The 72,089-nt window shown below is 44.3% G+C and overlaps 2 protein-coding genes across 3 annotated transcripts in view; both read left to right on the top strand.

The window, feature by feature from the left end:
* Positions 1 to 26,455: 26,455 nt before the first annotated feature.
* Positions 26,456 to 52,267, top strand: DSE (dermatan sulfate epimerase). Of its 2 annotated transcripts, none has more exons than XM_056856645.1 (5): positions 26,456 to 26,922; positions 44,391 to 44,644; positions 46,702 to 46,941; positions 49,031 to 49,238; positions 50,455 to 52,267. In XM_056856645.1, the coding sequence occupies exons 1-5, from the start codon at positions 26,507 to 26,509 to the stop codon at positions 52,205 to 52,207; spliced, it is 2,871 nt and encodes a 956-aa protein (XP_056712623.1). In that variant the 5' UTR covers positions 26,456 to 26,506; the 3' UTR covers positions 52,208 to 52,267. The 2 variants fall into 2 exon arrangements, with proteins under 2 accessions (XP_056712623.1, XP_056712624.1); XM_056856646.1 differs by having other exon boundaries at positions 26,792 to 26,918.
* Positions 52,268 to 70,093: 17,826 nt separating this feature from the next.
* CALHM6 (calcium homeostasis modulator family member 6) overlaps positions 70,094 to 72,089 on the top strand; it is a 6,393-nt gene continuing 4,397 nt past the window's right edge. Inside the window, exon 1 of the mRNA XM_056856790.1 lies at positions 70,094 to 70,627. Coding sequence (XP_056712768.1) covers positions 70,094 to 70,627 — 534 coding nt within the window. The remainder of the gene's footprint in view (positions 70,628 to 72,089) is intronic.

Genomic DNA, 72,089 nt, shown 5'->3' on the forward strand with positions numbered 1-72,089 from the left:
CATTTATAGATATATAAATGGAGATGGTAATTTTAGGGAGAATAAATAATGAGCCAACCGTTGTGATTTTGTGTGTGTGTGTAGGCTGATTATGATGTGAGACTTCAAAAACATACTCTGCCAAGATTTACATTTGTATCTACTATAGCTACTCAACATTTGTATCTCACTCTTCATTCATATGCTTAGAGCAGCATATGTAGAATTATCCCAGAAAACAACCGTTGTAGGTAAATTAAGCTGAGAGATCATGTCTTGCACAAGATTCATGGTTGTGTAAGGATTAAAATGCAGACTCCCCAGTCAAGTTCAATACTTCATCGGTTGCATCACAGGAGTTCCAGAATATCTCAAGTAGGCCAGAGTCCCCATGCCTGAAGGCCAGTACCACGTTGGAGAGAAAGGATTAGGTGGGCATTGTGCAGAACATGGCACTAATTTGTTTGTTTATTTATTTACTTCATTTATACACAATGGAGACTAAAACTTACATAGTTCTCATCTGCTCTATTTTATCCTCACAACATCCATGTGAGGTAGGCTAAGCTGACTGTGTGTGATTAGCCCAAGGTCACACTTCTATAGCAGAGTGGGGATTTCAACCTGGTTCTCTCTGATGGGAGGCATTATTATAAGCATACTCAGCAAATGGCAAGAGATCCACCTAATCATCTTGATGGTAGTTTACATAGCAACACAAATAACATTGTAGTACTGAGTTGACACGTTCAGTCTGACCATTGGTCTGGGGATGATAGGTACTGGATAACCCTTGTTCCATCCCCACCAACTCAAGAAAAGATTTCCAAAATTTTGCTACGAATTGTGGGCCCCGATCTGAAATCACCTTGTGCAGAAAACTGTGATATTTGAAGACATGTGATACAAACATTCGAGTGAGTTTTTGAGAAGTGGGAAGTGCCGTGCAAGGAACCAATTGAACCTGTTTAGAAAAAAGGTCTGTGACCACCCATAGTACCATCTTCCCCCGGCTGGGAGGAAGATTTGTGACAAAACCCATGGCAATAACTTCCCAAGGAGTCGAAGGTGTTTCCAAAGGTTTCAAAAGTCCAGGTGGCTTCCCCACCACCCTTTTGGCTGTAGCGCAAGTGGGGCAACTGCGAATAAAGGAATCCAAGTCCGTTCTCATCCCTGGCCACCAGAACTGCCTGCGCAAAAGATGCAGGGTTTTAACAAAACCAAAACGCCCCGCCACCTTGGAACCATGGCCCCGATCCATCACCTCCCTCCGAAGAGAAACAGGAACATACAGTTTATTTTCTTTAAACCAGAACTTCCCCTGCGGAGTCATTTTGTCAGGCAGACTATTTGGGGCTCCCTCTGCCTGGCAGGCTTGAGTCAAGGAAGTTTTAAATGAGTCCGGCAGCCCTTCCAAGGGAGGGGACTCTCGTGCTTTGGAGCGAGTAAGAATGGTCAGGCCAGGCAAAATCCCCCGCTGCTCGGGAGTAAATACCGAGTCTGTAGGATGATCCACCTTGCTCTGATACTGGGGGAGTCGAGAAAGTGCATATGCCAACTGATTCTTCTTGCCGGGCACATGCTGGTAAGTTTTTGAATAAATCAAAATGTCATCTAAATACACAATCACCCCTTTGAATAGTAAGTCATGTAACACCTCGTTAATCATTTGCAGGAAGACACTAGGAGCCCCACTAAGACCGAAGGGCATGACCAGGTATTCAAACATTCCAAAGCAACTAGAGAAAGCCATTTTCCATTCATCTCCCTTCCGTATTCTAATAAGCCTCGACCAGGTCCAATTTGGTAAAAGAGTGACCTTCCTTCAGTTGGCTGAGAAGATCTGTAATCAATGGAAGGGGGTAGGCATTAGTCTGGGTGACTGCATTGAGTCTGTGAAAATCAATACATAAGCGAAGATCTCCTATTTTCTTATGCACAAAAAAGGAGGGAGGGAGCAAGGAGCTGAGGAGGGTCAGATGAACCCGCGGGCTATATTTTTGTCCAAAAATTCCCATAACACCGACTTCTCCTTTGGACTCATGGGATAAACCTTCCCCTTCGGTAGTTTGCCCTCCCCCACCAGCTCAATGGCACAGTCTGTCTTTCGGTGGGGAGGTAGAACATCACACTCTTTCTCGTTAAACACATCTGCAAACTGGGCATACTCTCCAGGTAGTTGGGGGAATATAGGATCCCAATTCCTCGAAGCCATGGCTGCACACTCCCGGATGGCCACCTCTCTCCAGTGGTGGTCACACTGCAGCTGGGCGAAGGCAATAGTCCGGGCCACCCAATCTATGGTGGGACAGTGTCCTTGTAACCAATTTGCTCCAAGTATCACCGGGTACTGGATGCTTGGAACGATGGTGAAATGGTGAAATGTTCCCAATGAGTTCCAACTCCCAGGGCCACTCTGCCCGTGCGTTGGCTAACTGGACCCCCCATAAAGTCACTGCCATCCATTTGAGTGAAGTGGATGGCTTGGGGCAAGCTCACTGCTTTCACTTTTAAACCGTTAAATTGATCAAAGTTCATGCGCACCCCGAGTCGACTAAAGCCACCATTGAAATTTTGGGGGGTGGGGCCTGGGACTTTGTAAAATAACGTCCAAAAATAAAGTCTCTCCCATATCGCTCACCATCACTGGAGCTCCCCACTCTTTATCAGAAGTGGTTGGCTGCGGAGCCCCAGTTACAGCAGACCTGGGACGTTTTTTGGCTGGCATTGAGTCTGCAAAAGCTTCTTCCTCCTCCGAGGCTGACGAGCTGTCCTGGCTTGGCACTGGCACATTTGTAATCCATGATCCCGTTGGATCGAGTTGTGTAGTACGCTGTTCCTCTTGGCTAGTTGGTGCGAGGTTGAGAGCGGATGGTCCTCGTCTTCTGAGAGCCACACTCTTTTGACGATCCTTGCCTCCTGCCCGTGCTGCCTCCTCGGCCAGGCACAGAGCGGCTGGGGGACCTTCGGGCCGGGAAGGGCAAGCGGCACGAAATGTCCCATTCTGCTGCAAACCAGGCATGCCCCATCTGAAAACGCCTAGCTCTCTCCGCTGTCGGGGTGGCCATCCTCCCTGGAGCCCCCTCTCGGAACTGCCCACTCCGGCCATGGCCCCGAGTCTCATGCTTTGCGTTGTTTTGACAAGTTCAGTAACTGCTGGCGGTTTTCCACTTCCACTGCTAGCAGAATCTACCCCTCAAGATCAGGGGGGGTCTCCTTGCATTAAAGCCCAGTGGAGAATCTCTGAGTTCAGTCCTTCATGGAAATACTGCACACGCATGGCCTCACTCCAATCCACAACTTTGCTTGCTAGCAACTGAAACTCACTCACATACTGCATCACTGACTTGGCACCCTGGCAAAGCTGTAGCAGAGCCATCTTGGCCCACTCGCTCTGGTGCTGATCCTCAAAATGCCATCTGAGTGCAAACATATAGTCATCTAGGGTCCACAGCGCATGGGAGCAGAGGTCGTACTGCTGGACCATCCAGCTCGCTGCTTCCCCCTCCAGCAGCGAAGCCACGTACCGTACCCAACACTCCTCCGAAGTGAAAGTGACCCTTGCTTTCTCATGAAACCATCCACTTGAATAAAAAAATAGGGGAGCTTATCCCCGGAGCCATCAAAAGAGGCTCGCAGCTCCCTCCTGGGAGTGGGTGACAGAGGCTGAGGTGCCGGCTGGACGGGTGGTGCAGGCGCGGGCATGGGGGCTGGCTGCTGCTGGGGAACCTGTCCCCCCGCCGGTTGAGAAGCCTGCGCTCGACGCAGTTGGGCCATCTCGTTCCAGAGCCCCTCCAGCATACCCCGCAAAGTGGCAACCTGTTCCACAAGTTCCTGGTTTTGTTGGTAGTCCTTGTCACTCTCCTGCCATTGCTGCATCTGGAGTTGGAAGCCCTCTTACCTATCCCGCCAGTCCTGCATACGGCGGAGTCCCACGCCCCACATCGGAGGCTCCTCCGAAACTCCCATGGCTCCCATCCTCGAGTCGGAGGGGAAATCCCAGAGCCCCTCCTGGATGCTGGAGCCCGCTGGCCGCCGCCGCCAAATAGCCACACTAGAAGGCATCCACAACCAGGGAGACTGCAACCTCACAGGGTGTCTGTTGTGGGGAGGGGAAGGGAAGGCGATTGTAAGCCGGTTTGATTCTGCCTTAAGTGGTAGAGAAAGTCGGCATATGAAAACCAACTCTTCTTCTTTTCTTCTTTGTGGAAAACTTAGGGCGAAAGAAGACTCTGTTGTGCCTCAATTATCTAGAATCCCAATTAAGACAATTGAGAGGAGGTAGGATGAAACTAACAGCTTACTTTTATTACTGGCCAGAAAATAACAGAAGCTGGGTGCACAAACGCACGACCAAAAGATCGAGAGAATGTGTCACACACGGAAATAGGCAGGAACAACGTTTACAGACTTCCAACAATCACGTTACAATAAAAGATGCAGTTTATCAGCCCATCATTATGTCATTGCTTGCATTGTTATGCTGAAATTGACACGTTCTCTATGCGCAGGCACCTACAGCAGCCCAGGGCAGGGGTCTGCAAACTGTGGCTCCCGAGCCGCATGCGGCTCTTTGGCCCGTTGAGTGCGGCTCTCCGAACTTGGTTCGGAGCCCCTGCTCTTGCACCAGCTCGCACCGGCAGCCAGGCTGCGGAGCCGGCGCGCCTGAGAGAGAGAGAGAGAGAGAGAGTAGGAGAGCGGGCACGCTGTCTCTCCCCCCCCCCGGCCGTGGAGAATGGCCAGGTCCCCCTTTCCCTTGCCCTCAATGGTTGAGAGGCTAAAGCCTCCCCTCCCCTCTAGCTGCGCGATTGCTGGGTGGGCGGCTCGGCGGTTCCTGCCCCCCCCCCCGCCTATAAGTTGTTGGGCGGGGCGGGCTTCCTTTGGTAGACCTGGCCTCCGGCTGAGTCCCATTGGGAGGCCAAGTCTACCCACTGGCTTTCTTGGTGGTAGACCTGGACTCCGAGGAGGGGGAAAAGTCCCCCTTCAGAGGCCAGGTCTACCAATAGGCTTTTATGGTGGTAGATCAGGCCTCCAGACGAGGACTCCGGATGGGGAGGGGGAAATGGCAGGGACTTACAATTTAATTTGTATCAATAAATAAGATCACTATTAAGTATGATATTAAGTTTTATTCAGTGTACCTATAGTTTAATTAAGACTTAAAACTTTAATTAAAGTTTATTAAGTTAATAAACAGTGTACCTGCCTATATAGTTTAAGTTTAAGAAATTTGGCTCTCAAAAGAAATCTCAATCGTTGTACTGTTGATATTTGGCTCTTTTGACTAATGAGTTTGCCGACCCCTGGCCCAGGGGGTTATCAGGCAGGAACAGTCCTTTCTGTGCCGGAGCGGAAGAGAGGGGAGGAAAGTTCTGCCGCAGCCGACCTTGTACCTCTTGGGTGTTAGTGTGAGAAAGCGTGTGTTGCTTTTGGATACTTTTAGTGCAGGAGAGAGAGTTGACACGTGTTTATGTACATGTGTGTCTTGCAAAAGTGCAGAGAGAGAGGGGTTTTTTTCCCATAGGCACATCAACTCCGCCCTGTTATGCATGGGAGGTTCGGCCTGGGATCTGCAGCTCTCTAGACGCACGGTTTCCCCATCCAGAGTCTCAAAACTCCACAAAGACCCCCGTGCAGAGTTTGGAGACTCCGGATGGGGGAAATGGGCCCCCAGAGAGCGGCGGATCCTAGGCCGACCCTCCTGTGCACAAGCGGCCCAGCAGCTGCAGCCAGAGCCGCTCGTCGTCCTCCTCTCCTGGGCGGGGAAACCAGACTGGGTCTAAAAATATTGGTTGCCAGGAGACAAAGGGGGCCCACCCACAACTATAAGGGTATCATTTATTTTTTATAAGAAATAAATAAAAATTTCAAAAAAAATACATAAGTGGAGAAAAGGTACAATTAAAACTAGCTGTGTGCAATAATTGTACTGGAACTTCAATCCATTTTCAAGCTACTTAAATGTTATTAACATTTTCAACCTATTGTCTAATGTTTCAGGGGGCCCCACTTCATCAGGGCACTGACCTGGGTGACCCAGGCTAGCCCGATCTTGTCCTATCTCGGAAGCTAAGCAGGGTCAGCCCTGGTTCGTATTGGGATGGGAGTACCAGGGTTGCCATGCAGAGGAAGGCACTGGCAAACCACCTCTGTTGGTCTCTTGCCATGAAAACCCCAAAAGGGGTCGCCATAAGTCGGCTGTGACTTGAAGGCACTTTACACAGCCTCGCTTCATCAGGGGCCCCCTGGCCATCGGGCAAGCGGACGGACCCCCTGACCAGTGTGCCACGGGCCCTCTGATTTGGGTTCCCGATGCGACTGTATTTCCTACATAAAATCCACTCAAAACGATTGCCTCGGTTTTGCACCTCGGCGTTCCAACATGCACAACGGAACGGTGAAGGCACCATTTCCTACAGAGTGCGCCAACCCTGGCTTGAACAACCACCCGCTAGTGCAGGAGCTTCACACGTTCATCCAAGAAACCTACAGGAATCCGTTGGTTCTTGTAGGTTATCCGGGCTGTGTGACCGCGGTCTTGGTCTTTTCTTTCCTGACGTTTCGCCAGCAGCTGTGGCCGGCGTCTGGTCAGCCCATTACCTTTGCTACTTTTTGCAGGACAAGGATTCAGCTCAAACCCATGATGACATATTACTCTTCCTACACACTTGATTCTGACGATATATTACTCTTCCTACACCCTTGACGCTGAGAGACACCGTCCTTCAGGGTGACTCCTCTGAAGACGCCGGCCACAGCTGCGGGCGAAACGTCAGGAAAGAAAACACCAAGGCCACGGTCACGCAGCCCGGATAACCTACGAGAACCGATGAACTCTGACCGGGAAAGCCTTCGACAATATTTTCTACAGGAGTCCGGATTACAGCCTACAGCTAAAACCTTCTTCCAGTGAAAGACTCTAGATCACTGGTTCCCAACCAGGGGTCCGTGGACCCCCCGGGGTCCGCGAGAACTAAATTAAGGTCCGCGAAACAAAGTTATAAACCCATAATAAATTAATATTTTCAATTAAAAGTTCTCTATTATAAATATATATATATTCAAATATTATTCTAAGTTTAATGTTTAACGAACAGTTATGATTAAAGTTTATTTTCAAATTCTCGGAATTTTTATTTTGAACCTTGGGGCCCCTGCCCCGAGCCAAAAAGCCCTAGTGGTCCCTGGTCAAAAAAAGGTTGGGAACCCCTGCTCTCGATGGATTTACAATTTTGCCAGGCTCCATTCTTTTCTTTGGCTGCAATGAAACAGGATCCCTGGGGGACATCGGGGACCTAGAAGAACCCGCTCGCTATTGTCCGATCCAGTTGTTGCATTTTGTTGTGACCGCTTCTGGGATGCGGGTTTGAGTTTAGGACTTGTGACCCAGACCCCCGCCTACCCGTATGGGTTTTTAAGCGTCACAAAGCACTCCAGGCGCCTGGGGGTGACCAAGGGGGCTCCTCCACCTCTCCCTACACTTCAGTTCATTGATGATTTCCCCCGCACTCTGGCGGGCGGCCCCTTCCCCTTCCCCGCCCCCGCCGGGGGGAGGAGACCCCGACGTCACAGGGGGAAGCCCCCCAAGCCCCGCCCCGCCTTCGGACCGTCCGCCCAGCCCAGCCCAGCCCTGCCTGTCCAGCCCAGCCCAGCCCAGCCAGCGCCGGAGCCGGGCGGGCGGCGGGAGACGCGGCGCCAGCCGGCCGGGGGAGAGGTGAGGACCGGGGCAGGGGGCGGGGGGCGGCGGGCTGGGGGGTCCCAAGAGGGGCGCTGGGCGGCGCTGGGGCGGGGGGCGCGCTCTGCACATGGCCAGAGGCATCCTTCCCCCCCCCCCCGGGGTCCGGGGAGAGGAGAGGGGAGCGCGGCGAGGGGTCGGTCCCGTCCCGGCGCGGAGCTCCGGCGCGGACGCCCCGCCGGGGGAGGAGGGCGCGGCGGGGACCCCCCCCCCGGGTCCTCCAGGCCCTCCGGCCGGGAGAGAGCCGCGGATCGCCCCCCCCTCCCCGAGCCCTGCTTTTCTGCGCCCCCGCCCCGGGTTTCCTAAAGACATCCTCAATGAACTGAAGTGTATGGAGCGGTGGGGTGTCCCCCTTTCCCACTACCAGGCGCCTGGAGTGCTTGGTGACACTTAAAAACCCATACGGACAGGCGGGGGTCTGGGTCGTAGATCCTAAACTCAAATCCGCATCCAAGAAGCGGTAGCAACAAAATGCAACCACTGGAAACGCGCCGGGCAATGGCGAGCGGGTTCTTCTAGGTCCCCGATGTCCCCCAGGGATCCTATTTCACTGCAGCCAAAGAAAAGAGTGAAGCCTGGCAACACTGTAAGTCCATCGAGACTCTTTCACTGGCCATTTATTCAGGGAAGGTTTTGCCTTGGAGTTGCCACTCTTGAGATGCACTTTTTCCCCATCCCTGTTCTCAAAACTCAACAATAAGCCGCCCTGCAGAGTGTTGAGAATTCAGATGGGGGAAATGTGCTTCTAGAGAGTGACAAATCCAATGCACAACCTTCCATGGATAAATGGCCACACTGAGACGGAAGAAGGTTTTAGCTGCAGGCTGTAATCCGGACTCTTATAGGTTTCTTGGAAGCTCCTGCACTAGCAGGCGGTTGTTCACGCCAGGGTTGGCGCACTCTGTAGGATATGGTACCGTCACCGTTCCGTTGCGCGTGCTGGAACGCCGAGGTGCAACACAGAGGCAATCGTTTTGAGTGGATTTTATGTAGGAAATGCAGTAGCATCGGGAACCCAAATCAGAGGGCCCGTGGCGGACGGGCCAGGGGGTCCGTCCGCTTGCCCAATGGCCGGGGTGGCCCTGATGAAACGTGGCTGTCAAGTCAAGTGCCGTCAAGTCACAGCCGACTTATGACGACCCCTTTGGGGCTTTTCATGGCAGAGGTGGTTTGCCAGGGCCTTCCTCTGCACAGCAACCCTGGACTTCCTTGGTGGTCTCCCATCCCAATACGAACCAGGGCTGACCCTGCTTAGCTTCCGAGATAGGACGAGATCGGGCTAGCCTGGGCCATCCAGGTCAGTGCCCTGGTGAAGTGGGCCCCCCCTGAAATATTAGACAATAGGTTGAAAATGTTAATAACATTTTAGTAGCTTGAAAGTAGAAGTTCCAGTACGATTACTGCATGCAACTAAAGTTTTAATTGTACCTTTTCTCCACTTATATATATTTTTTGGAAACTTTTATTTATTTCTTATAAAAATTAAACAATAGCCTTATAGTTATGGGTGGACCCCCTTTGTCTCCTGGCAACCAATATTTTTAGACCCAGGCTGCCGCTGACAAGAACTTCACAAGTTCCTTGAGTAACATCCATCGGAGAGATGGAAAGGAGAGATCTGTGGTTCGCTGGCCCCCTTCTTTTCTAGGCCCCCTCCCCGGTGACCAGAGTCTTTCATCAATAATATCGGGGACCCTAATGAGACGGCGAGGGTGCGGGGAGGATGTAGTGACCAGTCTCCTGGCTTTGTGCCTGGCGTCTCCATCACTATTCAACAGAGTTTAGCGGCAGCCTCCGTTCCCTTTCGATTGCGCCTTCGATCTCCGGCTAGCTGAAGTCTTCTGCCTTCTCCCTCACCAGTTAACTCCTGCTGACCTGAAATAACAGGCTGTTCCTTGTGAAGTTTGGAAACTTGAAGATGCTGAAGCTCTTGCTTTTGTTCTTGGGATGCGTGAGGCACTCCTGGCTTTATGTGAAAAATCCAAAGGTGAACTCCCACCTGACAATCAAACCACAAAGGATGCTCTGTAAAGCTTCATCCGGTCATGGGTATTTCGACCGTTTTTAAACTAATGATGCTAATAAGTACCTTAGATCTGCTTTGTGCCACACTTGAATGTAGAGTTAATCTGGGCTGGCCCACAGAAATGAATTAAATGTGCTTTCTAGCCTGTGGATGTAAGTTTTGCATTAAAAACCCCTTGCAGCCTATCTCAGGCTTGTCTGTCAATTGCTGTGTGGTGACCTGAAAGACACCCAGCTGGCCCGTCCTATTGGAGGTGTTTGTTGGATCTGTTCCCAATTGCATTCAGTTCTTCTGATTCTGTACTAGTCACAGAATGCAAACTGACCAGTTACTTCTAAGTGCTCATGTACATGGCAGCAGGGTGATTCCATTCATTTACTAAACATACATCATTCTCCCCTCCATATTATTCACTCAACAACCCCATGAGTGAGGCTGGGCTGAGAGAGAATGACCGGCCCATGATCACCCAGTAAGTTTCATGAGTTGGAATTTGAACCTGGGTCTCTGTAGTCCCAGTCCAACACTAACCACTATAACTCGCTGGGTGCATAAACATTGGCTACATGAACAAAAGGATGTTGAAACTCTTTTGAAGGAGGGCATAATTTGACCACTTTTGAGTACATATCCTTAACTTTTTGAGCTCAGTTTCATGTGCCATTTTAAACTCTTTTGAGCTTCTCTTTCATTGTTGAGCATGTGTGCTAGACAGAAATACAGATTTTAAGTGTGCTTGTATCGATTTTTAAATCAGTTGAAGATCATGCAGGAAGACATATTTTACTGTAACGCTTCAACCTTCCTAGAATTTTTGTGTCACCTATCAGTGGAAGTGTCTTCTGTGTGTCCTTTCTTATTTGCAAATGGCTTTCTTCCCCATGTGAAAGTCTGCCATCACTGCTAACAGGAAATGTATATTAAAATATCAGAAACTAATGCCACCATGTTTTCTGCCTCCAGTAGATACCATTGCAACAATTAGTTTGCAGAGCTGTTTGGGATGGAAAGCAGGGAGAGGAGATGGGGAAAAACAGTACACATTCAGCAAAGCAAAAGGAGCGCATCATGTTTCTCTGATGTTCACTTGGCTTCTGAGGATATTTCCCACACATACAACATGTAGTTGGAACTTTATTGTTAGTTGTCTGCATTCTTTTCCCTTTCTCCTCCTTCTGTGTCCCCAATCTTCCAAGCCCTTCAATGATTTTTCTGTTTGTTTAAAAGCCTATATATGTACCATTAGACTGCATAGCAATATCTAAATGGTTTTCAAAGAGGAAAACTGTACAAAGCACTGTAGGTGTGAGATTGCCTTGTATATTGCTTTGCACTGGTGGAGACAGAGGGTGCTCAGGCAGGTAATGCCTAAAGCTGCGGGTGCATACTGAATTATGGATCTGCATCTACTCACGGGGCACTATGGGTCAGCATCTGGGATAGGCAAGTGGAGGAATGTCTTCTCCCACACTAGCTTTGGCAGGTATGAAACCGGGCAAAGCATAACTTTGGGAATGGTAGCAGTGTAAATTAATGGAAGTTGGGGAGATTCCCAAGTGATAATGCAGAGTGTTTTAAAATACATGTGTGGTTTCAGCTTTGGTTTATACTATATCATGTTTATAATAAAAAGAATTCGTTACTTAGCTTCCTGTTCTCTGAGCTTCTTCCAATTTGTGACTTAACAGTCTGTGCATTGGGATGCAGGCATTGTTGTATGATGTCCTGAATTTATTCTGCCCCAACTCAACATATTGACTTCACAAGCTCTCTTATCAGAGTCATGTGATGCCATAAACTCCATTGTCAAAATATAAGAAAAATACGAAGAATATGAGCAGAGAAAGGAATTAAAGAAGGGGGTTCAAATAGCCAGTTCCTTCGCAATTAAGCAGAAGCAAGCATTTCAGATCTTAAGGCTTGAGCACTGCTTGCCACTTTCTAGGCTGGCACTGAATACTGCAGGAAAGAGAAGGAGAGAACCCTAGTGATAAAGGTATGCACAAACTGGGAAGCTCAAAATTTTAGATCTGCCCCTAAGAATGTCAAGCCTTTGGGTGTGGCCTTTGATAGGTAAGTTGACTTAAATCTTTCTCTCCATCCTAACTAAAGTTTTTGTTTCTTAGGATTGTTTGATTCATAAGACTAGATAATCTTCAGATATGGGTTTGTAGAGATACATTGTGTGTGTGTGTGTAAAGTGCCTTCAAGTCGCAGCCGACTTATGGCGACCCCCTTTTGGGGGTTTTCATGGCAAGAGAGTAACAGAGGAGGTTTGCCAGGGCCTTCCTCTGTGTAGCAACCCTGGTCTTCCTTGGCGGTCTCCCATCCAAATACTAACCAGGGCTGACCCTGCTTAGCTTCTGAGATCCTGGGCCATCCAGGTCAGGGCAGAGATACATTAGAGTATCAGAATTAGTGATATTTAAATGTTGAATTTGTTTGCAGTGTGTTATGTGCATAGTTACTGGGAACAGTATAGAGAAAATTGTAGTATGTTAAGACCACTTAAGTGCCTAGAGTTTCGATCCCAGGTACACTAACAACCTATTCCTGAGCTGTCAGCAGCCGGGGACGGCAGGGAGGAGGCGCTGCTGCGGCGCCTCCTAACCCATTTCCCAGGTGCCAAAAGCTCGAAAAAAGCCTTTTAAAGGCTTTTAAAATTTTAGATGGGGCTTTTCGCTCCATAGAGAACAGCGAGGCTGTGCCTGCTAAAAAGCAGGTACAGCATCACCATTCTCGCTGCTGGTGTGCTGGGCTGAAAGAGGACAGGCAGTCCTAAAGGCAGTCCTAAAGGCAGTCCTCCCCCCACACCACGGGAATGACGCCGGGACGCCCCCTGGAATGCCGGCGGGGGACTTCATGCCGGTGGGATGCCCCGTTGGCATCCTGGGGTGGCGGTGCTGCGGCAGCACTGTGAGACTGGTGTCGTGGCCTCCCCGCCAGCGTTGGGGCCACTTACAGTAACATAAGTAGCCCGGACGCCGGCGTGGGGGCCCTCAATGCCGGCGCAGACCCTTCCTGGCCTCCTGAGGACTTTCGTCCTCAGAAGTCAGGAATGCGCTATAACTTGAATAAAACTATATATTTAGAGAATTACTGCTGAATAAATTTTGTAGAATTGGGCTCTAAGTTACATTGATTTCAAGGAGAGTTAGGCATGCCTTTCTCTGGGTTGCTCTTTGTTCCTTTGTGGCTTTCATTTCTGCTCTGTCAATTTCTGCCAATTCCCAGTTCTTGCTGCAGACTCCCCTTCCTCAGGGTCCCCAGTCCTCCAGGGACATCATTTCTTAGAGATAAGTGGGCTGCAGTGGGAGTTCTGTCCTAGGAGTTCAGTTCCCAGTTGTTCAGGGAGCTCAACTTGGATCAGGACTGTAGTGTGTGTGGAAGAACAGGATTAAGCCTCATGATTTGCTGACGTGCAGCAACCCAGGGAGTTGATAATTGTCCTGTTAGTGCAGTGGTTCCCAACCTTTTTTTTGACCAGGGACCACTAGGACTTTTTTGCTCGGTGCAGGGACCCCAAGGTTCAAAATAAAAATTCTGAGAATTTGAAAATAAACTTTAATCATAACTGTTAGTTAAACATTAAACTTAGAATAATATTTGAATATATTTTTATAATAGAGAACTTTTAATTGAAAATATTAATTTATTATGGGTTTATAACTTTGTTTCGTGGACCTTAATTTAGTTCTCGTGGACCCCTGGGGGTCCACGGACCCCCGGTTGGGAACCAGTGTGTTAGTGAAACTGCTGGGTATCCCCAGCTGGGCCGCTGGTAGCCCCTGGGACCATTTCAGGTTAGGAAAATGGCAGAGTGGGAAAAGCTTAAGCCTTGCTCCTCTGCAGACTCTGTCCGAATTGGGCTTCCACCTCCCTCAGAATTGAATTCCCAGCATAGAACTCCTGAGGTTGATGTATAAATCGGCCTTTACTGGTGCCAGAGTGAATAAGGCTTGAGTGGAATTTTTAATAAGATGTCCCATCTCCACCAGTAGAAATTATATCCAGGAATCAATCTCATCTCAAGAGTTGCATATGGCAGTGTTTACAGTTGTAGCTGACCACACCTCATCTACCTTTTCCCCGTCAGTACACCAAAGGCCTTGGTGCTCCAATCACCTATGCTTTCTTTGCCCCACTTCAGACAGATGGAAAACTGAGCAGCTGGATTGTTGAAGACCTCAGTTGGAAGTCCTGTGCTACAGGAAATAAGATTTACTTGTCCTTCTCCTTTATGTTGCATTAATTAAAGGAAGTTAGAAATGCAGAGTACTGCAAAAAAAGTAGAAGCACATCCTTCTCTTTGAAGTTGAGAAATTAAACTATACTAATGATTTCCAAAAACAGAGTATCCTATCTGTTTTTGAGAATATAGCCTAGCATGCACATCAGTATAACAGAAAATAATGTACTGTTGTTTTAATGTACAATTCCTTTACCATACTGTTTTCTCAACCATTGAATAAACACCAAAAGTTATAGAGCGGAAGCTTGCTTTGACTATATGACTGTTTGTCTGAAATCTTGCTTAAATACTGCTGCCTTTCAGAGGTGGGCAATTGGAAACCTGACTTTTATTCTGCTTTTAAAAATTAATTATTGTAGTTTTATGAAATGCTGACTATTTTGAGTGCCTATATCTAATACATACTTCTTAAACCATTTAGATGGTATGTGCTGAGTGAAGAAGTCATCATAAATATCTTAAAAGTTGTGGGATTTTCTGTTTTTTGCTTATGAAAGCTGGGGAAAAAATCTTTAATTTTTTATTAGGTGAGAATATGCCATATAATGCATTAGGTTGCAGGCTGTGCACTATGAAAAGATTAGTCCAGTTATGTAAGTTAATAAGGTTTGCTTAAAAATAAGTATATTTGTACATCTATTGGCCTTTGTGTATGTGTAAAAAACACACCCCTCTATTTACTTTTATTCCAGGTAACTATCTATATGGTCAAGACTTTTTGTTAGAATGCCTTTAGGATTATTAATATAAAAACAACTTTTTAAAGCACAATGGGTAGCCATGTTAGTCTGTCACCAGCAGTAGAAAAGAGCAGGAGTCCAGGAGCACCTTAAAGACTAACAAAATTTCTGGCAGGGGATGAGCTTTCGTGAGCCACAGCTCACTTCTTCAGATACAGCTAGAAGCAGTGATCCACGGATGATCAGCCACAAGCGCTACAGGGCAATGACCATGTTCATTTTCCTAGAACATGGGGCTGTTGCCACATTGGGGATTGGTGCTCAGAAGAACCACAGGTGACTTGTCAAAGAGCCGCCTGCCACTCTTGAGCCCCTCAGTGTGTATCACTGCTGTAAAAATTCTAAGTGGAAAATGTTATTCATCGCTTTTATTTATTTATTTCGCTTTTATTTATTTATATCTTATTTATTTATTTATTTATTTATTTATTTTATAATGGGTGTTTGTTGTTTGTGAAAACTGATTCTTTTGTCCTCATCACAAAGGCCCTAAGTGTGTGTTCCTGGTTCTTTAGGCACAGGGCTAGAGTGATGTATCACTTAATTGTGTTTCTTGATACATAAGATTGCTGTTCTTCATCTTGGTCCAGTATACCCCTTGTGCTTTCTTATGATTGGTTGTAGCACTGGCCGGAATAATATCAGCCATTGTGGCTGTGAGGTTGGAGAGGGAAGATAGTTCCATTCTCCAGGTATCTCCATTAACTTCCAACAGGAATGCTGCCTTTTTTGAAGCTGTAGAATTAGGACCTCATGTGGAGCAAAATTTGGCCCTTAGTGAGTATGGAGTTCTTCCAATGAATTTTCAGTTCTCCTTTGCCATGCCACCAACTCCACCAGTTTCCCATTACACTGGTAGAGCCCTACCAGCATATCAGTTAGGGTGGCAATATTCCATCTTGTTTCCCATGCTGTTTAATATCTGCATGAAACCACTGGGAGAAGGTGATCTAGAGACAGACAACACTTTTTCCTTGTCAGCAGAGTCAGATACATTCTGAATAGGTGTCTGGAGATGGCAGTTTAGGACATGATGAGTGCTCATTCTAGACAAGGCTGAAGTTCTGGCGGCTGATCAGACCAATCAAGGGAGCGAAGGATTGATGTCTTCTGCACCCCTAAAGGAGCAGCTTCAGGCTTGGAGGTGCTGTTAAATATATGCCTGTGGATAGATGGTATCAACTATGGCATATAGTAACTTTGAGCAACTTGGTTGCCAACTGCTGCCCTTCCTGGTAAAACAGGATTTGGTCCGAGTAATCCGTGCTTTGGATCCATGTAGGATAAAGTACTGTAATGTGCTCTGCATGGGGCTGCCCCTGGAGACTGGAAATTTGTTCAAAATGCAGCAGCAAAACTGCCAGCTGGGGCAGATTATAGAGAAAATAATTTAGAAGAATAGAATTATAGAGTTGGGAGGAACTGTCAGGATCAGGCGTCTGTCCCTAGCATCCCATAAGCAAACTCATCCAGGCTGGTAGCTCGGAAGCAGTAATACTTTATTAGGAGCAAAAAGACAGATTAAAGGACTGACTGCCTACAGGCAGGTAAGGCTAGTAATGGTGAACACAGGCAGGTTACATGCTTAAGACACTACGGACTGAAAAGGTAAACATTGCTAGGCAACCCTGAGATAAGCGGTTCCCAGGAAGACAGACTAAACATTACCACAGCTGCAGAAAATAGGATGAGCGAAACTGTACACAGACGTTCATAGGCATGAGTACCAAGGACTTGATGTGTAGCCAGAACCTGGCCTAACTCATGTCAAGAGCCTTTACTCCAGCTAAAAGGCAAAGGCCTGACAGGGACCACCAGGGTCATCTAGTCCAACCCCCTGCACAATACTGGAAATTCACAACTACCTGCCCCCCACACTCCCAGTGACCCCTACTCCATGACCAGAAGATGGCCAAGATGGCCTCCCTCTCATGACCTGCCATAGGCCATAGAATCAGCAACTTACTAGTATTGAAAGAAGTCTACTGATTACCTGTTCATTTGTGGATTGAATTCAGGGTAATTGGGAATAAGCCTGGTAGTTTGAATTGCTCTTGTGATTTATGTCACAGCTTTAGTATTGCCTATATGTTTACAGTTTTACTGTGCAGTCTTTTGGAAATGATCATATTGTGCAGTAGTTTTAATGCTGTAATTTTATACTGATTTTTATAGTTCCATTTCAACTTACTTAGAAGCCTGTAACTTTGTTTAGGAAGGAACTGTAAATCGTTATATTCAGGCTGAGGGCTTCTTATTGGTTTAATACTGCTTGTGTTCTTTTATTCTTCTGTAGTATTAATTTCTGCCTCCCTTATGTGGGCAGAAAGGTAGGATATAAATTCTATAAATGGATAAATAATTGTGGTAAGTGTTGTGAGTTTTAGCTGATCATGTGCTATAAGTATATAATCAGCCACCCAATAATCTACTGGGTATAGCGAAACAATTCACAGTGCAATACTAGTTGGCTATGCAAAATTAATCAACACTAGGCTCAGTTCTACACATATATTCAAAAGGAGACAGTACAAAAAGTAGTGCAAGTAATATCTACAAGTGAGCGATAGTCAAACAAGGGAACATAGTGCAATAAGTATCAAAGGACAAAGTCAAAGAAGGAAATCTATGTCTAATGTTTCCCTTTGAGTCTTTTAAGACTTTCCCATTATGATATTAGTCTTTGGAAGAGCTGGTCCAGGACGTGGAAAAGATTCCTGTAGATTTTTATATGGTCCGTGTCGGGAATCGGACTCTTTAATCCGCTGGCCGTGTGGTGCGGGAAATGCAAACGAGGACCAAGCTGGCACTTTTCCACTTGCTGGACCAGCTCTTACAAAGACTGATATCATAATGGGGGAAGTCTTAAAAGACTCAAAGGGAAACATTAGACATAGATTTCTTGTATATATTGTTCTTTGACTTTGTCCTTTGATACTTATTGCACTATGTTCCCTTGTTTGACTATCGCTCACTTGTAGATATTGCTTGCACTACTTTTTGTATGGACTGCCTCCTTTTGAATATATGTGTAGAACTGAGCCTAGTGTTGATTAATTTTGCATACCCAATAATCTACAGCTGCTGGTATCATGATGATAGTACAACTGGATAGTAAAACTGCAAAATATGTCCCTATAAAGAGTTGCTTAAATTGTTGGAAAGGGCAGGCAAACTTCCAAAAATGAATGCTTGAGGAAACTTTTTCCTCATTTATGACCTACCACATAGTTGATTGGGGTGTGTGTGACATTTTGGAAAACTGACGTAAGCAGCCCAAAAAGTTATTGTTTATGTTTTTCTGTTTAACTGACCACTGGGCGATTTAACCCAGTCTCATCTCATCGAAATGATGAAAAAGCAGTTTGGTTATAATCTGTGCAGCTCATAGTTTTGTGCGCCTCCAGTGACAAGGCTTTGTTTGCTTTAAGGATTTATTCTTTGGTCCTGTTGATTTTAATGAATGCATGCTGTCATGCAATTGACATTTTTTTTTTTTTTGCATGATACGTGAAGTTGCAGAGTAATGAAATATTAGGGGAGGGTCTGAAAGAATTTATTATGCTCAAAAAACAGATGTTTTCACTCTAAAGAAATTACCAGAAAATCATATTTACATTAAAAGGTCACGGTTCTTGAGGCCCTGAAATTGAAGGGGGGAAATCATATTCAAGAAAAAGCCAGTGGCAGTGTTCAGTGTGAGTAAAGGAATGCATTTAACAATTAAAGTAATAAAGTAATCTTGAGTGGTTTTCTGTGGATAATTAGGGATGTAATTTCATAGCAATGAAAAAATGGGAAGTCCTTTAATTCAGAAGCTTACTGAGACGTCTTTAATCAGTACATCTTATTAAGGAGAGCTAAACAGTGTGATTATTTTGAGGATATGTAGCAACTTGTATGGCAGAGTTTGATGCTATATGGTGTGTTCATGCGTCTTGGTGTCTTTTCATAATTGCACAGGGGTAGCAAAATAAAACAAAAGTCCAGAGCCAGCTTAAGGAATACCAACATTTATTTTAATATGAGCTTTAATGAGTCAGAGCTCACTTCTAGTATGTGGAAAGGAAATAATTTTGGGAATACTGGAAATGGTCTCAGAAGAGCCCCTTTTGTCCTGTCCTCTGCATCCCAGTGTAAGTAGGCCTGCACTGATTGTGCTGAAGGCTTTGAGACAACCTCCTATTTTTCAGTGGATTTTTCTGGATCTATCCCACATGGATGTTATAGGCCCATGTAGATCTTTTGTGCTCTAGTCCGACTGTCATCAAACCTGACATAAATATAGGGTTGCCGACCTCCAGGTAGTAGCTGGAGATCTCCTGCTATTAAAACTGACCTCCAGCCGACAGATATCAGTTCATCTGGAGAAAATGGCCACTTTGGCAATTGGACTCTATAGCATTGAAGTTCCTCCCCCAAACCCCGCCCTCCTCAGGCTCCACCCAAAAAAAAACCTCCCGCCGGTGGCGAAGAGGGACCTGGCAACCCTACATAAATATGATTGCAACAAGCTGCTGTTGCTTTGGCATCATTAAGCTGAATGTGGCTTTAAAGAGCTTTATTAGATATTGACAGATTGGCTGGCAGATTGTTGGAAATTGAGCATAACTCTTTTGATCTGTTACATTTCCCTTGCACTCATTTCTCTTCACACACAGTGCATATGGTAGCAAGGAGGGGATAATTAGGAGATAAGGAGATTGGAGATAAGGCAGGTTGGTCAGGCCAGTGGACAGAGACTGCAGGAAAAATATTGGATTATTCTGCAACATACTTTATGCAGCATCCATATTTTAATTACAGATTTTCAACTTTCTGGATATATCTTTGGCAGTAGCCTTGTCTGATAGATTGCAAAAACTTTCTGTTAATAGTTTGCTGGTATTATTGTTACCAAGCACCTGCCTTCTGCTTATTGCTAGCACAAATTTTAGGTTACCTTTATCAATAAAAGCAAACATCCTAGTGATCTTGAGTAAATGTTTGCAATGAGATTGAACTGCTGGTTTAGGGAGAGGAGGGAGTAGGTTAATGGAAATCTTTACACTAAGTAGTAATTCCCAAGGTTCCTGAGTGTCCAGTCCCACAACATTTTCCATTCCCAAACACCATGTTTTTCAAGATGGAATTTCCATGTGTTGTATGAAATGGTAATGAAAATTGAAGTAAATGTCACAATGATCTCCAGCTGTGGGAAACATAGTATAGCATATGGCAGCTGCCAATCATGCTCTGGAACTGCCACAATCAGGGAAACACTTGCTGAAAGGACATGCAGGCATGAATACATGCCATGTACCTGCACTCTTGGGGATTTCTCTATACCCCTGCATGAATTTAAAAAGTAGTTTGAAGGTCTGGTGGATGTGCTGCTGGAAGATAAACTCCAGTGTACATGTAAATTGTACTAGTTTGCTTATTTGGATTTTGACAATGATGTATACCATCTCCATAAGAGCTTTTCTGAGTATATAGTAACAGTTGAGGAACTTTAAATGAACTGTATTTGTCCTGGTCTTAGGTCTCTGTGTAAGTTCAGTTGCATGAACTTAAAACTGTCTGATTTTAAAGGTCTTCTCTGCCATATCTTATCACTGTGGCCTTGGATTCAGCTTTAACAGTTCTGTGTTGAGTACATGGAGTATAAGGAAGACAACACTATTCTGCTTGTATCAGGGAAGGATCATTTACTTTTAGAGCAGCCTTCCCTTGGACTCAACATCACTCTTCTGCAGTTAGCTATTATAAACAGATTGGAAAGTTTCATGCAGCATCCATATCATTACAGATTGGAGCTTGCAATGAATTATTATTCTGTTCAGTCAAGTTGACTATGGTTCACCACTTAACACTTTTGTAGTGCTGAAATGGAGAGTTTCTCTGGTTCCAGGAGCAGAAAATGTTTGTCCATTCTCAACTCTGTGTGTTTTTTTTAAAGCATGGACAACACATTGCTATAGGGAACTGAAAGGGGTTGTAGAGAAGTGCCATATTGTAACAGTGATACTCTGCCAGTTACTTTGATAGCTTTAACTCTGTCAATTGAGAGTTATTTGATTTACTTAATTACTTGTAACTGTGCATCTGGTTCATAATAAAATGGCTGAGGTAAGTTGGGAAGTATCAGTAATTGCAGGTGTGATCTCCTAAAATGTTTGTAAGATACAAAGGAATTTACTTTGTGGAGTAAAACACATACCTAAAACATTCATGATAGATGTCCCTGGAGTAAAGCCACTTACCACTCACAGGTTACTTTCTGTTAAAAAAAACAACTACAATAGGAAAAAAAAAACCCCAAAATGTTCTTTAGGGGTAATTTTTCTACCCCACAAGTTTATTATCCAGGGAACCATTTTTAAGTGCTTCAGAAAGATGCAGGCTTTCGTGCCAACCTGAAGACCTGTCTCCTGACAACCTGGGAGAAAGAGATATTCAAAGAAAGAGATATTCATGGGGTACAAAATGTATGCAAAAGAAACATTCTGCCTCTTGCCAAAGTGTGTTTTCAAGCTCTGAATGGTCTAGTACTGTGAAACACAGGGGCCGCTGACACTGCAAACAAAAGAATTTGATACATGGGGAATTTGACTCGGGGTAGAAATAGATCCCAAAGCAATACATGTAAGGTTTCCCTAAGGATTGCTTCAGGGTAATGCAGCTTGTGGCTGAGGCCTTTTATGCATGGTCTGTTTCCGCTGGATCTGCTTCTCTCTAACTGCACAGTATATGGCATGCAGTCAGATTCTCAAAAGACCATGCACGGGGCTTTCCCCAAAAAAAATTCCAGGAGTACCTTGTGTTATGCATTCCCAGTGAAAATGTGGTGCTTCTGAACCACGCAGGAGTTCCTCTCCCAGAAAACACTGCTTTGTAATTGGCTGTAGTATATTTTTTGGAAAGACGTCACTAGCCCCACACCAGACCCACAGTAGGATTCTTTCATTTGATCTGAACCGAGTGGCCATTTTACAGCCAAAGCATAGAAGGGTCTGGACAAAGACACCCCCCCCCTCCCCACAACCAATTTGTTTCTGGCTATCCCAATGCAGAAGTCTTGCACTCGCAAACAAAAAAAACCTGTTTGATCGACTGAGGTCTGAAACTGACACTCTCGCTGAACTGAACAGGATAAAAAAGTAAACATAACAAAATTGGGAACATTTTCTTATTCCTAATTCTGATGAAGGATGATATAGCAATTCTGCATTCACCCATTAGATACTCTGTAATTTCAACTTCGTGTGCATGCCCAATTCAGACAGAAGTGTTGCAAGGACAAGGGGCTTCAGCCGCCCATCCCAAATGCCATTTTCCTGATCTGAAATGGCTCACAGAGGGGCTAATGGCCTTGATGGGGGTTACACTTGTACTTATAGGGTACACCTGTGTTTCCCCAATGGGCCTTCATGTGCCAGGGAACTGAGCTTCCAGCATGGAACTTCATGCACACATCTGTTTGCACAGATGTGATTGCACAGATTGACCAAATAAGCAGCCTCATAGATCATTGGTTCTCGTAGGTTATCCGGTCTTGGTACCAAGACCACGGTTACACAGCCCGGATAACCTACGAGAACCAATGAACTCTGACCGTGAAAGCCTTCGACAATAGCCTCATAGATCGTTTGTGACTATTTCAGCATCCGCTCAATAATGCAGTGCTCGCAGGCCTAGGTCTAAAACTGAGTAGCACTCACTGTGAAATTGACCAAATAAGCAGCCTTATAGATCAGTGGTGACTATTTCAGCATCCTCTCCTGCACTCGCAAAAAAAGAAGAAGAAAAAGATGGCTTCTGAGGGGAGGGGTTGGACGAGGAGGAAAGACAAGTGGGAGGGAGAAGAGAGAACGGGCGTGGGGAGATAAACCTGAAGCAAGCCTATGCACAGGATTAGCAATTGAATTGGGCTCGACACAGAACCTCACCTCGCAGTAAAACAGCATCCTGAAAATGCAGGGGGAGAGCAAAGTGACTTCTAAAGGTTGAAAAAATCATGCATTATTCCAACGAATAACCTGAGTTGCTTTTATATCTGTGGAGGGTGTGTGTGTGTGTGTGTGTGTGTGTGTGTGTGTGTGTGTGTGATACCTGTGCATCTTCCTTTGTTTTCTTTAATGAGCAGCATGTCTTGAGCAGCATTTTTCTACTGGGTAACTGAATATGACTTTAAATGGGGAATCATTAAGTGAAGAATATAGAGTAACCATGTACTCTGAATGGGAAAGTTGTAATTAGTCTCTGGACTTTATACTTGCCCTGAATACTGCCCCTGATAATACTCAGAGCTCTAGGTTGCCCAGAGTCCATCACAGCTGCTAGCCCATCACACAGTAGCAGCATAGGAATCAGCATAAGGGTTCTGCCTATCACAGCTGGAGGGGGGAGGAAATCTTCCCCTCATTCCAACACTGAATCCCAAATTGTTGGTGCTCCAACCATGCTTTTCACAGGGAATTTCTGATGATCAGTTGAGACAGCCAGACCCTCTTAGGTAGTGACATCCAGAGGGCTGCAGATGCCACCCTACAGCTGTGTTGTTGCAATGTTGTGCCAACAGTAGAAGGAGTAAATTTATAAATCTGCCCATTTTCCCAACTACATTAGAATAAGCGTCTGCCTTGAGCACATCCACCAGCACATCAGATTAGATAAGTTCTACTGCACAACAATAATAGCTTCTTCCACCAGATTTCGTTTTAGGACCAGGCTGTTAGGATCCTGGTTCAACAGACACGTGAACATCTGAAGAATTTCACATGTTGGTCACTGACTTTTTAGTATGTTTAAGTTTTTTTTTTTCTTGAATCATTACCCCTCTACCAAAATGTTAATTTATTAATCTAATTTTTGGCCTCTAAGTTTGGAAAATTTGATCGCTGTGTGAGGTTTTTGTTTATTTTAGCTTCTTACATGTTTTTTTTTCTTCCTGAAACTTATGAAACCACTTCTCTTCAAGAAAAAAATGATTGTGTATTAGGTTTTGAATGTTTTTTTTTTTTTGCCCTCGGCCTACTTCTGGTTTTAATAATTGAAAACTACTGTTCAATATTTACATAAATCCATCTCTCCTTCGCTTGCTTTCTCTAACCTTTCCCCTCTTGAGAATTTCAGGAATTCTCTGACTTTCCTCTGGGGGATTCTAGCTTGTTTTATCTAAGACCTGGAGCTCAATGGTTAGTAATTTGGGGAGGGGGCAGTAACAACTGTGTTTAAATACTTTTTTTGTGTGTGGTTCTTTGCCGTCATATAGAGTTTGCCATTTTCTACTTGCTAAAAACAGGCCTGTTGTTGGGAAAATGCATACTTTTAAATTTAACATTCAGTTTTTAAACTGGCAGGCTGTAAATCTCTAAATGCAAACTGGAAGTTCCCTTTCAACTTTATGGGGAAAAACACACATACCCTAAAGGCCCGTTATTTTAAATGCATTTCCAGGATCCTACTCTTCGGGAAGGGGGGGTTCCCCCTCCTCCTAATGAAGACGTGTCACAACTGGAGGCTTTATACTCATTTTAAAATGACCCCAGTACAAGCCTCCAACATTCCAGATCTTTTACTCCACAGCTATGAACATCAGCCAATCCAGCATACTCAGTCTGACTCTTGGCTGATGTTAACATAATCTTTTTCTCCCTGCTGTTCCTTTCTTTTGTGCAAGAACAGTAAGAAATCTTTTATGTCAGGCACATTCCTGATTATACTGTGTAGTTTTGTTTTTGTTTATTGCACAGTAAAAGGGTTTTCTTTTAAAGCCCAATATTTGTAAATAATTAGTTACACTTATCTATGTATTACAACTTCCTACTCACTCTGGGTTAGAATATTGCAGAGTGATTTTTTTTATTCTTGGGTTATGCATGCTATTTAGGATAGGATCTCGATCTTAAACCTTCTTGTGCTACACAACATTGTGCTTCAAAAACCACATTTATGCAATATGCAGTGTACAAAAGGAGACTGCAGGTGGTGATCAGTTAGTAGTCAATGTAGCTTAGGGAAGTAACTGGTAACCAGCAGACAGAAAGCACGTTGTGTGTGTGGGGGGGAGGGTACTGAAGTACCGGTAACAACCGGCAAAAACTCTTAAGATAATAAGCCATGGTTCCCGCCTTCCCGGGAGCCATCTTTGCTGCCCCGGGAGAGAGAGGGAACGATCGCGGCGAGGGGGGGAGGGCGATCGGGCCCGGCCGGCCGACATGTGCGTTTGCGCGCACACGCGGCTCGTGCCGGTCCCGATCTGCCCGGCTACAGCCCTCTCATTGGCTGGGACAAGGAAGGGTCCCAGCCAATGGGGGTGGAAGGCGGGAGCTGGGTGGGGGCGTGGAAAACTCCGCCCCAATACTATATAAAGGGGAGCGGAGCCCGCCCACAGCTCACTCCGTTTTTCTGCTTGAAACCCACCCACCCTCCCTATTGTTTTACTGATAGTCACAGCTTGGGGCGGTTCGGCATGGGGATGTGTCACGTTGGGGGGAAGCGCCATAGGTATGGGGTCGCTTCCCTGATTTGGGAACCCTAGTTAAGGGGTTTTGGGAGAGGCTTCATGGGCAGGCCCTGGTGGCAGGGCAGGTTGTCCGCCTCTTCCCATGTGGTGGGGGATAACACCCAGTGGCGTTCGTCCTGGTGTCATCCTGGTACTGCCATCCCAGTTGCCCACAGCGGGACCGCTGTGGGCAGATGCTACTTATGGCCGTGGTGGGAACGGCCTTGGCATTTGACACATCGCACATGCTGCGCCACGGGGGTCGCAGCTGTTTGCCAATTCCAAGCAGTGGCCAATTTATTCCAAAATCACTCCAATTCTTTACAATTAAATGTTAATAATGTTGTTGTTTAATAAAGTTGTGTTTTAATAAATTGTTAACTTTGGAAAAATGTCTCTAATATTTATTGAATAGCGGCGTTCCTTCTTAAATAACCCTGGGTCAGCAAACCATGTAAGAGATAAATGTGAAAGAGAACACACTTGTGCTGGTGGCCACTGAAAGGTTCAGCACTAGTATAAAGACACATACTGAGAGTTCCTTACCAGGACTGGTCCAGGACTTCGTAGCCTCTGGGCATCTCTCAAGTCATAATGGGCCCAACATATGGGGGGAAACAGTCACACCTCAGACTTAATCTTTTACACTGAGCCTTTGAAGGGAAGGTCTAGCTATATTACAGTCTGACCACTATTTACTCAAGGCAGGGGTGAATGTAGCTTTTGTTCTGTTGATTGTACTGAGCATAGGATCCACTACTATGATACACCAACCTTAGCTATAGTGTAGCAGACACGGTGAGTTGGATCTTAGCAGGTTTTCTGCTGGCAAAAAAGAAAGGAAGGTCTTCTTTTGACCACCAAAAAGCTATATCAGACACTGTGGTACCCAAGTGGATAAAAGCCTCATGGGAAATGCAGGGAAGAGGGGAATCAGAAAAGATCGATTGGAGAAGCTGGTAGGGTCCAACCCATAACATACTAGGATCATACTGAGTAATTTTTTTTCAATTATTAAGGTAATTTAAGCACAAAGAGCTGTATAAAGGATTTTGCTTAATAACATCAGGCGCTACCTTAGAATTTGCAAGGATTTGAGCATTTCTTTTTCACAACGAAGACCCTGAATTACAGTTTCAGTTCCTTACCATTCTGTAAACTGTGCTTCTTAGTTTTAGTTTTTCTTGGTGCGGGATTAATCACCGTCACTTCGTTGTTGTTTTTCCATCTAGGCTACTTCGAAGATGGTTCGGCTGACATTGAGACCTGGAGCTCTGATGCCACAATGAGGACTCACACACGGGGGGCTCCTAGTGTGTTTTTCATACACGTGATTTGCCTCGTACTGGTCTACAGCACTGACGACACCCCAAGCACTATGGTTCCTTTTGTCAATGCCAACTATGATAGCTACCCCATGCTCTACTTTTCCAGAGGAGAGATTCAGGATTTACGATTCAAGGCAGCCAGCACACATCAACACATTTCAGCTCGGCTGACCGAGGCCGTACAGACCATGCTGACAAATCCCTTGGAGTACCTTCCTCCCTGGGACCCTAAGGACTTCAGTGCTCGGTGGAATGAAATCTATGGCAACAACCTGGGGGCCCTGGCAATGTTCTGTATACTGTATCCAGAGAACATGGAAGCCATCAGCATGGCCAAGGACTACATGGAACGAATGGCGGCTCAGCCTAGTTGGTAGATTTTTGTCTTTGTTTTTACTGCCAAAATTATGCTTTGTTTTAAATGGCTGATTTATATGAAGAACAAGCAAGTAAAGGGGAAGGAAGTTCTGCCTGCCGTTGTTAATTTTGTTTTTAAAGAGCAGGTATTTTCAAAGGTGGCCATGACAGATGCTTATAGTGTTTTAGAAACCACCAATATGTCCTTCCATCCATTAATAATTAAAGATATTTACAGACCTAGCTATTGGAATTGGAGGGAGAAATTTAGCACGTCCAGCCTTTGATATCAAGATCTGCACGGTCCTGCATCCTGCATTACTTCCTTCTGCATTGCTTTCACATTCGTTGTGAGGTGTTCTACAAAAAACAATTCCTCTCCTTTTGTTGCTGAGAAATTCTTACGCTTTTAGTTGCTAGGACACATAACTGAACAACGAGGAAGTATTTTAAAAAGCATAGGAAGTATTTCCAGAAATGTTTTCTACTAGTGGGGTATTTCCTGTGCTTACAAGTTGTAAAGGGTAGCAACCAAATGGAAACATTGGAGAGTGATCTGAATGAGCTTTTCAGCAACTTATTCCATTGCATTAAATAATGAATTATCTTTCTACAGCTTAAACCAATGCCTTCTTTTCATCTATTTGAAGGCCAGAAAGTACTACTACGTCTCAGTTTAAACATATTTACTATCCCATTAAACTCAGTGGTCTAAGTAAATATGCCTTAGGGTCAGCTTGGCAAAAGTGCTGAACAGTGCCATCCTAAGCAGACTCTTAGTCAAAGAGGCTTATTCTCAGGAAAGTATTCTTAGGATTACACTAGAACTCTGGATGGATTATACCCATTATTTCAATGCTTCGTTTATGTTTAGTCTCTTTAACCGTAGTTTATAAATCCTTTTCAACCACATGAAATGTATCAGTGGTATGGCTGATTTTTTTAATTGGGAAAAGAAAACTAGATTTGTATTGAGCAGTTTACTCATCAGGGATTGTTGGAGTGGGGAGGTTGGTTGTTGGTTTTAGACTACATCTGATATTCTACCCTAGTGAAAGATACTGATGTATTTCTGACGCTTTGGCTTTATTCTGATTGTCAGTATTTGCTTGTTTTGCTCTAGGCCTTAACTTTTGAACACGCTTTAAAAACCTTCATTTGCTATGATAAGGAAAGAAGAGGAGACCTGCGATAATCAGGGGAGGGGAAATCCCTCCCCACATTGCTGCCGCTGCCAGGCCAGCGTGGCTCCCAGCCGCCACCCCGCACCAGACTCCCTCATTTGCCAGCTCGGGGTGGGGTGGGGGGCAATGAGGACTGCTGTACCTTCTCACCCGACTCCCTGGTTGCCGGCTCGCTAAGGGGGGCGGTGGCGAGGACTTGCTCACCCCTTCCCCTGATTCCCGTGATTGACAGCTCAGTGGGTGGGTGGGCTTGTTGGCTCAGTAGGGGGCAGTGGGGATGTCCATGCCCCCCAAATCCTTTATTGCTGGCTCAGGGGGGGCAGCAAGGACTCCCGTGCCGCCTGCCCAATTCCCTCCTTGCCAGCTCAGTGGAGGGACACAAGACTCGTGGGGAGGGGGTAACACCTGTCTCCCCCATAACTAAGTTTGCATGGCTCCAGGCTGCATGACCCACCTCTGAGCCCTGCCGCAATGGCAGTGGTGACTGGGAGCCACTCTGAGCCCGGAGCAGCTCCCGGTGTCCGCCGTGGCCAAGCCCAGAATGGCTTCTGGCATGTGTTGCCGTGGCAGGGCTCAGAGCTGCTCCCAATGGCCGCCACCACTACAGCCAGGCCCAGAGCAGCTCCCAGTGGCCACCACCGCTATGGCTGGGCCCAGAACAACTCCTAGCATCTGCCACCAACACAGCTGGGCCCGGAGTAGCTGCCATCACAGATTCATGATAAGTACACAGGCAGACAACCTTTTTCAAAAAAAAATTTGAGGGGTAATTAAACCCCCAATTTATTTTTGTTAAGATTTCAGATTTTGCTGCAGTCTTGGGTGGGGGATCCCCCAAGTTTGCAGGAAAACCTGTTTAGCTTCAGTGTGGCCCTCTTCTACGGATTTAGGATTCGCAGGTGGGAGGGGGCACACATTGCTGTTAGATATCTCGATATCAGTCTCTGCTTGTTGTTGTAAATACAAGTCATGTGTTAACGGTCCATACTGTCATTTTTGCTTTCCCAGTTAAATAGGGTGAAATGGTTGATACCCCTTTAAAACATCTCATACTTCATTTGCTATTTGATATACTTTTCTCAGTCATGTCCTCGAGAGTTTTGCAGTTGAATGAGTATCATCAAGTCGATATTCTGGGCTGGTTCTATGGTCATTCATATTTCACTTCGTCAAATATAAAACAATTTGCATTTTCTGTTTTTGTTTTTCTCTCTCGCTTTTGAGCCATGTAAATTAAAGGGATTCCATAGGTACTTTAATCAAAATTATTGGTTTACTGTAGCAGTTGTGAGCCAATTAGGGTTTTATACAACCAGTCTGCTCAATTTCCTCCAGAGGAAGAGTGTTTTTCACAGGGGTAAAGAAAGACACCTTGGAATAGAGGAAGGCAGGCTGTACACTTAGCTGGATGGATTGGTAGGAATAGTGAGAGAAACCATGTTAATGCCTTTTACTGATACTGATAGACTATTTTTAATAGATAATTTTAGCAGTGGCTTCCATATCACGTTGGCTGAGAGGGGTATTCTAATATTGTCCAGAAAACTGTGGTTTTGTGAGATAAAGATAAAATACTTCTGAAACGTATAAGTAATTAAAGTTTCAAGAAATGCCCCCTTCTGTGTTGATAAAGGTAGAAATTGTGAGAGACTCTTGCTCCATTTGTCTTAATTCTTTTTAATTCCTACCTTGACCTTGATATTGTGCTAGAAAAGAAACTAGGTCCCTGCATGCAGCTGCTAGTCAGTAAGCTGGTCAAAGTGGCTGCTGTTTACAAATCACTGGGTGGCTCCGAAGATCCCAATCCTTAAACAAGGGTGGCAAGAATGTTTTTATGAAAGGGTGAGAACGTGGTGATGAATACGGTGGGGAGAGAAAAATATAGCTCATGATAGCAATCAAAGTTTGCTCTGGAGTTTTGTAGATAGAACTTGACTACCTGCCGTCTACCTGATTGTCACCTTCCCACGTTTGCTGAATGTGCCTGTAACAAAATCATCTCCCAGCTCAAGAGCCACCTATAGCCTTTGAGGGGCCAGTATTGTTAAATATAAAAGTAACCTTTGTTTTCTTTTACTTTGTCTGGACTTAATTGTGTATTGTAAAGAATCTCCTTGGTTTAAAGTGTGATTTTTTTTTTTTGCTGAATTTGGAGCACAGCTTGAAATTCTATCTTGTGCTTTTGTATCTTGCATTTGAAATTGATTTTGCAGTTGTTGAGCAAGGTATATACTTTCATACTAAGTGCCTTGTTGGCTGCCTCTTTTGAAACAGTGGTATAGATTTCAGAGAAAATGTAATGGATTCCATTGTCTCCAGTGCTTTATTTTTATTTATCTATATTGTTGTCAACTAATAGGGCAATCCGAATCAGAGTTAACAGTGTACTCCTAAGCAATGGACTTCATTGGACAAAAGGGTAAAATTCTGTTTAGGATATTAACCTGTTAGTCAGCTGAATCGTCCTGAACTGTATATGACCAATGCATGTTGCTTATTACTATTATTGCTATCATTATTCGTAATGACATCATTGTCCATGACACTTTATAGAGTAATATAAAGACAAATATCCAAAGGGGCTTAACATCTAAATTTGGGCTAGGGTAGGGGGAAGAAAACGACAACGGTGGAAGGGGCAAGTGGGAAAGGGAAAATAACAAAGGATGAATTCCAGGGGGAACAAGGGCAATATCACCCAGTTCACCCCTCCTCATTGCAGCCCCTGTGCTGCGCTGCATTTTGTTTATGACAGTTCCCCAACCCCTAGCTGAGGATTTTTGGAGTTCGCAAGGAGCTGCTGAGGATAGGGAAAGGTGTGTGAGTACCATTCTGCCAATTCCTTCTGCAAGCTTTTTGTATCGGATCCAACCGACTGTGTGTAACAGTGGGTACTAATATATATAACCCACACTTGTGTATATGTGTAAAGTGCCATCAAGTAACAGCTGACTTATGGAGACCCTGTAGGGTTTTCATGGCAAGAGATGTTCAGAGGTGGTTTGCCATTGCCTGTTTCTGTGTGGGCTGAGAGTCACCCAAGGTCACCCAACAGGCTTCGTGTGGAGGAGTGGGGAACTGAACCTGGTTCTCCAGCTTATAGTCTGCTGCTCTTAACCACTACACCACGCTGGCTCTCTTAACCCACACTTAATTATTTAAAATACGTATGTATTTAGAGGTCACTGTCCTGTTGATTGAGATTTGATTGCATTGTATAGGACTGCTTGTACAGGATTTGCTTTGTATGTACTCCTCCTTTATGAGGAATCACACATCCAGAGAAGTTTCTATTATGTCTCTGAGAGCATACTATTTAATTTCTTTGGAGTCCTTTTAGTTCGCGTAGACAGTTGTACTTTTATTGTTGAGAGGTGCTTTGAGGGCGTATTTCTTCATAAGGCAGTATAAAGTTCATAAACAAATATATCTAGGACTAGATGTACTCTGTGTTTAATAATATCAAAGTTCTACACTATAGACCCAAACACTACAGAAGTTCAGTTCTGCAGCCTGGATAAATAGGGCAAATGTAGCACCTGTGTATATATTTGCTTATTTTTCAGAATTAATTTTGTTTTTGAAAAGGAGCATAGGACTACCCAGGGGCATCTTCATCAAGCTATCCACTACCACCCCAAGATCCCTTTCTTGGTCTGTCGCTGCCAGCACAGATCCCATCAGTGTATATGTGAAGTTGGGATTTTTTGCCCCAATATGTATCACTTTACACTTGCTCACATTGAATCTCATTTGCCATTTTAATGCCCATTCTTCCAGCACAGTCCGTTTTTGTTTTAACCACCCTGAATAATTTGGTGTCATCTGCAAACTTGGCCATCTCGCTGTTCACCCACAACTCCAGGTCACTGACGAACAGGTTGAAAAGCACCGGTCCCAACACAGATCCCTGAGGGACCCCACTGCTCACATCCTTCTATTGTCAGAACTGACCATTGATTCCTACTCTCTGCTTCCTATTTTTCAGCCAGCTCTCAATCTTATGGACTTGTCCTCTTAGCCCATGACTCTGAAGTTTGCTTAGCAGTCTTTGGTGGGGGTCAACAGTACAACGATTGAGATATCTTTTGAGAGCCAAATTTCTTAAACTTAAACTATATAGGTAGGTACACTGTTTATTAACTTAATAAACTTTAATTAAAGTTTTAAGTCTTAATTAAACTATAGGTACACTGACAAGGGGGGGAGATAGAGACCAAATAAAAGGCGAGTTTAGACGATTGTGAGAAGCACGTACGCGGGATCGGCTACCTTACTCCACCCCCCTCGCCGACCTGTAAAATCTGAACTCGAGAGACCTCCACGTGATCTTGCTGCCCGCCTGCCTCTGCATCAGGGTCGCCTCGCCGGGGGGGGGATCTACCCGTTTGTTGTCGTCGTCCCCTCCCCTCACTGGATCCGACCAAAAAGGCAGGCGTAGCCAAACAGGATGGTAATAGAGAGGAGGGGGAGGAAGAGGTGGGGGGTGAATCGTCGCAAGGGCTAACCTGGGCCGTTTACGCACGGGAGGTTTTGCCTTGGATTTGCCCCTCTTCAAATGCACATTTCCCCCATCCAAATTCTCAAAACTCCACAATGAGCCACCAGCAAGAGTTTTGAGAATTTGGATGGGGGAAATGTGCATTTGAAGAGGGGCAAATCCAAGGCAAAACCTCCTGTGCGTAAATGGCCCTGTTTGGAGCGATCCGGAGTCAAGAGGTCCAAGCGTCCGAGGGGACTTTCATCGGGCGAGGAGAACCGAAGGCTCCCGGCCTCTTTTCGCAATTAAAAAGCAAACCGAAAAATGGATCGAGAAGGGGAGGGGGTTAAAAAAACACACAGCTACTCCCCCCCCCTGCCGGCTTTCTTCTTCCTCCTCCGTGCAACAGCGAAAGGGGGAAAAATGAATCATGCTGGCTGGGAGAGTGGCGGGCAGGGAGGAGGAGGAGGAGGAGAAGGGGGGAGGCGCAATAATGCAAGGCAGCTGCAGCAGGAGGCAGGAATGAGCGAGCCGGGAAGCAGGAGGGCTGCGAGCTCAGCGAGGGAGGCGCGTCACGAGCAACTGGACCAGCCTCTGAGGGGAAAGGGGGGGGAGAGAGAATATCATCCAGACTGACACCCCTGCGCGTGCGCCCGCCCGCACGTGGTCATTTGTGGCAGAGCCGCACGCAAGGGGCCAAAGAGCCTCATGTGGCTCGCGAGCCCGGTTTGCCGACCACTGGGTTAGTAAGACAGGACCTATCTTTACAGAAGCCATGTTGGGGTTTGCTGAGCAGATCTTGCCCTTCTATATGTTTGACAATTTTGTCTATAATAATGCTTTCCATCAATTTACCTGGAACAGACGTTAAACTGACTGGCTAGTAATTTCCTGGGTCCCCCTGGAAACTTTTTAAAAAATAAATGGGCGTTACATTGGCCATTCTCCAGTCCTCCGGTACAGAGGCTGATCTAAGGGACACGTTGCATATCACTGTTAGAAGTTCAGCAATTTCCCATTTGAGTTCCTGAAGAACTCTAGGATGAATACTGTCTGGTCCCTGTGACTTGTTAGTTTGCAGTTTGTCTACACGTTCTAGGACTTCTCTGCCATGTTACCACTATTTGCCTCAGTTCCTCATTCTCTCCTCCCCAAAACTTCTGTTCAGGAGAAAGAATCTGCTCTATATCTTCAGCAGTGAAGACAGATGAGAAGAATTCATTTAGTTTCTCAGCAATCGCTTTATCCTCCCTTATTGTTCCTTTACTCCCATTGCCATCCAGTGGTCCAACCACTTCCCAAGCTGGTTTCCTATTCCTAATGTACTTAAAGAATTTCTTATTGTTGGTCTTGATGTGCTTAGCGATATGTCCCTCAACATCTTTTTTTGCATCTTTAATTGTTTGCTTGCATTCCTTTTTGCAAGTTTGTGTTTGCTTTTGTTTGCCTCATCTGGGCAGTCCTTCCAGTTTCTGAAGGAAACCTTTTTTTCTCTAATAGCTTCCTTCACCTTACCCATTAGCCATGGTGGTGACCTCTTTGACTTAATATCACCTTTCCTGGCCTGCGGTATACAGTCTAGTTGTGCCTCTAGTATTGTGGACTTGAGTAACACTCAAGCCTTTTCCAGAGATTTAACCCTCCTAACTATTCTTTTCAACTTCCTTTTTTCCAGATTTCTCATTTTAGAGAAGTTCCCTCTTTTAAAGTCAAAGGTAATTGTGAGAGATTTCCCAGGCACTTTCCCACATACATAGAAATTAAATTTGATACCATTGTGGTCACTTTGAGGCCCGGAATCGTCACCCACAAGGATTCTGTGGACAAGTCTGCCCTTTTTATGGTTTCTAGTTTATTAGACACTATGCCTTCCTTGATATATATAGCAAATCCCCCTCCAATTTGCCCTTCCCTGTCATTTCTATAGAATTTGTAACCAGGGATGACCGTATCCTACTGGTTCTCTCCCCTCCACCAGGTTTCTGTAATGCTCACTATATCTATGTTTTCCCTTAAAACCATGCACTCTATTTCCCCCATTTTCACTTGGAGGCTTCTAGCATTAGCATAGAAACACTTGCACACTGTCTTTCTCTTTTGACTTGCCTGGCATGTGCCCTTGGGCATCCCTGCAGTGCTAGCTTATAGCACCACAGAAGCCACCCAGCTTGGCTTTTTCCAGAGTTGTTTTCTCTTCCCAGTCCACTCCTGGTTGGCTCCAACAGGCTTGAAAACTTTGTGTTATTCTCGCTATATATCTCTGAATGAGAGGTGCCAACTCCAGGTAGGGAAATACCTGGAGATTCTGGGGGTGGGGTCTGAGGGAGGGCAGGGTTTGGAGAGGGGAGGGACTTCAGTGCCATGGAGTCCAGTTGCCAAAGCGGCCATTTTCTCCAGGTGAACTGATCTCTGTCGCCTGGAGATCAGTTGTAACAGCAGGAGATCTCCAACTACCACCTGGAGGTTGGCTGCCCTACTCTGAATCCACAGAGAGGAAGAACAGTGTTGAAACAGTGATGCAGAATTTGGTGGTCCTCCATATTCTTACAAAGAGATGGAAACGCATCACAAACAATAGATCGTTGAAACTGTTACCTTTTCTGTGAATGGGCTAGCATTCCTCTTCCCTTGTTGACTTCACAGGAAAAGAGGTTTAGTGTTTGTTTCACATGAGCACACAAAGCTGCCTTATACTGAATCAGACCCTCGGTCCATCAAAGTCAGTATTGTCCACTCAGACTGGCAGCGGCTCTCCAGGGTCTCAGGCTGAGGTCTTTCACATCACCTACTTGCCTAGTCCCTTTAACTGGAGATGTCGGGGATTGAACCTGAGGTCTTCTGCATGCCAAGCAGATGCTCTACCACTGAACCACAGTCTCTCCCTATCAAGAGGATACCCAGCCTGCCCCTGGCTCCCACCACGAGGTTGCCACAATCAGTGGTGCCCACTGTTTATGCTGGGAGCCTTGCTAAATGAGACAGACTCCCAGAGGACACTATCATCCAAACAGGTCAGACTGACCCCAAGAGATCAGGCAAAATGGAGACTTCGTGGAAGCAGCCTTGGTGTTACAGGACGTCAAGGTCAATGCCAAGGTAACCCCGAGAGCCCTCCCAAACCCCCAAGGATGGACCAGGGATTGGCAAGCCGAACTACAATCTCACAGGTCTTCTCACAAACTCGCCCCCAGACTCACCTCATCCACTCAGCACCCCAACATTATGAACAGTCACCCTAGAAGGTGTGCAGTAATACCACCCAGCCTCCTAAAAAGGCACGGACCAAAAACACAGGTTCGCCCTTCTCCTACCCACCCTAAGGTTTGCCTTAAGGTTTGAATGCTCTTTTTATCACAAAGACACTCATTACAGCAAATGGAATGCTTCACATCTGGTTTTCTCATAAAGTGGTATTGGCAAGTCGAATGATTCTGTTGTGTATTTGGATTCCCTTGATTTCTACTGAAATGATTTTGGCACTGAAGAAGCAGTCTCAAGTATAAAGGGGCACCCCATGATTTTCATATCAAAGGCCTGCTGAAAACAAAAGCAGAAATAGAATAATATTTTGAATTATCTGTTGCTTCACCAAATGATGTGTGGTACTCTGCTGCGGCGGGTTCCATTTTTATGTTCTCTTTCTCGGAATGTATTTCTGTCATTTTCTGTCAAAGAGATAAAGTCTTTGAGTTTCATCACATCAGTAACTTACAAAATTGCTTGCATGCCTAAGGGTTAAATAGAAACGGCGAAACTTCTCTCACAACTGTACAGTTATGATCACAGGGTATTAACAACAAAAACCAATTTCCTTCACAATAATTTATTTTAACAATTAAAATTTTAAGAATAGTTCAGATACAGGTCATTCTTCTGCAATTTAACTGTCTGTTCATGTACACCGCTTGCCATTTGGGTATCCCACAATTGTGCCTTAAGTGGGTGGTCAGACTGTTGCTGGGATGAATCATTTGGTGTGGAATTTACTTACTAAAAGATATGAATCTTCATTTACAAATGCCTAAAGACTTTGTGTTCAGCAGGCACAGTTAAAGGATCCACTTCTAGAGATGTGAAAATCCAGGGAAAGATCCTTTAAAAATTAAAGGACAAAATACCCCCCCCCCCAAAAAAAACCCCACCTTTTTTTCTGATGCCATTTGAAAACTTTCTAATGGGGGAAAAAGTAAAAATTTAGAGGGAAATTGCTAAAACGTCTTACAAAACATCTTCTCTTTCATGACCATGAATGAGTGCTTTTTGATGAAAGGTGTTAAAATACTGTTTAAGTGGCCTTTACTCCTTCAGAATGTCTGGACTCTGTCAATAAGAGACTTTTGCCATATCCCGGGAGTTTTTACTCCCTCATAATCTACTACAGAGTTAAGCAAACATTTTAGACGTTAGTGTGTTGGCAAATTAAAACAGGGAGGGGAATGTGACTAGGGTTGCTAGCTCTCGGTTGGGAAATTCCTGGAAATTTAGGGATGGAGCCTGGGGGAGGGTGGAGGTCTGGGAAAGGGACAGACCTCAGAAGGGTATAATGCCATAGAGTCCACCTTCCAAGGCAGCCATTTCTCCAGGTGAACAGATGTCTGTCGGCTGAAGAACAGTTGTAATTTCAGGAGATCTGCAGCCGCCACCTGGAGGTTGGCAACCCTAAATATGAGTGTTGTACTTGGCCAGACACACACTGAGAGAAAGCCAAATCCCAGTATGGTACCAACACTTCAGACTCATCCTGGATCCGGCTAGTAGCTCTTCAGGTCTATGAGGTGGTACCCTTTGTCTTTGGCACTACCAGTCCAGTGGCTCTCTCAATGTCTCAAGGATTCGCCTTGGTTGTGTAGGCAGATTGCCAGGTTTTTGTTTGGCACGCATGCCAGAAATTGCCTACCTCTGGTCTACTGCATACATTGGCTGATGGAAGTTTCCACCCAAAAGGAATATCCTCACTATTTACTTTAAAACTTCCCTTATATCTGGGGCACTGAGCCAAAAGACCCCTGGCCTCCAAGGTCAGCCCAATTCAAATGGCCATCAGGATTACGAAAGGTTTACACCTTACTTTAGCACTTACAGTGACTCCAGTGGATAGAAGGGTATAACTGTGCTTAGGATTGCACTGTTAGTGTACATCTTCCTTCTTTTTCACTGCTTTTATAATCTGCTGGAAATTTATTGAAGGCTGTTCATGCATGGCTATTTCCTAGTGGTCACCCCACCAACTATTTTGGGGTTTTGCTGTAATTATGTATGCATTTTCCGACCATAAGAGGTCACCTTGCTCTCCCCGCGCGTTTCCACGTGTTTTCCCCGCATTTTCTGGAAGCTGGATAAACACGTATCCGGAAAACGCACACAGAACCCGCGAAAATGCACGGGGAGCGCAAGGCGACCTCTGACATAATCAAAGCAAAGCCCTGAAGTAGTCGACGGGGTGTCTGCGAAGAAACAGCCATGCTTAAATCTTTATTGACCTATGTAAAAGTAAGAACGCTAATAGTATTTTATTACGTAAAACTGAGTGGTGAGGGACAGGATACTATAGCAAATATTAGTGTTGAAAGAGGAGCTACCTGAATGTTGTGAGTGACTTCACTGCTATTTCCGCATATTAAAAACTGCCTGGAACTATTCTTAAAAGCTGGTAGTTGGGGGCTGGGGCTTGCTGTGAGGAAAGGTTACTTTGCAGAGATCTGAGATAACAATTGCATGTCCATCTATGATAATGGAATAATATGGAGCTTACTTCTGAGTACACTAACGGAATATTCCATCTTTAGCCACCACCTTGTTATTTGCTTCCCATACAGTTCCTGGATGCATGTGGCTGGAAAACCATCCTCTGTGCAGTCCTGTACTGGAAATAACACATGACGAACAGTGTTTCTCAAACAAATGGATCGTGACTGATCATTTTAATGTGTTACATCCTTGAGGCCAAGTTGATTATGATCCCGTGCATATTTGTTTCTCCCTCCCATGGCTAGCTCTAAATATACTCAGACATTATTTCATCACACGGAGGCAAGAAATATGATGGTGTGTGCTGTCGATCTTCTATGTGATAAGGTCAGAACAGAGCACACTGTCATCCAACTGAATGTACGTAGAATTCTTCCGATTAAATTAGAAACGCTATGTTTTCAAGGTATCTGATTGCACAGAGAGAGAGAGAGAGAGAGAGAGAGCACTGTGTGTACACATATTGTATTTCAAGTTTTATTATTTGTAAGCTGTCTCGGGAATTTTTAAATGAAAAGGCAGCATAAAAATCTGCTAAGTATAGAAAGAATAAATAGACCGTGTCCTGAACTTCAGGTTAGAATTGGTGTCACAGTGATCTGGCGTCCCAACCTCCATGTGTTGAAAATATGTCTGAAGGCTTACGTGGTCTTGGTATGGCCAAATCAACAGATGGTTCCTGCACCTCAAAAGGATGAGACCTGCCCAAAGCTGGCTGCGGCATCCAGCTCTGGTCTCGCCTCTGCCACCACAGCACAGCTAGGAGGTTGGCCACCCCTTCCCCAGGGAGCTACAGAGGCTGGCAAGAGCCTGCTGTTACGGTAGGCTGGAAAGGCCGCCAGGGTACAGTGAGCCCCGGCTACAGCCAGGCTGGGCTCAGAAGCAAAGCCACGCATCTCCATGGCCAGTGACATGGCCACAGGGTCCCACCGGTGCACCAGGTATGGGGTTGGAGAGCAGGGAATGCAAAAGAAATGCTACTTAAGCTCAGAGGCTGAAGAGGATGTTCCTGAGCTGGCTGTCTTTCCGAGAATAATAGCCAGAAAGAGAGCGGATGAGAGAAGGGCAGAGTCTGGAGGTTGTGTGCCTCCCACATGACCACTGTCCTGAAAAAATAATTGGTGCCTCCATTTGATGAAATGTAATGTGGTAACCATAACAGGACATTGAAGTAGATCAGATTTAAAAAAAAAATGTTCCCCTAAGAAAGAATCTATCTGTGCAGAACACATTGGAAATTTAGAATTGAGTCTATCAGGCAATCTTTCTTGTATCCATTGGCTTTTTCTCTTTGCAAAATGTGGTAAATCGTTGTAACATTGTACACACAGCTGTGTCAGTCTCCGGACATATCCAGGCCATATGCAGTATTTTTCCTCGGCTAGGTATTGTGTATTTCCCACCACTTGTGCTCCATTTCTCTACAACTCGAAGCTTGTTCTCATTAGTGTACTAGAAATTTCAGGAAGCAGAGGAGAATTTCTCCAGCAAGAGAAGTTGGGTCCTTCCGCCACTGTGGTGGTGTCTCAGCTGCAGCAGCTCCGGTTGCTCTTTTGCTTTTAGGGGAACGCAAGCCCTGGCTCGTGATGAAGCCTCATGGGTGCTTCTTCCTACATCAGTGTCAGCCCTTAGAAAACGGTGTTCCCTGGCATGAGGAGGGGCCGCCGTGTGGGCTGTTTCTCCTTGGTCCCAGGCTTCTCATGTTCCCATCTCATGTGAGAAGGAAGGCACTTCTGAGGCTCCCCTACGGCCAAGATACTGTAAGGACCCAGTTTAGGGAGTAGTGTGCCAAAAGAGGAGGGTGATTTTAAAGTAATGGCTTCTCTCATGGTTAAATAGCTGGCAGAAAAGTTGGTAAGACACAATGCTGAAGATTTGGCGTGGAAAAAAAAAGACTCCAGTAGTGAAACAAAAGGGGAGGGAAGAAGAAAAGTGCTCAGACAATAACAGGCAGGTTTGCACTTCTTTGCTAGGTTGCGACATGTCACAAGAGTAAGCTTAACCTGGAGGTGAAATGCTAATTATGAGCAATGGTTGCCGTATCATTAAATGTACTATGTTCTGCCTCGGTGTCATATGTATGATTTTTTGTTCTGCTCTGGCATGAGTTCTGCCACCCCCCATAGTCAAGCAGTACAATTCCAAACCAAATGCTTGATTGCATCAGGCAAACTATTCCCTCTTTTATCAAATCCTTTGCTTGTTAATCTGCTCAAAAATCTGATCAATGTATTTATACTCTAATGGCTGCAGGGAGCAGAGGTGATGGCTTCATAATTGACATATGGGATAGCCAATCTCTGCTGTTCACAGCTCCTGTGGCTGCGAAGGACAGGTTTCATCTGTGTGCGATCCAGGGATATGTCTGCCAGCTGCTACAATTATGTATACCTAGGAACATTCTATTGGTGGCAAATTGCATGCAAAAGTGCAAGTCCGGATCCACTTGTTTCACCAAAACTTCCACACCGTGCATCCTGGGGAGTATCCTGGGGGAGCAATTTCATGAAGAATATGCCACGCGATTTAGTAAATCCACATATATAGCCTCAGCATCCTGATGACAGTTCCTACAGATTTGGTGGTTTGAAAAGTGACATCTGTGATAATCCTCCACCCCCAAGATTTCACTGTCACTTACTCAACTGTAGCAGACATCACTTTTCTGATGTTGGCTTGTTGAATAACATTATTGCATCTGGATTACTTCCACATTCTATTTATTAATTAATTTATTTTATACCCCGCCCTTTCCCAACCAAGTTGACTAAGGGCAGCTTCCAACAAATATACACATACAAAGTACAATATATAATATAAGGTAAAACATAGAATAAAACTACAATCACTAAGACAAGTTAAAAGATGGCACTCTAATTTCAAACCTGCTATATATAATACTAATTATTCCTAATGGTGAGTTGGTTTATAACCATAGGCAGATGACCAGAAATGACCCAAAATGCAAGGAGTTAAGACAAGAAATCAAGGGGAAAGGGGGCCAATGAGAGAGAACAAAAGAACGAAAAAGAAGGAAAGGGGAGGGAAGGAAGGGAAGGGGGGAAAGGAGGGAAGGGAGGGCAGCTGATCTGCAGACCTTTGCTGCCTCAACCATTTGTCTGGCAGAACATCTCTGTCTTATAGGCCCTGTGGTACTGAGCCAAGTCCCTCAGGGCCTGGGTGTCATTAGACCGAGAATCCCACCAGGCTGGGGCCAATGCCAAAAAGGCCCTGGTCCTGGTAGAGGACAGCTGGATACTTCTAGAGCCGGGGACCAAGTGATCATAATGAGTTATGATATAAGTCTTTATATCTTTGAAACTGTGGGGGCTCAACCTGTAGTTTGGATGGGAACAGGATAATGCCTACTACCTGCTGCCTGATTATGCCAGTATCTGGGTATTCAGTGATCACTCTGAACAGAACCCTAAATTGGAATTGCAGTGTTGCTGTAAGTCGGTTCATCTGCATGACTAATGCATACAAAAAAACACCTCTCCAAATACAAGGTCTAACGAAGGAGAATCTAAAAGTGAAATTATTTTTAAACCCTCTAAACAACTTTCCCCAAGCTCATCCAAGTTTTGTTTGTTGGGGTCATTTCTGTGCCAAGTTTTGGTGTAAAGATGACTTAGGAATGGGGGTACATCCATTCAGCTGTTCTGTGTGTGACAGACCAATATTCTCCTTAAATATTCTAATTATAAATTTCTACCAGTGTTTTGCTGGTGTCTAGTTCGTGTAAGGAATCTCAGGCTAAAGCTCCTTTCCCTTCTTGCAAAGAGGCTGCTCTCACAGGCAAACTCGTTGCAGATAAGTGAAATTTCCCCTGTGCTGGTCATCAGTTCCCTCTTTGCATGCTGTTCCTATGTGGGTTCACAATTTTGGCAAAATGAAAGAACAGAAAATAAGCTTCTAATGCCTCACTAAATACAGGAGTTATTAGGAATGACATGGTGAGGTCTAAAATATTTGCTTCTTAATAAACACAAGATGGTTGTGCCCAGTCATTCATGCAAAATGTGGAGCATTTCTATCTTTAGCGAGGAGATACTAACATGAGCTGACTTTTTATTATGTCGCCTTTTGTAAAATAAACTTAAAATGGATATAACATACATGGGGTGACATGGCGAAACAGTTTTAAATAAATATTTTTTTTCTTGAAATTAAACAAGTGATCCAGTCACCATTTAATTTTTGGGAGGTTTAACCTAAGCATGGATGTACTGTGCATCTTTAAAAACAAAGAAAGAAAACCAAAGCAAAATAAAATCTTCATTGGTAGGAGGTAATGTTTTGATATGGCAGTTCCTTTGAGCTTGATGCTAGCGATCCAATACTGTGCTTTGAAGGCAAATAAATGACTCTAGTCTTAATACATGAATGCAGGCATAGTTCATTTTAGTCATCAGCAGTCTGACTTGTCTGGGACTCTGTTATTTATAAACAACTAGAATCTGAAATGCTTCACATAAATGTAAACCATTTGCATTCTATACAGTTCCAATATGTTATTCAGCTAATGTGAAACATGAATAGAACTGAAAGATTATTATTATTCCTACATTTTATGCATACTTTAAGTAATGTGTGTGTGTGTGTGTGTAAAGTGCCATCAAGTCGCAGCCGACTTATTGCAATCTCTTATGGGGTTTTCAAGACCAGAGACTAGCAGAAGTGCCTTCCTCTGCACAGCAACCCTGGTATTCCTTGGTGGTCTCAAAATAGTAACCAAGGATGACCCTGCTTAGCTTCTGAGATCTGATGAGATCTGAAAATTGTGTGCCCAACATAAAGAGGAACTGAGGAATAGTCAATCACTTGTGAAAAGCTTTTGTTCTATGATTCACTCCCCACCACCACCCATGTATATTTTTTGCATCTTTAAGTAATTTATGTGCACTGGTATACTGTCATTGGCAAAGTACAGTGTGAAAGAATAACCTACCAGAGTGGAATAGGCACACCAATACATTTTCGCACTAGACATTGCACATGTGCTTATTCCTGTGCATTGAGCATGATGCAGCAAAATGTAATTACTCTTATGTCTCAGTGATTTCCATAGATGAGGGCACAGCTAAGCACATGTTTACATCACTCCCATTCAAACGAATGAAACTTCAGAATGTTTGATTTTTGCTGGATAATGTCCAGTTTTTGTAGCTATAAAACAGTTATGACCTTAGATTCCTGGTATTAAGTGCCTAAACGCTTTGGAACACATGGAAATAAAATCCAGCATGGCTTTAACAAAACACACAAATATTTTATGACACTTTTAATAATTTAATAATATGCACACCCCACTTATCCAGGTGTTATTATTATGTAGACAAATAGTGACATTTATACAATCACCATATCAAAGAGATATAGTGATTCTCACTCTGAGGTGGAGGGCATCTGGAGAGATGGGTGATTCCCTTCCTGTGGTCAGGGAAGGCAGGATCAGTTTTAACTTCCGTTTCCTGCCCGGAATCGCCCGTCCTCTTCAGTTTTCCTCCTGCCTCGCGCAGCACCTCTGGTTGCTCCAAGAGCCCTGTTCCTGGCATTCACCATCTTCCTCGCCCTTCTGTTCTGCCCCACCACCTCCATATATCCGAGAGAGGACTGCACGCTCCAGCCGGAGCAATTGGGCAGGTTGCAGTCACAAGAGCTTCGTACGTGTTTCAGAACACAGATGGTATTTCAAGGCAGCTGAGTTACATGCTGCAGTCCAGAGATCCCCTTTACATGTAAGCTTTAATGATCACAACTGAGTGTCTGCATTTTTTCCCCCTGATTTGCATCACTTCCATTGAGATCAACTCTGATTTTTCCTGAACCATTTGTTGATCGTATTGAAAGGTTACTTTTTGAAAGTTACTGGCAGCTGTTGTGTATCGATATCTGTTTCCACTGGAAAATCATCCAAGTTCTTTTCTTTTGTTAAAAAAACAAGGCATGCAGATAAAATGGTTAAAATAAAATAAAATTAGATAAAATAAAATAAAATTAGATTAGATAAAATAAAATAAAATTAGATAAAATAAAATTAAAAGCTGACCATGTCTTTGTCTTTCACAGGTTAGTAAAGGATGCCCCATGGGATGAGGTCCCTCTTGCTCACTCTTTGGTTGGATTTGCCACTGCCTATGATTTTTTGTACAACTACCTTAGCAAGTCTCAGCAGGAGAGATTTCTTGAGGTAATTGCCAATGCCTCAGGATACATGTATGAAGCATCATATAGGCGCGGATGGGGTTTTCAATACCTACACAATCATCAGCCTACCAACTGTGTGGCGCTGTTGGCAGGAAGCCTGATTTTGATGAATCAAGGTATGTGCTCAACAATCAGAAAGTTCAGTGCAAAGCCATAGTTAAAATTGCTCAAGTTGGCTGGTTCAGGAATTGATACCGTTGTTTGATACATGTTAATACACACTTAATGCAATCAGGTGGAATAGTGTGTTGGGGCCTGCATGAACTAGGATGCAGCTGTGTTTCATGCCTATTGGTTTAGTTTATTAGAATGAGAAACGCTACTGAATAAGCTAGCTGTTCAGGCCCAACTAGAACGTGAGCCCTGCTGGATCAGACTGATGTTGTGTGTAGTCCAGTATCCTGCTCCCAACAGTAGCCAGCTAGAGGTGTTTAGGAAGCCAGCCAGCAGGTCATGAAAGCAACAGCCTTTCCCTATTCTCCAGCAATTGGTACTCTGAGGCCTCTGAACCTTATTCCATTTAAAGGTAAAGGTAGTCCCCTGTGCAAGCAGCGGGTCATTCCTGACCCATGGGGTGATGTCACATCCCAACGTTTACTAGGCAGACTGTGTTTATGGGGTGGTTTGCCCATTGCCTTCCCTAGTCATCTACACTTTGACCCCAGCAAGCTGGGTACTCATTTTACTGACCTTGGAAGCATGGAAGGCTGAGTCAACCTTGAGCCGGCGACCTGAAACCGACTTCTGTCAGGATCGAACTCAGGTCGTGAGCAGAGCTTGGACTGTAGTACTGCAGCTTACCACTCTGCACCACAGGGCTCTTACTTATTCCATTTAGCTATAGCTAATACCCATCCCCAATGAACTGGTTGAGAAAGCCATCTAAATTTCATCTTGCAGCACCAAGTTTCATAGAATTCAGTTGTCAAGTTCCGCTGGGGTCGGGTCTGAGTCCTTTCTCACTTTGCAGGGTTTCTTTAGTTGGACATGTGTCCCAGAATAGAGCAAGAAGAGGGGGCTTCTCTTCACCCAGTTTCCGCATTCTGCTCTGTTCTGCCAGTCACCTATTCCCACCTTCCAGGGAATGGATCTAGCTCTTTCTCCCTGGCTGCTCCTGGACACGCCTTTTAAAAGCTCCCCCAAGGGTGGGCCAACCCTGGGCACAGCCAATCCTTCCTCCCCAATCTAGTCCTGGGACGTGACAGGTCCCTGGGCCAATGGATCCTTGCCTTGGATTGGTGAGCTCACTGGCCCTTCTCCCTGGACTTGTTTGCAGCTGGTTGGTTTGTTAGGATAAAAAATTTAAAATATCTACAGGATAATCATGGCTTAAGACTGACCAAAATGTTACAAAATAGCCAGCATTATAGGATTCTTCTTCAGGCTAAATGCTGTGTTATGTTAAAATAGCAAAAGGGATGTTTTGGAGCATGGTAGACAATGGCCCATACTGGGCTTTTCTAATTTCAGAAATGTAGAAAAAGTAATTCCAAAATTAAAATAGATTGTTTTCTTTCACGACTCATAAGGTGGTATGTATGTATCAGATGGAATTGTGCTGAGAGAGACAGAGGGTCCTGTGTTGCAGAATTATTTTAGTTTGAGTAATTTATTGTGCACAAGAAAATCATAGGGAAGGGTAAGGAGCCACAAGCAGTACTGTGGACCTGTCTCCTGACCATTGAAATCTATTATTCTCAGGTTCTTTCTGAAGAATTCTTCACATTATTTTCAGGCTGTCTTCATATTCTTAGGGAGTAGAACATTGTGGTTCAGAGAAAAAGATATTCCTAGGGCACAACTGAGCCCTTATCCCTCTTCCCTTCCAGACTTGGATGGGCATGATCACTTGGCAATAGGCACAATCATAACAATCATGCTAATATAGATTCAGTTAGCCTGCTCCTCACCAAGGCTGCTCAGAGCACAAACTTGTTGTGTGTACATGTGGGAGGAAGGATTGGATCTTTGTGTTTTATCTGGAGTTCTCTTAGTGAAAATTGAGATTCACAATTCTTTGCTCAATATCCAGGTGTATGTTTACATAGATCTCTCATATATTGTATATCTGTTTGCACCCATGTTTTAAAAGACAAAGTGTAATGGGTCATGTAATTATTAAGCATAGTTTTGTGAATGTTATACCTTTTGTTCTGCTTTTTGTTCTGTTCAGGTTATCTTCAGGAAGCATACGTATGGACCAAGCAAGTCCTGGCAATTATGGAAAAGTCCATAGTTCTGCTGCAAGAAGTGACGGATGGATCCCTCTATGAAGGAGTAGCTTATGGCAGTTATACCACCAGATCTCTTTTCCAGTACATGTTCCTTGTCCAAAGGCACTTTGACATTAACCACTTGAAACACCCCTGGCTTAAACAACATTTTGCATTTATGTACAGGACAGTACTACCAGGTCAGTAATTTTTAGAAAAGACCTTTGGAAGATCCTTATGCTCAAAAGCTCCTCTAGATTAAATGCTCCGTCTTCTCCACCTAGTTTCAGAGGGTAGACGTGTTGGTCTGCAACAGAACAGCTAGAATTAAGTCCAATAGCACCTTAAAAGACCAATAAGATTTTCGGGGTATAAGCTTTCAAGAGTCAAAGCTCCCTTCTTCGGGTTATCTAACAAAGGGAGTTTATATCCTGAAAATCTTGTTGGTCTCTAAGGTGATTGTGGACTCAAATCTAGCTATTCTCCACCTACTATCAAGTGAAAAGCCTAATGATACCGTGCCAGTCATGATCAGCAATGAGTGCATAGTATAGAAGCATCACATACACTCCTGAATACTGAATGTGTCCCATGGGAGTAAAGCGACTTCAAGTCACAGTCAACTTATGGCGACCCCGCAGGGTTTTCAAGGTGTGAGAAGGCCTGCCTTGCCAGGCTCCACCTCCAGCACCAGAGTAGCGCTGGAAGGTTGGCGCTGTGGGGCCTCCTCGGCCTCAGACCACTCCGAGGGGGACTCAGAGCTTGTCTCGCCCTCGGAGGAAGCCAGGGTCTCTGCCAATCACACACTAGGCACTCCACCTCTGACTCTCTCCTCCTTGGCCTCAGCCCGCACAGTACAACTATCTGTTTGTTTATTTACTATATTTATATGCCTACTTTCTGCCCAGTCAGCAGGCACGGAGCTGTGGGGAGGAGTGCCAGGGGCAGGGGGGAGGAAAGGAAGGGGTGTGCTGCATGCGCACACTGGAGCCAGGTGCTGGGGGCTTCAGGGGAGGATGATGCCATGTGCTCGCCCGACTTCTGGCCTTGTGTGCAGCTGCTGTGGGCGCAACGCAGGTGACAAGGAAGGAAGGGCGGCTACATGCCGGGCAGCAGTGTGTTCATCAGCCGGCCGCAGGCGGGCAACTACGCCCATGCCATGGTGTGGCAGCGTTGATGCTCCTCTTCTCCATACACACACTAGCACCGCCCCTCCTTGGGCCCAGTGCACTTGTCTCCCCCCGCCCCCCCCCAAGGTCCAGCGTAACTGTGGGGCTTTAGATTTATGTTTCTCAGACAGCATAATCTGTACCCCCTATACCAAATGGCAGCCTTCTTTAGAAGGTTAGAGTCACTTCAGAATCAGTTTGAAGCGTAGTGTGAATGTCATTGTTCAAAGATTTTTTTTGGGGGGGGGGTTTCCTAAAGCAGCTCTTTGTATGTCAGCCAGAATTAATAGCATTATAAAATGGGAAATCCTGTGAAGCAGATGTGTGATGTGTTTCTTCTGGTGACCACATGTCAAAGGATTACTGAGATAGGGAAGTATTTTTCTTCGTGTATGAGGTCAAAAGAAGGGAAACTAAATTATATTGGTTAAATCAGGATTTGTAGGCTCTGCACTCTCTCTGGCAATTAGCTGAGTACGTGGAAAACCCAATGACTCAATAAGTCAACAGAGACCAAACTGTAGAAACTTGGGGTGTTTAAATCACCTTAAGCCTCTCTTGCTGTGGCAGATTATGTTAACATCTTATTATTGTTCACACCAAAGAGAAAGTGGAGAGGAAGCATTTGTAATAAGGCGAACGATTCTGTCCAGGTTTTGTAATGCAAATCTAGGTTTTGCATTTGTGTTACAGTCTGATTGAACCAGGGCCCACGTTAGCTCTCATATGTTTAAACAGCCTTAAAGTGTTATCTCAACAAAAAGGAAAAGGGAATTAAGAGTGCAGATTAGGCTTTCCTACTACAATCATTAGTTGGATTTTGCTTGAACTGTAGTGCATTGAACTGAACAACTGTTCTTCATTGAAATCCTGAAATATTCTTTGTTTGAAGTTCAGGAAGAGAAGATTGTCTTAAACTCTCATACTGAGTGTCTACCATAGAGTGAGTAAGTAAGTAGAGCAAAATATGACATTATCCAAGAGTACAACTAGAGTTTTGAAATTGTTTTTGGTCCTTAGAATTGCTTTTGACTGTAATGGGACAACTCTCTTGCTACTTAAATACACAGTATTGGGTACTTTGGGTTTATGTGTGTGCGTGTTTTACTTTTCCTCATAGGATTCCAAAGGACTGTTGCTATTGCAGACTCCAACTACAACTGGTTTTATGGACCAGAAAGCCAGCTGGTATTCTTAGACAAATTTGTTATGCGTAATGGAAGTGGAAACTGGTTAGCAGATCAGATCAGGAGGAATCGTGTGCTGGAAGGCCCGGGAACGCCATCCAAGGGACAGCGCTGGTGTACACTTCACACTGAATTCCTCTGGTACGAAACAAGCAAAATGAGGGGACTATACAGAAAGGTTTTGTGGTCACCTGTAATTTTATGTGTAATATTGTAGCACTTTTATTCTGTACCTCTTAACGAGAAATCTGGCTCTGGCACAAAAGTATCTTCCCAAACTTTAAAAAACAAGTTACTAGCTTTCATAATCTTTGAGACAAGCTTTAACATATAGATGATGTTGTTGATATTTACCCCACTTTTCTCCCTGATTAGGACCCAAAGTGCCTTATTAACATACCCGTGGCACAGAGCGGTAAGCTGCAGTACTGCAGTCCAAGCTCTGCTCACGACCTGAGTTCGATCCCAACAGAAAGTCGGTTTCAGGTCGCCGGCTCAAGGTTGACTCAGCCTTCCATCCTTCCGAGGTCGGTAAAATGAGTACCCAGCTTGCTGGGGGTAAAGTGTAGACGACTGGGGAAGGCACTGGCAAACCACCCCATAAAACAAAGTCTGCCTAGTAAACATTGGGATATGACATCGCCCCATAGGTCAGTAATGACTCGGTTCTTGCACAGCGGAGTACCGTTACCTTTTTATCTTTTGAATATAAACAATAAAATAAAAGTTTGATAAAAACATTAAAGGCTACAAAGCCACATCCTAGGCATGCTCTATATTCAATGGCCTGGTTCATTCAGGGGCTATGGGCTGCAAGCCCAAGAAGGAGGCCTTTGGTCCTTACCCTCTGGCCTGCACCAAAAGGCTCACGCCTCTGGCCATGCCCAGGATTTATACCTGCAAAGAGGAGGTAAAGAAATGCTCAGTCTTGGTGTTATGCATCTGGTGGCCTTTTTTCCAGATTCCCCTCATTATCTACTGGAAACTGGAAAGCTAGGGATTGTAGGGTCAGACTCTCTGTTCTGCACAGTCCTTTCATCCATCTCTGAAACTGTTCCCTCTCTAAAACTGCCTGTGTTACACTTTTGCTTGTCATCATCCAGGTGGTTACACATATTCTAGATTCTGTCAAATGACAGTTTTCATAGTACAAGTTGTTGCCAGTCTTGCCTTTAGGATTGATATCTCCGTTAGTGTGCTGCACTTAAAGATTGGTTAAAGAATGGAATATTGTTACTTACTCATTTTTAACTCTTAAGAATGACTCAGTTCCTGAAAAAAAATAAGCTAGATGGATGATTAATGCCAGCTTTAATGTCCTGATATCAAACCACTCTCTTCTTTCATTTTGTGAAAGGTATGACGCCCGCCTGGGTTCCGTGCCTCCACCAGACTATGGAATTCCAAAGCTGCATTATTTTGAGGACTGGGGAGTTGTAACATATGGAAGTGCTCTGCCGGCTGAAGTCAACAGACCCTTTCTCTCCTTCAAATCAGGAAAGCTGGGAGGACGTGCAATATTTGATATTGTTCACCAGAACAAGTACGAAGAGTGGATCAAAGGCTGGAGGAACTTCAATGCTGGCCATGAGCACCCGGATCAGAACTCTTTTACTTTCGCTCCCAACGGTGTGCCTTTTATAACAGAAGCTCTGTATGGACCAAAATATACGTTTTTAAACAATGTGCTGATGTTTGCTCCAGCTGCATCAAAGAGCTGTTTTTACCCATGGGAAGGGCAAGTTACTGAAGACTGTTCATCAAAATGGTTGAAATATAAACACGATCAGGCTGCAGATTGCCAAGGAAGAGTCGTTGCTGCTATGGAAAGAGGTGGGATCATCTTCATCAGGGGTGAAGGAGTAGGTGCTTACAACCCCAAGCTAAAATTGAAAAGCCTCCAAAGAAACCTGTTACTTCTCCATCCTCAGCTCCTCTTACTAGTGGACCAGATACATCTTGATGATGACAGTCCCTTGGAGGTGGCAACCAGCTTCTTTCACAATGTGGATGTGCCTTTTGAAGAAACTGTGACTGATGATGTCCATGGGGCCTTCATCAGGCAGCGAGATGGGACATACAAAATGTACTGGATGGATGACACTGGCTACAGTGAGAAAGCTGTTGTTGCCTCAAGACTGTATCCCAGAGGCTACCCTTACAATGGAACAAACTATGTGAATGTTACAACTCACCTGCGAAGCCCTATCACCAGAGCTGTTTATCTCTTCATTGGGCCTTCTGTAGATGTCCAAAGCTTTAATGTCCATGGGAATTCTCAGCAATTAGATGTTTTCATAACAACAGGCGAGCATGCCTATGCTGCTTATTTGTGGACTGGTGAGGATAAAAGCCACTCGGTCTTTGCACAAGTTATTGTGGACCGCCAAAAAATTCTATTTGACCGAACCTCTACCATTAGGAGTGCTGCAGCATCAGAGATAAGGGATTATGTTGGGTTAGTAGAACAGAATCTACAGCATTTCAAGCCTGTCTTCCAGCAGCTGGAGAAGCAAATCCTTTCCCACGTACAGAACACCGACAGCTTCAGAAAGACTGCTGAGCGATTGCTGCAGTTTTCAGATAAGAGACAGACAGAGGAAGCCATTGAAAGGATATTTGCAATCTCTCAGCAACAGCAGCAACAAGGCAGGGGAAAGAGGAACAGGAAGGTAGTTAAAGGGTTTGTTGATGCTGGCCCTGACATTTTTGCACAAATTGAAGTCAATGAAAGAAAAGTTCGTCAAAAGGCACAAACTTTGGCCGAAAAAGAATTGCCTGTGGATGAAGAAGAGGAGATGAAAGATCTTCTCGATTTTGCAGATATTACCTATAGGCAGCATAAAAACAGTGTATTGATCAAAGGCCAATCTGGCCTGGCACAGATGTTGGCTACTGCTCGAAGCAGCTCTCCCTCAATGTCGGCATCGTACACCCGACTTTTCCTCATTCTGAACATAGTTATTTTCTTTGTCATGCTTGCAATGCAGGTGACCTGGTTTCAGAAGGCCAAGAGACTGCACGGCCAAAGATGTCTCTATGCAGTCTTGCTTGTTGACAGCTGTATATTATTGTGGCTGTATTCTTCTTGTTCTCAGTCACAGTGCTAGCTAAAAGACCAGGAGCTTCTTGACCATTTTATGATTAGATATGTCTGTGTCATTCAGTTACCCTAACATGGACTGAGCTTGTTTTGTTCTGACACATTCCAGGAAACAGCTGCAGAATGACTGGATCCTTGCAGTCAGGGAAGGTAAAAGATAATGGGCATTGGACACATTTCTCAGAGAACAAAGTGCCATCTAGGCATGGGTCAAGTTGAGATTTGGCCTTTGAATGAATGTCATGCATCTTTGTTCTGAACTCAGTGTGTGGCATCGTACTTTCTTCTTCAAAAGGAAAAATTCCTGCCTTTTAAGAGTTGTTTCCTAATTTTTGTTTGTATGTGTCAGCAGCCTCTTGTCTAATTATTGACAAAGGCAAAAAGGATTTTAACTGGTGAATGGGTTTCATCCCTTCCGCAAACCCAAAGAGGAGTATAATGAAAAGGGTTTGACAAAGTGTGCTGCAGATTCTGTTGTCACTTCTTGTCTTCCTTAAATTGTTGATGCTGCAATTAAAATGAAATACTTTCGAGCAGCCACCATCCAGAAAGAAGATAATGGCAGATGTTTGCTTTACCCCACCCCCTATTAGGAGCTTGTTAATCCTGTTCCTCCTTCCAGTGTGGTAGAAAGCCAGTTACGGCTAACAAAGAGCAGGATCCTCCGTCATGGTTGCCCCATCCTTAAATATCCTTAAATATGACCACCATAAGCCTCCACCCCATAATCCCCCTATTCCTCTTCACTTTCTGTTTATGAAAGGGATAAACAAAGACTTCAGTGTAACTTGGTCGGTGCCAGGCCAACTGATGGGCTTATGTGGCTGTACTATAGCCCTCATTGACCTATCCTCACAGGTGGAACTTCCATAGCATCTTCAGTGCTTTTCAGTGGACTCAATTTATACATTCAGCTGACAGCCAACAAATGTTGAGTGACGAGGTGATATACATGAATATGAGGACCAGACCATAGCTTGCCTGAAGAAACCAGGATTGCATCTTGGGGAGAGGGTTGTGTGACAGGGATACCGGTGGGGTTGTATGGATAAGGGTGTAGGTATGCTTGCATGTGTGTTGGGTTTGCAGAGTGACTTCTGGAGAGAAGTTCCTGTTTTTCCGTGGGAATCTGTATTGGGAGGAGGTGATAGATAGACCTTTCATTTCTAGGACATCAAAGTTCCCACAGTATCAAACAGCTCTTTATATGAGAAGTAATATTGTTTCTAAAAGTATTGAATGTGCCAGTTTGGTGTGCGACAATCATGAGACTGGTTTTTAAATCCTGGCTATTTGAAAAGTAGAATGATCTGAAGAACTAGTTTATTATGGTATTGTTGAAGAAACAAATCTTCAAATACATTTTGCTAAATAAATAAATGTTTCAGTGATACAATTGTTTTACTTGTTGAGTTTTTGTACATCTGTTTAATAAAGGAATATTTTTGTTTTTCCACATAGTGATCTTACAGAGTTTGTTATCGGGGGGCGGGGAGAGAGACTCAACAGCTTCAACATTTTGAATAAATAAAAACTATCATGGCTGTTCAAAACCATTCATGCATCTATGGGCTGGTTTTCCATGCATCTATGGGTTGCATGAATGTCCAATGTCTTCTGGCCTGCCTCTCTCTGTTTCTCTGCTCTGGGCCACTTAAAAACGAAGATTTCAAAGCACCTGTTACACATATTTTTTATAATGGCATATCGAGAGCCAGTGTGGTGTAGTGATTACACAGTTGGGCTAGCATCTGGGAGATGCAGGTTTGATTCCCTACTCTGCCATGGAAGCTCACTGGGTGACCTTGGGACAGTCACATAGTCTAAGCCTAACCTACCTCACAGGGTTGTTGTGAGGATAAAATGAAGCAAAGGACAATGATATAAGTTGCTTTGGGCCCCCATGGGGGTGAGAGGTGGGGTATAATAAATAAATAAATCTATAGCAATATTCAGTTGCCAATTTTTAAAAAACACCAAATAGTCCCCCCACCCCAGTGGTAAGGGGAGGAAATGATCACCATGGGCACTGGGTCAGGGAAAATGGCTGCCAAGTAGGTGGGAAAATACAAATTTTCTCACCCACATTGCAGCCAGCCAGGCTTTCCCAAAACTTCACACCAAAGCAGATTTGAGAAAGATTGGAAACGGGGAGAATCTCAGGAATAGGGTTGCCAGCCTTCAGGTGGTGGCTGGAGATATCCCGCTATTACGACTGATCTCCAGGTGACACAGATAAGTTCACCTGGAGAAAATGGCCACTTTGGAAGGTGGACTCTATGGCATTATAGTCCACTGAAGTCTCTTCCCTCTCCAAACTCCACCCTCCTCAGGCTCCATCCCCAAAATCTCCAGGTATTTCCCAGCCCGGATCTGGTCGGGGGCGCGACCCTTCGGTTTCTTTGGCTTGGCTCCCTCCTCTTTAGGGTCCGGCTTCTCCGGCTCGTCCGGTTCCTTGGGGGCATCGGGGTTAGGGGTGGTGTCCTCGTCGGCTGACATTCTGTCCAAAGCGGTACAGCTGCAGTCCGAGAGGCAAAGACTTGCAACTTAATGTGAGAGATCCCCCTCTCTGAGTTTGCTTCTCCAAATCAGTTGCTCAGACGTTGATACAGAAACAATCGATTTATTGAAGCCTTCAGGAGATGAGACAGGCACAGGTAGAAAGTTGCAAGTGAGGGGCTATACGGGTTTACAGAATATATTGACTCCAGGGCACTGGGGCACTGGGGTTCACACTTATTGTTATGGGAAGTTACAAGCTTGGCATAATACAAAACATCAGACAGATCCCAGGAAGTCTGGGCGGCTATCACACTTCCAAGGCCGCATCGGCCTGAGGGAGTACTGGCAGGAAGAACAGCGGGGGGGGGGAAGATACATGGGCCATCAGGCCTGGCGCCTGAGACCAGAAGGTGTGAACTGCTTTTACGAGTTCACTGATAACACAGCAGGTGATGGAAAGCAGAGACACAAAGACAGAGACCCTCACAACAACCCTAGTCAGGAAGGGCACAAATGCACCAGAGTTCTGTGGAGAAGCAGAACACACACACCCCACTTCCTAACATCATTGAAGCCAAGGCAGATAACCCATATGGAAACAGCCAAAATCCAAAAGGGAGAACAAAATAATTGTGCTTAATAGTCTCTAAATTTAATATTTCTAAAAAGAAACTACTCAGCATATAAAATCTGAAAACGCAGTGTAGGTGGGCATTGTTTTTATGACACAAAATTATGCACTACTTCCGGATTCTACTTACGTATCTGTGTGTGTGTGTGTGTGTGTGTGTATGTGTTTATGCATGCACACACACACACTTAATGGTATACAAATTTCTAGCATGAAATCAATTTTCTGAAATTTCTAGCATGAAATCAATTTTTACTTTTAACTTCAAAGGTCACGTTGGAAACTCTAGAGGGCCATCACGAGTATTTCTGTTAGTGACTGATGGATCAGGTGAACAGTCATCCATATTACCACAATGAGGTCAGTGCATTCCTATACATTACAGAAGGAAAATCGAAAAGCAGATGTAGATTCACTGAAAGCAGGAGTTTAAGGGAGGCAAGGGAACTATTGTTCCATCACAGGAGAAAATGTTTTTTTAAGACTAACCATATGAAAGCTGCTGCTTGAGGCTGGTCAAATCCTCTGAAGACGCTCTTGAAATAATACATCAGTGAAATGACCTGCAGGTAGAGTTGCCAACCTCCAGGTGGTCAACCTAAGCAAAAAGGGCTCAGTGCTATAAAGTGAAACTGGCGAAAGAACAGCACTCAATATTCAAATTTCTGATATTAAACAGCATATATTAACAACAGAATAATAAGACCAAAATGTGCAAATAAAAAACAATGAAAAATCACTGCATAAATACATGCATAACAAACAAGAAAGGACGCTATATACATGCACAGAAGGCTAGGAGAAAATCCCTTACGTTTCCTGGCCTGATGAAATTGACAAGAGACCCTTCAATGAGGGAAAAAAATGTCAAATTGACTTATCCAAAGGTGAGTTTCCAAGCAAAATTCGTAGCGTTATTCTTCCGCTATGCCGTTTGTAAGCCGTTTGTAGGCAGCTAGTCTTCCTTCTTCAGGTTCGGAAACCAACAATAGAACCGGAACGTGTTGTCTAGATCGTTTTAAGCACGTTTCGCTATGGGCTTCATCAGCCGTGAATGATTAAGTTGAATTGAATAAACCATAGTAGGCAAGAAATGACACTGGACCATGGAGGTTCCTCACAAAGATCTCAAAAAGCGGATTTGCACCTGTATATTTTTGCACATTTTGGTCTTATTATTCTGTTGTTAATATATGCTGTTTAATATCAGAAATTTGAATATTGAGTGCTGTTCTTTCGCCAACCTCCAGGTGGTGGCTGGAGATCTCCCACTTTTACTCCAGGCAACAGAGATCAGTTTACCTGGAGAAAATGGCCGCTTTGGAAGGTGGACTCTATGGCATTATACCCCGTTGAAGTCCCTTCCCCAAAAGCCTTCCCTCCTCAGGCTCCACCGCTCAAAATCTCCAGGAATTTCCCAACCCAAAACTGGCAACCTGACCTGCAGGATCTGTGGGCATACTATGGGCAATACTTTGGGCATACTATGGGCAATACTTTGGGCATACTATGGGCAATTTGCCCACTGAATGCACAGCAAAATGTGATCACTAGTTCAGTCATTTCGGCAACTGCTCTAAGTCTGGAGTGTTGATGCTGGGCAGTCCCGTATAGCATGTTGTTCATTTTTTAAAACCAGACGTTTCTCTGGTACAACCCACAACCAAGCCACAAATTCTATGAGGAGGAGAACTAGAGTTTCTTCAGGTGCTGGATGTTGGGAGATCTCTTACTGGATCCTCTCAGCATTTAAAACATGTAAATAGAAACTGAATTGGGCTCCTATTCAGATTGGCCCATACTGTTGGGGGGGAGTAAAAGAGGATTGACTCCCCCACCAATTGTGAAACAATCACCAGCTCCATCTAACTGTTTATAGCTTTTTATGAAATTAATTTTTTCTTGAAAGTTGTTTTAACAAACGTCCGGTTTAGTGTGATTCATTGGAGGACGTATTCAGGCTTTTCTCAGCCTCACTAGCAAGATGTTCGGAGCCTGGGTCCATGAAAAAAAAAATGGGGTTGCTCCTTGTTATTTTGCAAAGTTTAAATAGTAAACATGAAATGCCCGCATTCATATGAATGAAACTCCTTTGCTCCAAATAACGTTTTTATTGACATTACAATGACTGGGTTGGAGAGAGAGTTCACCGGAAGACATGTCCTGAATAAACAATGTATGTCTCTTTGAAAAATGTTTTCCTCTGTGTTCATATGGCAGCCAGAGAGCAGGTACTGAAGATCTGTTTCCCACTCTTTTTGTGTAGAGTAAAGCACCCCTTGAGAGACTGTCATTACATACTCAGCTTAAACAGAGAGTAAAGCTCCATTTGTCTTCCCAGAATATATTTACTAGCACTTAGATCTCTTTTATGTGACATGTAATCTACTAAACAACATTATCCCCCCCTACCAAAAACAACAACAACCAATAAACAATGAACAGCAGACCTTTGTTTCAAGCACATAAAGAGAAACACATGGAAAAGAATATTCTATTAACTCTGAAGACCTACAATGAGATCCAAAGTTTTTAAGGGAAATGTAGAAGTGTGGAAAAGGAAATGGGAGCTCATCACTCTCCTTCCTGTAATTGTCACCAATATTTATTTTATGTTTAATTGTTAACAGATGCTCATAAATGGAAGAAGAAACCTTGATTATCGTATCCCTCCATGGGCTGATTCACAGGACCACAGTGACTTCCTCGTCATTTACTAAATTCTGTAATTGCATTGCAAAGTGATCCCTTGGCATACAGTTATCAGAAAGCCTCCAACTATCACTTGGTCCTCGGAGTCCACAGAAATTTTAGTAACTGTGTGAGGAATCCTTCAGACAACCTGGCTCCACAAAATCACATTTCAGGCTGGCTGTCATGGGAAAGAAGTATATTTGTACATTTTTACATATTTCTTTCCTTTTATTTCAGGCTCATCTGACCAGAGGTCTTGAGCACAAAAAGCATGGGATAAAATACTTTTAACATAAATTATTAAAATGTACAACAGAAGTGACTTTAAATTCTAAAAATGCTTGAAAGACATTAAAATCAAAATCACAATAACCAAAAATTTAGTTACTTTACAAGCATTACAGTAACTACAATAATAATATTGCTAGTTTAACCTTGTCGTGCCTTTAAGGAAGCTGTTACCAGATATTTCGTGACACATTTGGTTATTTCTGGGTCAACCTCACCCAACAGAAATGGGACCACCCAAGAGTCAGCAGGAAGAAGATGTCTTGATAAAATGGGTGCAATCCAGGTGGCCCTAGGTGTAGCCCACAGATCACAGAATAACAAAAGGTGATCTATTGTCTCAATTGCTCCTGATGCACGAACACATATAGCCTATCTGAAAACGGGGTTTTATCAAACCGACAGCTCAATTCAGCTGTTGAAAGGACATCCAGTCTGGCGAGGATAAAAACCTGCCTATGGCTGGGAGTTGTGAGGAATTTTAAGTATGAAGGGAGGGTGGTAGGTGGAGAAATTCCTAGAGCAGCAGCGGAGCACACTCACCTCGCCCTACTCGGTGTACTCACTCGATCAAGGTCTGCCACCCTTGTGCTAAGTAGCTTCATCGCTTCCTGAATACCTATGTTATTAAGGTTTGCAAGGGAGAGACCTAGAGTTTCAATCCTACTATCCACACATCTCACCCATTCACTTCTAAAGTTGTCTTCTTTTAGAAGATGTAGAAACCCACCCTGGGTATTTGGCGCTGCAAAAAAAGGCCTTCATTCTCAGTTTAAAAGCGGCAGCCCAAGCCCTGGACTCAAATGAGCACTGTGCAAGCTCCACCCTGAGAGCAGTTCCTGCCACACAATTAGACGTATTTCTTGTGGCCCTCAATACATGAGACCTGGGCCAAGCAAAGACATGGCAAATACTATACAGAGAGACACCCTAATGCTGACAAAGATATGAGGAATATACAACAACATGACTTATCAGCTTCTGACCATAAACAAATTGTGACTGGATATACTCATGGTTTGTATTTGCACAAGCTCCAAACTTGAATTCTTGTAGCCATAGTGTAGGGGTTGAAACATGGCTCAAGATATGTTTGTGCCCGAGGAAGACAATCTAAATATCTCCAGATGGGTTGTCCTTGTAATAAAAAATACAGTAATAAATGAAATCATTAACATTTAGCTGTCTTTTAATGGAACCCCAAAACCTATCTCTGAGATAGGCTACTCATTTTTCCTAAAGCAGCCCAAGGCTGAAATTGTCATGGTAAGTTTTCCTTTTGTTAAAGCACCTTAAACTCAGAATCGATTTTTAATGACTGCAATAATTTATTGTAATGGAAATCTTCTCTACCAGACTTGCTTTCATGCTGAAGCAGTAAATGAGGAGATGCTTGGGCCCACATAGGAAATCTGTGGATACGTGGACTGATTTTACAGCCTGCCTCTGTGTCCAACTAGATCTATAAAGGCTTTAATTTTACAGCTCAGCAAATCTGGTTGATCAGAGATGCTCTGTTCTTCTAGAAGGTCTAATATCTTAATATTTGCTAACAAAAAGCTGGTGAAGTATGGACAGAAATACATACAGCTTTCTCACAGCCCACAGAAGAATTAGTATGAATGGATCTGCCATTTAAGTGAAAATTTCAGCAAAAATAGGCCTAAATTACTAATTGTTTTAATGCTGCATTGGAATTGGAATCAATGTAAAAGCTGTGGCTTTGGCTACTAAGTGAAAAGCAGTATTTAATTTTATTTACAATAATAAAGGATAATAATTGATCTATGAATCCTGTAGAACGAAGCAGAATTATTCAATAACACAAAAGAACAAAAAGAATTTTTGAAAGAAGTTCGACCTTTGCTTCTGAGTAGATGTATAGTAGGATCTTGCCCACCAGTATGGGCATTGCTAGATTTTTATTGGGAAAGTAGCACTATATTAAGTGCTGCTTGGAGATCCGGTTTCTGTTTCGCTCACAGCTTGTTGTGACAATGGAATAAACTGAGCAGTTCAAAAGTGTGAGTTCGTCATATCATTGTAACTTTGCATGTTTTTGCACTTTTTGAATAAAATCACTATTTTGCATATATTGCAAGAGCTTGTTACTATTCCTTTGCACAACAACAACTACCTGGAGGTTGGCAACCCTATTCAAAAATGTCCCAGTGAGGAAGCAGCTGATCACTAGTTAAGTATGAGAAACTTTTCTGAGACCATGTGCAGAAATAAAACCACAAGACCCAGACTTGGAAGGAACTGCAGGCAACACACATGAACATTCTGTTCATGTTTTCTTTTTAAGTCTTAAAAATGGCCATCAAATTATTCCAACGAATAGTATAATAACATTTTGTTTTGCTTGCACTGAAATGTGCCTTAAATATGTGAAATGGTTGAAAAGTCTATGTGAAATGGTCGAAAAACCTGTGGTCAGGACCCATGAGTTCCTCTGACAAACGGGAGCTTCCTGATTAACTTCTAAACATTTTCTTTGGTAAACATAAATGACTGCTATTAATTTCTTTCTGCTTAGTAAAAGGATAATATTTTTCTAGGAAAACCTCTGCTGACTCTTTTCTTTTATGTAGATCAACATTACATTTACAAAGTTCTCTAACTTCTCTGGAAAGGGTGTCTGACAAAATATTAGTTCTGAATGCTTCATTTGTTATGGTCAATTGGGCCAAAGGTAGAGTGGAAACTTTTCTACTGACTTTTTAAATAGCATCTGAGATGCTGTTAGAGTCTTTCCCAGAACTGTGTGATAGACAGAGAATGGTTTAACATCAGAACCTCAAAATATAGCTCAGAAGGGATATAATCAACAGCAGTTCTCTCAAAATTAAATCAAGGAACAGCTTTCGTCTATTCACTGCCCATAGCGAAGAGGATAAGCCATATGGTCTCCCACCTTCTTCCCATGAACATCTGCTCAACCTCCTCCTCCTCCACTGATGGTAGCTTTGATCAAGTAGTAGGTGTGTGCAGTCAGAAATTCATGAATAAAGATCTGGTCCAAACAATAGGCACATATAAATAGGGATGCCAACCTCCAGGTAGGACCTGGCGGTTCCTCGGAATTGCAGTTCATCTCTAGACTACAGTAGGAGCCCCATGGCGCAGAGTGGCAAGCTGCAGTACTGCAGTCCAAGCCCTGCTCATGACCTGAGTTCGATCCTGACGGAAGTCGGTTTCAGGTAGCCAACTCAAGGTTGACTCAGCCTTCAATCCTTCCGAGGTCAGTAAAATGAGTACCCAGCTTGCTGGGGGTAAAGGGAAGATGACTGGGGAAGGCAGTGGCAAACCACCCTGTAAACAAAGTCTGCCTAGTAAACATCGGCATGTGACGCCACCCCATGGGTCAGGAATGACCCGGTGCTTGCACAGGGGACCTTTACCTTCTAGACTAGAGAGATCAGTTCCCCTGGAGAAAATGGATGCTTTGAAGGATGGACTCTATGGCATTGTACTCCACTGAGGTTCCTGTCCTCCCCAGGTTCCATCCCCAAATCTCCAGGAGTTTCCCAGCCAGGATCTGCCACCCTACCCCATCCCCTATAAACATAAATGCTCTCGTTCCAAAGAGAATTATTTCCAACACTTGGAAGTGGTCCATTCCAACAGTTATTCTTGCACCTTGCTGTTTGGTTTCATTTTACTGGCCAGTGAAAGGGAAACAAAGTTAGAGAGACTGACTCAGTACATATGTGCCTTATGGATCACTGACCGGCCAGAAGAGGTGCAGCATTTTCTCTGTTGGTGATCAGTGCAGAGCGTTTCCACTTTCTGCCAGTTGTTGCACCACTTCATTGGGGGAGGGGTGCTTTATACAAGCATAGAAGTTTTTTGCGCGGAGTTACAGGGTTTTCTGGCTTTCCTTGCATGTGCTATACGATGAGGAAAACAGAAGCACAAGCTTGGCTGCTTTATGCCCTCCCATAACGGAGCTTCAGCTTGCTGGGTGAAGATGGCAGAGGCTTTGCTTTGTACACCGTGGCAAGCAGGCAGATCTGCAGAAGCTGGGCAGAGATAGAGACAGAGGCCCAGGGGCTTTGTTGCCTTTCCTCATTGACAGGCAGCCTGCCCTGCATGCCAAGGAAACTGGGATGGACCAAGGCAGAGGAGTTACTCCATGTTTGTAAAGAGCGTGCATTTAGGAGATGCAGGGAAGTTCTGCGGTGATCTGCAGATCACCTCTATATAGATTTTACAATCAAACTACACAGGCAGAAACAGAGCTGTAACAAGGGCAAGGAAACTAAAAGTTGTGTTATTATTTCCCTTGTTTATGTATGTATTTACCTTTTTACCAAAATAACTACTCTGAGAGCCAGAGTGGTGTAGTGGTTAAGATCGGCGGACTCTGATAAGGAGAAACAGGTTCGATTCCCCCACTCCTCCACATGAAGCCAGCTGGGTGACCTTGGGCTAGTCACAGTTCTCTCAGAACTCTTTCAGCCTCACCTACATCACAAGGCGTCTGTTGTGGAGGGGGGGAGGGGAAGGTGATTGTAAGCTGCTTTGAGTCTCCTCGTGGTAGAGAAAAGCAGCATATAAAAACCATCTCTTCTTCTCTTCTATGAAAGTATAGGAGGCACAATTTGATATTCTTGTCTTGGGTGCAAAATTAGCTAGCTATGGCTCTGGGTAGAAATGAAAATATGACACGGTTCACATGAATACAGCCAATCTCTTCCTGCACCGAGGGAACGCGAATACTAGACTCAGCTCTCATGTGGACTTGAAAGTTAACCCTTTACCTAAACCACTGGTTCCAAACCAGGGGTCCGTGGACCCCCAGGGGTCCGCGAGAACTAAATTAAGGTCCGCGAAACAAAGTTATAAACCCATAATAAATTAATATTTTCAATTAAAAGTTCTCTATTATAAAAATATATATTCAAAATTATTCTAAGTTTAATGTTTAACTAACAGTTATGATTAAACTTTATTTTCAAATTCTCAGAATTTTTATTTTGAACCTTGGGGTCCCTGCACCGAACAAAAAAGTCCTAGTGGTCCCTGGTCAAAAAAAAGGCTGGGAACCACTGACCTAAACAGAACCAATTGTCTAAGCTTTCCATGAAAACCAAAACTATTTCCTCTTCCATTTTTCTAATTGGGATTTATGTTGAAAGCGCAGAAAGGTCAATGAAAGTTTAAGTATTCTAAGGATTATTCATTTCCTTGATTTTAGATTTTTTCCGACTGTCTTCTGTATAAATCAAAACAGGGTGGCTTATTTTTCAACGTTAACTCAAGCATCCTATTCAGAGCTCGATGAACTGTTTGTTCTTTTATTATTTGCACCCACGCACAAAAACCCTTCAAAAATATGAGCAGAAATAAAATACTGGGGGTTAACACCTGGCCATCACTCCTAAAGTTGCTAGCCGAGCCCCTCTCCCTGGGTCACAATAGGGGGCAGAGGGCAGATGTTTCTGCTCACTTGCCTGGACCCCATCCAGGATTGCAGAAGAAGGCAGGAATATTTTTCTAGTACTTCTTCAGTTCCCAAATGGAAACTAAACGGAGAGGACCGAAGCATTGTCTGCTTCTTTCTCAGGCACTGGAGGCTGTTCTTGGCTTGGAAAATGGAAGCAGACCCAGATTTCAAAACACAGGCTTTGTTTCAACAAGGGAATTGCTTTTCCACTTCTTTCTTGACTCTTCCGCTCATCCAACATCAAAGTATATCATAAAAACAAAAAACTGTAAGTATATCATCAAAACAAAAAAACTGTAAACTCTAGGGAGAGGGTTGCCAACTGCCTGGAGGGAAAAATGGCCACCCTTTTAATAGAGCTTTAATGGAATGTTATTTACTGCAATGCTTTGAAAAGCTTCTGCTGTCCATTCCCACACATTAAACCTCTGTTAAAGTGGCAGGATATTTTGCACCAGGCCTGTCGGCACCCCTAGTGAGAGTACATTAGTGACCCAGGCATTTCTTTGTTATATCTGTTGCAGTCATGACGCTATTGTCATCATAAGAAATGAGCGATTTTGAGAGGTTAAAAAAATGAGTGGCTGCAAAGGTGCTCTGAACGTCAGGACTGTTCACAAAAGAAAGAAGTGAGAAATCAAAGAAAGAAAGAATTCTAATGTACTGAATCTGAAATATCACCAGCAGTCCCTGCCCCTTGAAACGCTGTTTTGTAATTGGCTGTAGTGCTTAGAGAATTATCGCTTCCCCCCCGTGGAAACCCAACTACAGTGTTAACTACATTAAAAAAAAAGCAGAGCTCTCTAAAAGGAATGGGGGGGGGAGAAACCCTAGCTTTGTTTTTAAAATCTTTTCTTCTGCTCAGAAACAACTCCCAGGAAGCAGGAAGCACTTGAATCCCTGCCCCTTGACACACTGCTTTGTAATCGGCTGTAGTGCTTTCTGTGAGACAAACGTCACTCCCCCAGGCTTCCGTGTCCCGCGCTTTGCCTTATGCATGGGGATTTCACCCCGGCTGATTTCAGAAGAGATCGAAGAATTGGGTTAATAGAGGAATGGGAAGTCCTGAGATTTGGGAGGGCTGGCTGTGAGGTCATCTCTAATGGACGGAAAACTCATGCATAACTCCAAGGAACAACTGAGACAGACCAGGGAAGAACATGAGTGAAAGTACCCATGCATAAATGACCTGTGCCCTTAAGAACTGCTGTTGTATGAGAAGGAATCCAGAAAGTTTTAAAACTGCCCAACCTGTCATCATAAAGAAAGAATCAACAACAAGCATGATGTATAGATTATTATTAAAATCTAATGATATATTAAGGGGAGCCCAGCGGAGAAGACTGCGCAGCTAATATAAAAATAATCCAAGATAGGTTCACAGATGAATATGTTCACACATGAATATCGGCTACTTGATCCCTAGTCACTTGGTTGCTTGGCTCTTCATAGCTTACTTATGAATAAGTGACCAGATTTCATTGAAAAGTATTAGGCTTCAGGTGAAAGCTCTGTGGAATTTGATTATTTCTTTCTCTGCCTCGAGTCTCAGTGAGAAAGGGGGGATGAGAAAGGAAGTAAACACATTCTGTGTGAAAATCATCCTTCGATGTAGTCATGAAGTACTGAGAAGTAATTGCATGTTGAGGGCCATTCAGTACCTATGAAGGTGTCTTGAAATGAGTCATACCATTGGTCTTTCAAGGTCATTGTGGTCTCCTCTGTCTGGGAGCAGCTCTCCAGGGTCCACGGTAAAGATCTTTCTCATCACTTACTATCGGAGTTGTTGAATAAAAGATGCCAGTGGCTGAAACTGGGACTTCTGCATGCAAAGAGGATGCTTCGTCTCTGACCCCACAAAACCCTCATACCCAGTACAAAACCCTCATACACACCCAAGTCACTCGATAGCTATGGCTGTGAGCTTTGTGCTTGTTGACTTCTGCATTTTATATACAGTCCAGTTTGGGTTCCTGTTTTTTTCCAGTGGGAATTTGCCTGGCATCATTGTTTCTCATATTCTCTCACATATGTAATGCACAGCCTCCACTCACCCTGAATAATCTGGGGGTTATGATACACTAAAACCAGGGTGGGATGGATAAACTAATCAAGATCACAAATGTTCTGACACATGCAACACTCTATTAACCACTGTGTGTGTGTGTGTTAAGTGCCATCAAGTCGCTTCCGACTCATGGCGACCCTATGAATGAAAGTCCTCCAAAATGTCCCATCTTTGACAGCCTTGCTCAGATCTTGCAAATTGAAGGCTGTGGCTTCCTTTATTGAGTCAATCCATCTCTTATTGGGTCTTCCTCTTTTCCTGCTGCCCTCAACTTTTCCTATCATGACGGTCTTTTCCAGTGACTCTTGCCGTCTCATGACGTGACCAAAATACGACAGCCTCAGTTTAGTCATTTGAGCTTCTAGGGTCAGTTCAGGCTTGATTTGATCTATAACCCACTGATTTGTTTTTTTGGCAGTCCAAAACCACTACAGGCAAGAAAGGTTCGAAGGTTGTTCACAGTCATGTTAGGATTGATTTTATTTAGTTGTTTGAGACACATTTTGTCTGTTGCCCTTATTTGCCCACAAACATGAAACAGAACTCCAAATTCTGTTGATGGCACAGATTTCTTCTGGGCACAAGGGTTATATATTGCCACCTGGTGGCTAAAAGTGTGAATAGCTAGAAGGTGGATCAAAGCACAGGTCATGGTTTAATGTGTCCTTGTTCATCTTTATGGCAGTCTCTGTCAGAATGTGTTATCTGGGAAAGAAGTACCTTAGAATAATTTTACTATATTTTACACATTTTCGGGTGGTTCTAAGGCGGAGTAGAGTTGGTTGTTTTTTATGGCAGTTTTCATCTGCCTTTTAATAGCTGCACGATGAACCAGAAGGTCCACCGTGAAGATGCAGTGATAAGAAAAATGATGCGTTCAATTTCTGTCTGTCTTCCAGTTGGTCACAGTACAAGAGAAATGCACGGGTGCTACAAGAGGAATAACGAGGCAGACTGGATTATGAAAATGTTTGAACTGGTGGAAATGGCAAAACTTACAGATACTTTAAACCAAAAAGACAATGTACGATTTATGGGGGAATGGGAGGCTTGGATGAAATACTGTGAATATGAATTAGGACTGGGGAAAATGGAAGAGTACCTTTTACTCTGATCTAGATGACATTAGATGACACTATGAGCACAAAGAAGTGTAATTAATTATATTAATAGATTACTGTAAATGAAATTTAATTGAGATATAAGAATAATTAAGATCAGATCATATCACGATGGGATAGAATACTTTATTAAGAGGCGGACGGAGGTGATGGGGAAGTAAAAAAATTTTCCTTTATTTTTTATTTTTATTAAGTACTTAAATAATTACAACAACATTAGTTATGATTTAGATTTTCATATTACTTTCATTGTTGTTTGTTGATATGGAAAATTTATATTATAAAAACCAATAAAATTTTCAAAAAAAAGAGAGGAATAACGAGGCCACCCAGTGGCAGAAGTGCGTTTTACACGGCTCCAGAAGTGGCAGATGACGCACCCCCAGTCAAGTATCCTTTGCTGTGCAAAAAAAGAGTTAAATAACTAATACCCCCCCCCCAAAAAAAAGCCTTGCTTTTCTCTTGAGAGGGTGTGGCTCAAGAATGCTTGGCAGATGTGGCCTTCCCAGCTTTCATCTCAGCAAGTAGTCCCCAGCCTTGGCTTTGACTACTCGGAGGGAAAAGGGAAAGCAAGACTGCAAGGAGGGAGCAAAAGGCTAAAGCCCTTGTTTCATGCCACATCTTACTCCACCTGTGGTGTCAGATTGATCTTTCAATAGTCTAAATATATACTTGCGGTCAGAACTTATCTTCCTTTGATTTATTCAGATCATGTAATTCATGTAGGTGCTCCAGAAATAATCACTAAACGCCACTTCCAAGGTTTTCATCCCACTCTAGTTTCCTATCAAGAAAGGGAACTGAGGGCCAGGTATGCACTTGAAGGGAGGGCGGTCTGTAGGTAGAAACTAGATGAGTGACTTGCCTTGACTTCTATCGAACAAAGTCAATGGGCTGTGTGTAAAGCGAACCCTACGCCCAGATTACTGCTGCCAATTGCCTGGAGAAATAGTGCCCTGAAGTCAGTTTCAGGTAGCCGGCTCAAGGTTGACTCAGCCTTCCATCCTTCTAAGGTCGGTGAAATGAGTACCCGGCTTGCTGGAGGTAAAGGGAAGATGACTGGGGAAGGCAGTGGCAAACCACCCCATAAAACAAAGTCTGCCTAGTAAACGTCGGGATGTGACGTCACCCCATGGGTCAGGAATGACCCGGGACTTGCACAGGGGACCTTTACCTTTTAAAGGGGCAGGACGTTTTTTCTCCAGGCAGCTGAAAACCTGACTTTATTTTCCTTGAAGAGCATGAGCTTTTGTAGAGTACAAAGCTGGGAAGTACTTAGTTTGAATTTGTGGTTTTTACCGTAGAGATCAGAGAAATTCTTGCATCATGTGACACAGTGATGTCACTCCCAGGCACTCGTTCTGAAGTGATGTTAACAGCAGCGAGTGATGCCATTTTGTCAGTCTTCACCCCCACCCCCCCAACTCCCACTGGCTGCAAGCGAAGGATGGGAAACCATATAGTCTCAGGGAGGTAGCCATGTTGGCCTGCAGCAGAAGAGCAAGACTCAAGTCCAGGAGCACCTGAAAGACATACAAGCTTTCCAGGGTATAAGCTCTGGAGAGTCAAAGCTTTCTCGGACACTTATACCTCCTGGAAATCTTGTCTTTCAGGCTCTACCAAACTTGTATCTTGCTTTCCTACTAATGATGTAGGTGTTCCCTAGGGTTGCCAGGTCCTTCTTCACCACCAGCAGGAGGTTTTGGGGGTGGAGCCTGAGGAGGGCGGGGTTTGGGTAGGGGAGGGACATCAATGCCACAGAGTCCCATTGCCACAGCGGTCATTTTCTGCAGGGGAACTGATTTATGTTGGCTGGAGATCAGTTGTAATAGCCGGAGATCTCCAGCTAGTACCTGGAGGTTGGCAACCCTAGTGTTCCATGTGATTTAGCCCAGTCTTACACTGCTTTAAAAGATCTTCAGTAAAACAGAATGCCAAGAACATGGTGTGATGTATAGGAATGTGTAGGAATGTATAGGAATGGTGTGATGTATAGGAATGCATTCCCTGACACACAACGCAACCTTGTACCGAATCACTGCAGTCTACACCCATTGAAATCAATAGACTTAGGCTACAGTAACCTTGCACTAGGTAGGTTGGGCCTAGGCCATTGAGGGTTTAACAGGGTGAAGGCAACAGAGAGCCAGTGCTAGGGTTGCCAACACCAGGTTTGGAAATTCCTGGAGATGGGGAGTGTAGCCTGGGGAGGGCAAGGGTTGGGGAGGGGAGGGATCTCAGTGGAGTATAATGTCATAGAGTGCACCCTCCAAAGCCACCATTCCTCCCAAGGAAACTCATCGCTGTTGTCTGGGAATCATTTGTAATTCTAGGAGATCTCCAAGCCCCGCCTGGAAGCTGGCAACCCTAACCAGCACAGGTACTGGGCTGCAAGTATTAATTTCGTTCCCAAGGTCAGCTGCCATCTTTGTGCCAGATGGAGGCAAAACATGTATTCAGTTAGAACCTTGTACAATCATAATACCATACTGGTAGCTCTGAGTCAGCCCTGGTTAGTATTTGGATGGGAGCCCACCACGGAAGACCAGGGTTGCTGTGCAGAGGAAGGCCCTGGCAAACCTCCTCTGTTACTCTCTTGCCATGAAAACCCCAAAAAGGGGTCGCCATAAGTTGGCTGCGACTTGACGGCACTTTACACACACACACAGCTCTGAGTCATCATTATTTCCTAACATAACCTGTTGTTCTAACAATAAAAACAGAACAAAGTAATGCAAACTGTGTCCTGGCTGTTGATTAGAAAGAAATTAAAATATGTAACATTTTAGTCTTTTATAAAAAATATATCTGTTTCTGTTGAATGCATAAATGTATAACAAGGATGTTTCATCTGTAATCTTTGCATATTCAGATGAGACATAAGCAGCTAATTTATTTGGGCACGGCCACCGAAGTGTTCTGTGAACACATTTTTAATGAAGCCTCTATTTGGTCTCCTACTTTTTTTGTTGCAAAGGAAAGGAAACTGAAAGTGCTTTGCACTTGTCAGTAGACATTGTTAAACCACAAATATCCCGTTCCTTTCACATACAAAGTGTTTTGACAAAGTCCGATCTCTTGCTCACAGGCAAAGGAGGGCAGATTTGGACTCTCAGAGGAAATCCCAGGGCCGGGCGATGGACAAGTTCGGCACAGTGCTGGACTTCTGCCTTAGTCACCAGAAGGTGCTGGGCTACGGTGCCCTGTCTCTGCTGACTGCCGGCAGTGAGCGCATCTTTTCTGTGGTGGTGTTCAGGTGCCCTTGCAATTCCTGGAATCTGCTCTATGGCTCCGTCTTCCTGCTGGTCCCAGCCCTTATTCTCTTTCTGCTTGGTTTGCTGCTCAGTGCCGGGTCCTGGAGGGTGCTCACAGGGGGCTGCGCCCCAGGCAGGCTCTCCAGGTGCACACGCATGGGCCGTATCTGCCGCTACCTGCGAGTTCTGGGTCTGGCGGTGGTTGGCGCTGCTGTGGCTCCCCTCACATGGATTGCTGTGGCCTTACTGGGGGGCCACTTCTACGAGTGTGCTGCAAGTGGAAACACCATCGTGCAGAGGTACCTGTGCCACGGCGAAGGGAGTCAGTGCCTGAAGGAAATGCCTCAAGTGCCTTGTGGCTATAGTTCTTCACAGAAGGTGCAAGATTTGCTCATGATCCTGCGAGCACAGTCTCAGGTACAGCATTCTCCAAATGGTTCTTATTAATTGAATAGGACATAGTGTGTTCAATGGGCAGGGTCTGGGGTTATTTTGAGAGGGGGAGTGGGCCTTCTCTGCTATGTTTTTTGGTGTGTCCCTCTTCGTCACTGGCGGGAGGTTTTTTGGGGCTGGAGATCATTTGTAATAGCAGAAGATCTCCAGCTATTGCCTGGAGGTTGGCAACCCTAGCTGGAGATCAGTTGTAATAGCAGGAAAGTTCCAGCTAGTTCCAGCCGTTCACTGTTACCAGGAAAGTATATCTTTGTCTAAATGAATTCTCAAGAAAACGGAAGAATTTGAAGCTTGACAAAGCCGTTCATGAAATGGGAACTGTACCGGAAGCCCATTGCGTTTTAAATGCTCCGTTGCTTTTTTGGCATGTTAAGCATTTTGCATTCCATGTTAATTGTATGAGCTTATATGTATATCTTGTTTGATGTCAACTGCAGTTGCATGGTTGTCTTTTGACAATACACATCATCAACATAATTCCAAGTGTGGAGTTTATGTGCCAGATATTTTGGCCTTTGAACTTGTGCTAATTTTGCTTGAGTTCTGCCTCCCTGTTGAGCACTTGTAGCCTCTTCTGATTAAGTACCTGGAGGTTGGCAACCCTAGGGCGAAAACGCATGGTCGCTTTAGCCTCCTTTATTCCCTGTTTCAGCCAGGATTGAACGCATGTTCGGCGAAACGTATGCGTTCGATCCTGGCTGAATCCTGGCTGAAACAGGGAATAAAGGAGGCTAAAGCGACCGTGCGTTTTCGCCCTTAGTCTCAGTAAATGTGTTGTTGGGCTTCCCTGTGTAGCTGGTTTGCTTGAATCAGCTATTTCATAGGACCTAGAATCATTTTTCTTGTTCTTGTTTGGAGGTTCTAGCAGGGGAGCGCAGCTATCGTATACCCTTGACTGAAGAACGGCACACCCCTTCTATCTGGGATGGTCGTCTTCTTCCACCGAGCGCACAGCTTCGGGAGGGATGCACGTGAAGCGGTGAGGGAGGGGACACCCGCCTAGCCACCAGATCAGCCAAATCAAGCCTGGTGGTCAATGGAGTGACTGATGTCGCAGCCAGATCGCCCTCACATCCAGAATCACTTTTCATAATCGAAATATTCCATTATGAATTCAGCCTTGTGGGTCTGCCTGTTTGTTTATTTTGCACGCGGGCCTGAGGTTGCTTTGATTCCAACCAACTACAGCATGCTCTCCATTCTCTTCTTTCAGACCCTCCCTCTTTCTCTTCCATCTGATCCTAACCTCTTCCACCTTTCTATCGGAAGCTGGGGCTGCCAGCTTGGACCCCTGAACTTGGGTGCCCTCCAGTGTCCTTTGCAGGGGGTCTTCGAGGCCTCAGTACTGGGAGAGAAGGGAGTCAAACTGACCTTGTGTCAAATCCCCCTCACCTGCAGGAGCGAGCCCTCTCCCACCAGACTTGAG

This window comes from Euleptes europaea, chromosome 10 (genome assembly GCF_029931775.1).
Source record: "Euleptes europaea isolate rEulEur1 chromosome 10, rEulEur1.hap1, whole genome shotgun sequence".
NCBI lineage: Eukaryota > Metazoa > Chordata > Lepidosauria > Squamata > Sphaerodactylidae > Euleptes > Euleptes europaea.

Coding starts and splice junctions, on each gene's coding strand:
- DSE (XM_056856645.1), top strand. CDS start 26,507: ATGAGGACTCACACACGGGGGGCTCCTAGTGTGTTTTTCATACACGTG. Junction 26,923..44,390: donor ATGGCGGCTCAGCCTAGTTG/GTAGATTTTTGT, acceptor TGTCTTTCACAG/GTTAGTAAAGGATGCCCCAT. Junction 49,239..50,454: donor CTTCACACTGAATTCCTCTG/GTACGAAACAAG, acceptor ATTTTGTGAAAG/GTATGACGCCCGCCTGGGTT.